Raw genomic sequence first — 72,089 nt, forward strand, 5'->3', positions numbered from 1 at the left:
GTAACACTTATTAATTGTGTGGCACCATGTAAATATCTAATAGTTTTATTATTTTAAAATTATAAAATAAATGTTACTTAGTCTCTTAAAATAATTATAGAAACTAAAATAATAATTTTAGAATTTGATGAAACAAAAATAAAGAAATATATGCTTCAGCGAAATAAAAAAACCAGAATTCCATTCGTAGTTAACTATTTCAACTTGTGAAAAATAATAAAATTAATATTCGCTCATTTGAATAAATTAATATTCCTAACATATTTACTTTTAAACATAATACATAAACATACATTAATTATGCATTAATTTTCCACTCTTATACTTAGATACGTTTAAATTATATAACCTATTGATTAAGTTCCTCAGCAACGTGATCATATTTGAAGAGTTCGCATTTTAATATGTTTGATGAAGAAACTAACTTGAATTATACCTCTTTTAATTCGATACGTGAATAGGATAATGATATTTAGACAATATTTTTTTGACAACATTGATCACGTGTTAATCAGTGATTGGCCAAAAATTACTCCACAATTAATAATAATAATCATAAACATTATTGTGGAATAATTTATGACCAATCACAGATTAACACATAATCAATGTTCAAATGTTGTTAAAAAAATATTGTCTACATATCATTATCCTTAATTTATATAGAGGAAAGTTTTATTCAAGACAAAATAATATGAAGCATCATAACTCTAACAGAATATTTAAATGCTTTCAAAATTCTTTTTTATTCTGAGTTTTATGATCATTTTAATTGATTATCTCTTCTAATAAATAATTATTATTTGTAATGATTGACTATGGTTTTGTCAACAAAAATAGTTTTAAAATCCTGGTTTCATTAAAAATTAATTATGCCTTAGGTGCTGATTTATTCATGTTTTATAGAAATTATGTTTCGCTTCGCTGTAATGAATGTAACACTCTCATAAAATAGAAACCATGTAATAATAGTAACATAACAGTCGTACAACATAAACCATATAATATAACCTAATAAACATGATTATATATATATATATATATATATATATATATATATATATATATATATATATATATGTGTGTGTGTTTTCAAAGTAATTCATCACACAAACAAAAGCATCTAAAGAAACATATTGTCCATACATACATATCAACAAATATAATTTATATATATGAATAAAGTAAAGAAATTTATATTATAACATAAATACTTTTTGTAAAGTCTATAAAAAAATATTCACGTAGTAATTTTCTATAGTATTATTATTAGTAATAATCAAATGAGTAAAAAATATGATTAATAGGAAAATTTTGGTAAATAAAATAAAAATTTATGATAGATAATTAAAGGATTGGGTTTTGAGAATGTATTTATAGAAAGTTTTTTATAAAAAAACAATAATAATAAAATAAAATAAATTAAAAATGGTGAAGGGATAAGCTTTTCTACAGAATAATGAGTAAGAAAGGATTATATAAGCTTACATAGATTAAAATATTAATATAATAAAATAATATTAAAAAAATTATAAAAAGTATTTAAATAGTAAAAACTTTTGGCATATAAATAACTAAAAGGGGAGAGGGTTACTGCGTAGAAAACAAGAGAGATAGAAGGAGAAAATTAGAAAAGAGAGAAAAAAGAGTTAAGGAAAAAATTTTAGTTGTAAAAAGAGTACAGATTCTATCAGATTTTCGAGAACAACCTCCAATCAAGACTTCCATCAATGTTCTATCTAGATTTAGAATTTAGTATAATTATTGGTATATTACATGACTTTTATTATAAATGAATTATGTGTAGTAGTAGTCTTATGTCACATTTTTAATATTATTTCGCATGATAGTTCATCTTTACTTGTTTGTATTTGTGCTGTAAAATTAAATTTATACAACGATCATATAACGTACGTGTTATACGAGAGTAGATGAGAGAACGAAATCTGAGTCATTTCCTCTCTTACTTGACTATCTCCTCTTTTCTATCTTGAAGAATTTCATTTAAACAATTAAGCATGACCTTCTCTTTTTCTTCACTTGATAATGAAGAAAAGTTATAAATTTGTGAATATGAGGAAGATGTGCACATTTCCCTTTTGTTAGGCTAAGAAGATGTTATATGACCATTCTCTAAACATTTTTGGCTAGGTCTAGAAGGAGATGTGGAATTAGAATATGAAATATGTAAAGAAAGATGAGGAGATTTATTAGAAGGCTTCCTAGAAATATCTTTGTCTTGCTCCTTTGATGATGATGAATTATAGAATGCATCTCTTGAGGAGTTGGAAAATTTAGTGTGAGAAGCTTCTTTTGCCAAGAGTTGCTTGTCTACTTTGATAGCTCTATGAATCACTGTTAACTCTTTGGCAAGCGTACCAAATTGTTCTTAGTAATAAACCGGTAAGACTGGATATCGTATTTCAGGAGACTCGTTTAACACTTTACAATCGTACAATTATCTAACTAATTTAGACTAAAGAATGATTCCCTTTATTGTGAATTGGTGCAATGAAAATAAACATAATGCATAAGTAATAGATTGAACTTCTTGGGGTCAAAACACTAGGAAATGAAATGATTAGAGATGATATGGAATTGATATGTTGGAGAATGATTTCACCTATTACACTCTCATGCAAATGCACATTACTTCTTCTTCATTTATATGCTCAAGTCAACCTACAAAGTTACTCAAACCCAATCCCTTGGTGGAGAGAGCCTAGATTTACTCACTAAATCCCAATCCCTTGGCAACCTAACAAGTTCATCTGCATTAAGACTAGAGGTTTAAGACAACTAAAGGTCCAAGCTCTATCCCTAGACACTATTTCCTTTAGGTGTTTGGGTCAGTTCAAGGTTCACACAACATTTCCCAATATCAAGCAAACCCTAAAATCATGTTATGGTTGATCAAGTCACAACAAGCTTTAAGTAAAGGACATAAACACTAGAAAATAAAAAAAAAGCTTGTATTCATTCAAAACAAGTGCATTTACAAGAGAGTTTCATAGTTTACATCATTCCCCAACAAAATGAACTTAGCTCTCCATAGTTATGGAGAGCTTGAGCTTACAATTGAAGAAAATGGAAGAGATGGAGACCCAAGGAGGAAGAATGGAGAGTTCCCACAGCTCAAAACCAGTTCCTAGAGGTCCAAAAATGTGTTTTCGTGCTTCAGCCGCTAAGAATATGGCACCCTCGTAGCATGGGAGCCTTAAATAGGTCTAGGGTGTCATGTCAGCAAAAGTCGTGCCCAACCCCCTTCTTCTGGGGCGCCCAGGCGCCAAGAGTAAACAAAAACAATGAGGCAAAGGGCGCCTAAGCGCCAGGTTTAGGGTGAAAATACGAAGCAAAGGGTGCCCAGGCACCAGGTCTTCAGTGAAACTACGAATGGAAGGGGGCTCAGCCCCCTTGGGGCGCCCAGGCTTCAAGTCTGTAGTGAAACTTCAAGAAATCTTGCTTTTGTGGCTCTTCCTTAGCTCCTACTCTTGATAGTTTGAATGCTCTTCCAAACCACACACTTTCCTACAAAACTTGAGGAATTAGTGATGAAAACTTGTATGTGTAACCTAGGCTAAACTTATTCACAAAGTTAGCTAAAAGAGAGGGTTAAACATGTTTCAAGCTTCAAGAGAGTTGATTTGGTAAGAAAATTGCACCATAGATAATGGTAAGAATTACTGTTATCAATCACAACATCCCATTTCTCATCATCATGGGGTGTAACTAAATCTTGTATGTTTCTATGAAGTCCACTAATAAACCTTGTAATTTTTGTTTGTTCAATTTCAATGGTGTTAGTACGATACATGAGCATTTCGAGCTTGCGTGCATATTCCTCCACACTTCGTCTACCTTGCTTAAGCCGTTGGAGCTTAACCAAAAGTTCCCTAAAGCAGTGAGGAGGTATGAAACACTGGATTATAATGTCCTTAAAATGTTTCCATGTACTCGCGCGTGAGTTCATGGAAGTCAAGTTTCTCCTATTTAGCCATTGTATGACGTATCCCTCTAAAGCTAAACAAGTTAACTTTACATGAAATACTTCGTCTATACTATACAAAGAAAAAAATATTATCTACATTAGTTATCCAATCTAAACAAATATGAGGGTCTTCTTCTCCATGATACGAAGGCAATTTGAGTTGTGGCAATGAAAGGCATTGGTCAAAAGCTTTATCTTCTTGATGCTTCTTGGAAGGGCTATGACCATCAGTAGAATGCTTGTACTCTTGATGTCCATATTCTTGCTTTCCTTTCATCTTAAACTCCTTCTCCATTCTATGGTTAAGAAGATAAATTTGCTTTTGGATTCGCTTGAAGGCTTTCTTCATGTCCAATTTGCTATATATGCTTCCATGAGTGTTATCTCCTTTGGAGGAAGAATTGCTTAAACCTGTAGACATGTTTCTAACACAAAACAGCAACAAAAACTCACAATAAAAGGGGTTAGAACAACAGTAAAAGCACTCCAAAACAACAGCTCACTTCAAGGTTGAAGGCTCACAATTTTGTGTAAAAGAAAGGAAAGATCACTCCAACTCACTTGCAAACTTCACTGAAGACAGTAAGGTGTCTCAAAGTCAAAATTTAGATCACTTAATAAGTGAAAAATACAACTGAAAGGATGTACAATCAACCTCATCAAATAAAAGGACACAAGCCAAGAGACATATTCAAGAGGCCAAAAAATAAAGTGAAAACTATTAGACAAATGATGTAAAAGGAACCTAGTAAAGCGAGAAAAATTGACACAGAAAAATGGCAGCACATTAAATAACTAAGAAAGACTAAACAAAAAGGGAAATGAAGGAATCAAGACAAAGGTACAACTAAAAGAACATACACAAACAAGAGAAAAATACACCAAAAACAACTCTATGTATACATGAAGAGAAAGATCTAAAAATGAGTGGAAATAATTTAGCATGCTTCAAACCAATATATTCTGTAAATTGATGTAATTAAAATATCAAACATTGATTCCAAACACACACAAGACTACAAGCAAGTCTTGGCCATATTCAATCCCCAAAAAGGTTGATATTTCATGTGAATTTTTTTTTTTCTTTTGCTTAATGGTGCAGATTTTTTTTTTTTTTAAATTTGGCCAAAACAAGGAAAGGTGTAAATGTGTGTTGGATCAAATTGAATTGTTTTTGAAGAGTACTTAAATCCTAATTTGATCCATCTCAATTCATCATACAAGAGCAATGATGCAAAAGACTCTAGCAAGTGCAATCCAAGATAAAATTTCTAGAGAACTCCTAAAGAGGAATCATATATGACTCAAATCAAAGGTTAAACAGTAAATAAGGACTCCAAACAGACCAGTCAAGACAAGAAATAATAGTTGGAAAGGCAAACAAAAAGAATTTAGAAGCCTACTTGTTGAAGACTTCTAAGAGGTGCTTGTTGCTTGTGTTGAAAGGTTCTATTTGTAGCCTTTGGACAACAGCTTGTGGACCACTTATAGGCACTTAATTGGAGTCTTTACATCCCTCTTGAGGTGTTTTTAATGAGGAATAACATCCAGAAGCAAAACTCCAATCACCAAACACATAAAACATCAAGTAAATACAACAAATAGATTAGGAATAACCCAAACAACAAGCAAACTATGTAGTATTGAATGAATTATCACCAAATGAACATAGTAAACGATGCAATTAAAGTGAAATAAGGACTGAATATTGTTCCTAACATGTAAACAAAACTATAGAAAAACATTTCACTCAAATCTGAAATGTGGAAAATAGAATCAAAACAGTGTGGCACAAAATTGACGTGCGCGCTCGGTGCTGGAGAAGGGCGTTGAGTGGCGATGGAACAATAAAATTTGTTTTTTCTATCTAACATGCATTTCTAAATTGATCAAACCTAAGGCTCTTGATACCATATGATATAGAACAACATGCCTAGATAGAAATAAGCCTAAGAACTAAATAAGAACAATTGAGAAATGGAATTAAAAGACTAAAAACGTAAGAAAGAAGGGAAAGGAAACTTATGAATTGGAAGGCATGCCACTTGAAATGATCCAAGATAAATGCCAAGGAGGATCGCCACTTGTTCTTCACAAGATAAGACCCAAAATTAGACTAAGAGACAAATTTTATCTCAAAGAAGTAATGCAACTGAATGCAAAACACTCTTTATATTCAAATTTGAAGGTGCTCAAGGTGTATGTACAAAGGAGACCTTAGGTTTCTTATATAGTACTAGAAGATGAAGTAGATGGGGGAAACTAAAGGATGTGGAACTTGGAGGCCTTCAAGTCTGAGCAGCATCTCTCAAGATTGTTTTAAGTCCCAGATCTCTTAATTGTACAACCTCCTAAGGGTATATAAGCTACCTAACTAGTGTAAAGATCAAAATTAAAACTATACATGAGATAACTTCCAATACAAGCAACTAAAAGGAGAAAAGACTTATTTATTATTCTTTCTTTTAAGTCCAAGCTATGTGAATCTCACATTGCTTGCACCTTAAAGAAAATAAGAATATATAAGCTTCTTTACATCCAATCTAAGAAAAAGAAACTAGAAACTAGAATAGGCAAATTACAAGCCTAATAAAACCTATGCTATTTCTTTTTATGCTTCTTGTCACTCTTAAAACTCTTCATTCTCGCCCACTCTATCATTATATCAGACGTCATATGATTTTTAAAAATCCAACTGAAAAGCAATGTTCTAGAAGAGTTTAACGTTAGATAGTTAGGGGGGCCGACGTCATATCTCTTTCGATGTTGGATAGTTAAGGGGTCGATGTTTAATGATTTTTAAAACATTAAAAAATCCAACTGGAAATGAACTTTCTTGTATCTTTTAGAAGTAAAATTCTATGCAAGCCAACGTCATATCTCATTAGATGTTAGATTGTAAGGGTGGCCAACGTCATACGATGTTTAAAACATTAACAAATTCAGAACGAAAGTCATTTTCTTGTACTCGTTAAACACTTGCCCCCAATAGAATTTGACTTCATATGTCGTTTAAAGAATTAAAAAAATGCGAGAGCATTTCCCTTTCATTGTTTTCTTGTGCTTTCTTTTCTCGGGCCTCCAAATAGTTGCGGTGACGAGTGCGACCACCTCAAAAGCAATTTTTCTTTCATTTAACACAAATGCATATTTCTTGGTTGCCTTGGGTATGATTTTCTTTCATTTTCATCTATTGTTTTCATGTAGGAACTATGTTTTGAACACCTTCAAGCAGAGGCACGAGTTCTCATTTCTCCCTCACCAACGAGGACTCCTCCACAATGGCAACGACGACTCCTCTACCATCTTCCAAATTTGTTAAGGTTTGTTATGTACACTAAATATTGAATGAATATTCTGTATACATGTTAACAATTTTCGATACGACTTGATTTGCACGTGTTGCCATTATGTTTCCTATTATTTTATTTATCTTGGCCAATTTTTTTAGGGATTTGAGGAACTTTGATAGGAGAAGTTTTTCTCACTGCTTTCTTTCTTAGTTTTGTTAACATGTTTTCTTCATTTAAATTTGTAGAATATGTTTACACTCAAATTTAGTTCTATTGATGATGTTTGATTAATTATTAAGTGGTTGATTAAATTATATTTTTAGTTTGTATTAGTAAGTTGATTAATTTTATATTTATTAGATGTTGTATATTTAAATAATTTTAGTTTGTTTTAGATTTATTATAATTTTAGTTAAACATTGGTTGAACCTTAGTTCTAACCTGTACATAGAAGTTTATGCATAAATTTCATAAAACTTCAATTAAGAACATTTTTTGTTTTTCTCTGGATACATAATTGACTGTGGTTATGAGTGGTAATTTTCATTTCACGTACTTTAGAGACTAATGTGAAGCTATCAAAATTTTATCAAATTTGTGATGTTAGACGTCTTCATATATGTGTTAGCAAATTATGAAAAATATATTTTTTTAAATGGGTAGGGTCTTACCTTGTGAGAGTTAAAAGAATGAGATTGGTGGAGTTTTCTATGAACATAATATGGATGAAAGTTAGATGAATGAATGTCACATTATGAAAATGAGATTATGACTTATTGGAATATAGTCAAGAACATTTAATCTATGTGAACGAAACATATTTTTGTTCTTATGTTTATTGTCTTAATCAAATATGCCAGAACTTAAACAACATACGTGATAATCTATTTTAGTTTTAGATTTTTTTAATAGTTTTAGTTTTAATAACTTTATTGTTAGTAGTTATATTTTATGTTTTAATAATTTTAATTTTCAAATATAATCTCTAGAAAATTTCCTGAACTGCTTTGGAGCATTTTTTGTTTTTCAGGTTTTGGTAAATTGTAAATATAAAAAATATTTTAAATAAAGGCTGCATTTCATAAAATAGAAAATAATGTTAATAGAAAACAATTAAAAATTAATTCTAACTATCAAATATTTAAACTTGTTTATCAATTGCATTCCATAATATCAAATAAATTTATCAACTTTTTCAATTCTTTTAAATAATTGTATATTTTTAAAATGTATAAAATTCAACACTTTCTATTCAAATGTTTCAGTTGGTTTAAAAATAATAATTTTATAAATTCAAATGTAAAATTTTAAAATAATTTTAAACAATTTTATAACAATTTTAAAATAATAAATTTAAAACTTGAAAACAATTTCAAATAAAATTCAATGTAAAATATAAATATAACTAAACTTAATTTTGTTAAAATATTTAATAAAAATATCAATTTTAATAAAATATTTGTATAACATATTTGTATAAAAATTAAAGACTTATTATCTATTTTGGTCTCTATTTTTGTAACTTTTGTTCAAAGTGATCATCGATTTTTTTCGACAAGAAAAATTGAGAAACTAGAAAACCCTAATTGTTTCACTAGTATGATTTAAACGCTGTCAACAAAAAAGACTAAAATTGAACAAAAATTATAAAAATAATAGATCATTTTGAAAGTCAAAAAAAGTTGAGAACCACTTTTGTTTTAATATGGAAAGAGACGACAAAATTGTTTAATTTAAAAAAAAGTTAGAATTACATTGAAACAAAATAAAAATACAAGAACTAAATTGAAACTAAAACAATGACATGTGACAGTAACACATGACATTGTTATTGCCACAGCACACCAACGTCAACTTGACATATATGCCAATTTCTAAAAAATAAATATAAATTAAAAAAATTTTAAAAATTTAAAAAATTCCTGACACATGACTCCTTTGTTGATACTAAAATATTAATTAAAAGAACTATATTTAAGATTTTTTAAAAAAAATAAAAATAAATGACATGATTTAATCATGAAAAAACAAGATTGGGTTCATAAACCTCGTACAATTGAAATCAAATTACTAATGGTATTGGACCAAAATCAAGCTCAAGATGAAATTACAATGACAAATATGGATTTGGAAAACATATAAAAAAAATGTTTTGAAATGAAAATGTGGTTGTTAGTGTGGAAGTTATGATTGAAGTGTTCATCCCGAGAGGAGAAAAAAGGTTTGATAAATATATGAAGATATTGAAAGAAGACGATCCAAAGAGAATTTGAAAAGAAGATGAGCCCACTATAGTTTCCTTCTTTTTAGGGCGAAATTAACATTCAAAATGTTCACACTACTCATCAAAAGGCAATGCAACTTTTCCTCTTTTTAGTGAAGCTTTGCATTGGAGACAAGGTTTCCACACATTCAGCTTTTGCAGTCTTTAGGAAAAGAGATGAAAAAATAAATAAATAAAATAATATAATATACTCCTTTTTTTTCTTCTTTCTATTGCATGAAAGTAAGGGATTTCTTGGATCTCCAACTCTCAATAATAAATACTATATAATTCTCCCATCACTGTCTTACACAGTCATACTATCTTTTCTGCAATATCACCTTGGATTCTTAACTATACTATGCCTACCATATCAATTACGTAAACAACAAAATCATTAATTTCATCTTAATTATTCCATAATCTTGCTTACTTTTATTCATCTGTCAAAAGAATGTGAGATTATAGTTCATATAAAATGATGAATGACATTAAAAACATGTTAGATATCGTTGTATTTTTACATCATTATCTATCACAATCAAGAGATTGTCTCCATGGCTATTATTGATAGAATCATTTTAGTTAAATGTAATGAAAACAATGGTTTTATATTAATCACAATAATTTTTAATTTTTTAAAATAATTTTTAAAGATAATAGGACGAAATAATAATTATCTAGATAAAAAATATAAAAACTTAATTAAAAGAATTATTTAATAAAAAAATAATTAGTAGAAACTCCATTGAAATTATTCAAATTTATTAATTAAGTCTAATATACAGTTGTTTTCATTTGGATAGGTTGATATTACATAAATTTTAAAACTTTGAATAATAGAAATAAAAAATAATAATTTTTTTCTAAATATCAATAATTAAATATAAAACTAATTAAAGTGTGAATTTTACATTATTTTTCCACTAGAGTAAAAAGAAACTAAAACAAGGAGCAAAACTTAAAAAATAAATTAATACATTATACAATAACTTTTCTTATAAAGATATCGTCTAAAGGTGTTAGGCTTACATGGAAAAGTTAATTATTACTAAAGCTGTTAGATATTCCATACTTAATTAAAAAGTTATTAATCTACTTTGAAACTATTTTTTTTCTTATATCGTTTCATTAAATTTCTAAAATCAATTATCGTTTCCTTGATATAATTAAGTGATAATAATGACAATGCATATTTAGAAATTAAAATCGAAAAGTTAATTTTAGAAAGTTAAATTTAGTATTAAATTTTATTTTGTTAGAAGTGAACTTTAAGCCTAACTCAACCCCACAAAACCGACTTGTAGGGTGAGGTTTGCACCCACTTATATACACTTAAATGGCCTTCCAACACACCCTCTCATGCCGAGGTATATAGCATGTTAGAAGTGGACTTTAAACCTAACTCAACCTCACAAAACCGCTTGTAAGGTGAGGTTTGCACCCACTTATATACACTTAAATGGCCTTATCTCTAGTCGATGTGGGACTTCCAACATATTTTTTCAGAAAATAATAATACAACGAAATGGTACAATTTTAAAAATTAAATTAAGTATTTTTTTTTTCGTTGTAACCTGATTCACAAATTACGTTTGAATATCCCGAAATTTATGTTATACAAGCGGGTAACAGTATTTCTTATGATTAGTACTTTAGTTTGTGTAATATACACTCAATTTTATTCTTTACATGTTATGAATAAATATTTTTAAAATGTAAATCATATTATAAACTACAATATTATAATAATGAATATTTGAATATATAAACTATATTATAAATTTAAATAATTTATTGTGATACAAAAATAATTTTAAACCATTGATAATTTTTAAAAATATTAAAGAATTTTTTTTCTTAAAATGCGAGAAAGAATAAAAGTAGATAAATAGCCTATTGAAAGAAGAGAGAAATAATTAATACATGATAGTGTAAAAGCTGGGACTTAATAAGTGAGTTTAACTTAAAAAAAAAAAAATCCTCATTTATAAGAATTATTCTTCAAAATAAGACATGTTTTTTTATTTGTAATAAGTTTGTTCTCGAAAAAAAAAAGTTCCTTAATATGATGAAAATATATCAATTTGCAAAATCTGGTAATTGTTGATTTATTGTTTTATAGGTTCGAGATTTATAATTAAAGTTCCTTTTGAAATTAACAATAGATTCAAAATTTTATTGTAATTGAAGATATACAAAAATGGAAACTACTCACTATTAAATGATTCATCATTGTAAGTTGAATTGTAGTTTACAAGTTATTAATATTTAGTTAGAAAATAAAGTATATATATTAGGATTAACTTGAGAGTTTGCTAATGGTAAAATTATTTGAACTAAACTCATGTGTATTTAATTTCTTAAGACAAAATATAAAAAATATATGTTCTTTAAATCTTGTCAATTTGGTATGATAATAAGGATGCATATGATATTCTATGACACTAGGTAATTAAGGATGATTGTATTGATCTTTGGAATCATTGTTAGTAACATTTGCATATCTAAATTGACTAGAATTTCATATTCTGACATAGTAAGGTTATATTTTGTTGTTAGTTTGGCTTGACCAGATACACACTGGAATTTTCTTTCTTTTGTTGTCAGTTTATGTGATTTTTCTTCTTTAATGACTAATGAATATAAGGATGTGCCTGATTAGTCCTTAGATTGGATGATATTAATGTGCTTTTTCAAAATGTTGCAAAAAAAATTACTCTTCTAGTATGTAACGTGTGGATTGAGAGAATTTGATTTGGTTGGATGATGTGTCACCAACAAAAACTTTAGTTCTTTGGAAATTGATGTATTGTTGTTTACCTATTGATTTGAAGGTTCAAAAAAAGAAGTGGTGTTATGCTCTATGTTCTTTGCGTGATAATAATGTTGAGTCTGTGTGTTCTTTGTGTGGTTATAATGTTGAGTTTTTCTCTCATTTGTTCTTCGTTGTTCTATTGTTATAAGGTTGTGGAAATGGTTGAAGGAAGTTTTTTAGGATTTGCATTCTTTGGATTTTGTTGTTCGGGTTATGAAGTCTCATTTAGATTTAGAGTGATTAAAGTGGTTGTCATTACTATGGGTATCTCAATTATTTGGAGGATGAGAAATCACAGTAAATTTGGTAATCCAATTACTTTGTGTTATTTTTCAAATTAAGGAGTTAGTGTGTTTAATTGAGAATAAATCTAAGAAACATTTGAGTAATTTTCCTCTGATTTTTTGGTGACAAATTTTTTAATATTCAAAATATGAAGGGTAGAATGATTTCATTTATTGATGTAATATGGAAAGTTTTATCTGCTAATTGGCTTAAAGTGAATATAGTTAGGGGTTGTCTTGATTTGAAGTGTTACTATTCTTAGAGGAAAGTTGGAGTGAATATGTAGATAATTTTTCCATATTTTCCAACTTGTTTATTCATCTATAGTATAGCCACTATTTATTTGAATATTTTATTTTCCTTTGTTATGTTGCTAATGAAATCACTGAAAGAGACCTATACTTCATAGGAAGGGCAATATTAATAAAATCCATAATAATTTTTATCTATCTTTAATATATTTAGAGAGTTTTTATGATAATGTGGTCACGAAGGTAGGAAGACATCTTGGCAAGAAAGGCCCTTTGATTTCTAAACTAAATCACATACTTGTAAAGTTTGAATAATCCAATTAATTAATTAATCAAATTCAAGCAACAACTTTGAATTTGAAAAGAAATATATAAACAAATTAAAGTTTAAATACTAGAAAGCATAGAAAATAATTCAAACATTTAAAGAAAACTAAAAGAACTAAGTCGATAATGCCAATCCTAACAAATAATAGTACATGAACACAAACAAGATTGCGAGGTAATTTTTATTAGTAGAAAGTAAACGATAAAACTAAAACTGGAAATGTAGAAACACAATTGAGACATAAGAATGTGTTTGTTGCAAGAATCACACAATTATAATAATTATAATGCATGAGAAAAGAATAAAACTGAACATGAAAGCAATGTGGGGAGGCCAACAAGTGAAGAGAAGAGAGATATTATCGTGAAAGAGAGGTGCAAAGTTGAACAGAGAAAGATAGAATTCGTGAAGAGATGATGCATGAAATTGAATGTGAAAATTATATGAAGAAATTAGGGATTTAGAGCTTCTATCATAGGTGGTTTACTATCTGTCATAAAATATTTTGAACTTTATTACGAAAATGTCACCGCGTCCAACTTATCATGAGAGATGGTGAATTAATAGTCATAGTAAAGGCCTACTATGACAAATCTTCCTAGACATGTCATAATAAGTTTTTAACATAATTTCAATTTTGTCACTGTTCACCTATTATGACAAGTCTCCTAAAGTATGTTATAATAACTCTTAGTTTTATTACGAAAATGTCATTGATGAGTTTATGAAAGGTGGATTTCACCTGTTATAATAAGTCGTGATAGAATCATTTTTCTTCACTGGTATATGTTTTTTGTGAAGAAAATAATTATGCTGATAAGTTAGATAATTTAACTTTCACTCGAAGAGATAATATAAATGGTTCAAAGTTTTACCTCAATGTATTTATCTACATTTTTTTTCATAATAAGAATAATTTGTCTATCACTACAAAAATTCCTGAAATTACCGACGGAAATATATCAATCAATAAATTAACATTATTGACAAATTTTACAAACAAAAATATATTGCACTTATTGACATATTTTTCCGCCATTTTTCAATTATCGACGGATTTTTCCGTCAATGATGCATATATCACTTACCGACGAAAATTTCGTCGATAAAACAAGCGGGAATTTTCCCGCCTATTTTTCCTTTATGTTCGCGACAATATCCTTATATATCTTTCTTTCTCCTATTACTTCCTCATTTGCACGAGGGAACTTCTTCTTTTCCTACTTCTCCATCTTTCACTCCATCTTTTTCTTCTCTTCCACGCTATTCTAGCAACAAATCAAGATCGCCTTCATATCCGTTCAACAAGGTCATCGCTCCGTTCAGTCAGACTGCTTGAACTTTTTTGTCGACAATTACTGACGGATTTATTGATAGAATTTTTTCTTCGATAATTATCGACAGATTTGCCAACGAAAAAATTTGTCAGTAATTACCTACAAAAGAAAATTTCCATCGGTAAAATTTAATGACAACAATTTTAACGACAAATTTTTTACCATCGATAAATTAAAATTACCAACGAATTTTACACATTACCGATGGATTTTGACTGGTAATATCAATTTTTATTTTAGTATGTTTCATGAAATATAAAGTTTATGATGAGTTTTGTATGGTTTTCCATATTTTCTATTTTTTAATTTTTTTAACAAATTTTTATGTGATGACAAATGATGGATATATTTAGGGAAGAAAAAAAAATTGCGCCCGCGAATTGTAACGCCCAGGCAACTTAGAGGGAATATTGACTGCCCCCACACATCAACACGAGACTTTCCAATGTGCTTTGTCCTCACTCGCACATTTTCCGGGAAAACTTCCCAGAAGCCCACTCATCCCTAAATTACTCCAGGCTAAGCACGCTTAACCATGGAGTTCTTATGGGTTAGGTTACCAAAAAGCAAATGCATTTTGTTAATATAAGTAGCCAAATCAATTCCTTTAAGCTATCCTTCAACTGTATAGCCTCATACCTATACAGTCTCTAAATCGCTCTCATTTCAGTGTATGTTTGATTCTTCCACTAGAAGCCTGCCAGGAGCCGCTCTTTGTTTGTGCCTCTTGCACCGACAATCACTCCCCGCCCTCGTTAGCGCCCGGGTGTCACATGCCCTGGTTCGCCCTCGAACCACACCGTACTGGGAGAGGCTAGGCTCTGATACCACTTGTAACGCCCCGACAACTTACAGGAAATATTGACTGCCCCCACACATCAACACGAGGTTTTCCAATGTGCTTTGTTCTCACTCGCACACTTTTCGAGAAAACTTCCCAAAAGGTCACCCATCCCTAAATTACTCTAGGCTAAGCACACTTAACCATGAAGTTCTTATGGGTTAGGGTATCGAAAAACAAATGCATTTTGTTGATATGAGTAGTCAAATCAATTCCTTTAGGTTATCCTTCAACTATATAGTCCCATACCTATACAGTCTCTAGATCCCTCTTATTTCGGTGTATGTTCGATTCTTCCATGTGCCCCTCCCACTGGAAGTCTGACAAGAGTCGCTCTTTGTTTGTGCCTCTTGCACTTCGTGCCTCTCGCACTTCGTGCCTCTTGCACTGACGACCACTCTCCGCCCTCGTTAGTGCCCGGGTGTCACACGAATATCCACAGATAAAACCAGTGACGAATAATCGGTACCTGTGGATATTTACTACCTGCAAGTTGCGCGTATTTTAATACCCGCTTATAAACGGGTCAGACGGGTAGTATACTATATGTACCCACGGATAGCTGCTACCCACCAAAAATAAAAATTTAATTTATATTTTATTAAGTTAAAATTAAAATTAATTTATATTTTATAAGGTTAAATTTAATTAAAATTAAGTTTTAATTTATATTTAATTTAATTTATATTATATTTTATATATTTTTTGTAATTTTATTTAAATTTTATTTTAATAATTTATAAAAATATATATTGTTTTTAAAATATTTACGGGTATCTACAGATATACGTGGGTTTTAAAATACCCACGAATATTCGTGCGGGTAGCGGATCGGGAAGCAGGTGATATTTTTTTTTTGTCAGATCGAATTACAGATAGACACTATTCGTATCTCACCCGAACCATTGTCATCCCTAAATATATTCTAGATTATCAACCTAACTGATATATCAAAATTAGAGCCGTCAAAATGGGTCACAACCCGCGAGCCAACTCGGCTCACCACGGGTTTAGGCCGGGTTGGGTTTGAAAATATTAAACTTTTTTTATGCGGGTCAGATTTAAACCCAGCTCATGCGGGTTGAACCGGTGATGGGCCGGGTTGGCCCGTTAACTCACCTACCTAATTTTATTTTTTTAATTTATTACTTTATTTATGAAACCCTAAAAAATAAAATACTCTCTTCACTCACTGTGTATACCAAGAAAGTAACATCTGCTCTCACAAATCACTCTCACGGAACTTGTTTTCATTTACGGTATTGTCACTCTCACTTCTTCACTGAAATTCTTAAAGGAGTAGGTTTTTTGTGTTTGTTTTTGGACGACATTTGGATTATATTGTACTTTTTATTATTATTTTGAATTGTCTTCAGTTTAACATCATTTTTTGGGAGTGAAATTTGTTTAAATTTGAATATAGAAAATTTGTAATTTTTTTTATTTGAAAAAAAACTCTAATTAAATGGGCTAGTGAGCCAATCCATTTACCCACCAACCCGTGGTGGGTCGAGCCGGGTTCAGATTTTTCTGGCTCGCTAATAAATGAGTCGGGTTGAGTTGACTCACTAAGTGATCAACCCGTGATGGGTCAGGCCGGGTCGAGCCGGGTTACCCGTTTTGACAGCTCTAGTCAAAATTCATAATTATAACTAACATAACTTTATTTAAAATTATTCTTATAATATTTATCTTTTTAAGATAAGATATTTATATTTAAAATATAGGATGAGACGAGACAAATATGTCAAAAGAGAGAAAACAATGGATAGTTTCTCTTTCATTTTTTTATTTAATATTATAATAAATAATTAAGAAAAATAATTAATTTTTTTACTTTTATTAAAATATTAATAAATTTATTAAGGGTTAAATATGTTTTTAGTCTCTATACTTTGGGGCGATTTCGGTTTTGGTACATTTTCAAACTAAGGTACAATTTAGTCCTTCAACTTTAGAAAACTCTAGTTTTAGTCTATTTTACCAATTTTTTTTAACTTTATTTATTGTTTCAAACGCGTTTCTCAGTTAATATTGAAGCAAAAATGTGTCAAACAGTGTAAACAATCCAAATGCTATAATGAAACGTACTTGAAACAACAAATAAAGTTAAAAAATTTTGGTAAAAAAAGACTAAAACCAGAGTTTTCTAAAGTTGAAGGACTAAATTGTACCTTAGTTTGAAAATGGACTAAAACCAAATTCGCTCCTAAAATATAAGGACTAAAAACATATTTAACTCATTGTATGTTATCCCATTTATTGTTTGACATTTCGACATTATTATTATTATTTCTTCTTTGACAAGTGTATAATTGGAAAAATGTGATATTAAAGTGTTTGAAAATAATAGATGATGAAAATTAAACAATTATTAAAAAGTGATAACGAAAAGTGGAGGTAATATGAAGTATCTATAAAGTTACTCAATGTGACCTTTAAAATTATTTGTAGGAGGGGTGTGCCCTCTGATCTAAGGGCAGAGACAAAAGATATATGACCAGTCAAAAAGAGAATTTTCCATGAAAAGATAATCATAATAAGCACATTGCATCGTGAACTCTACAACCAGCCATCATGTGAATTAAATCGAATAAGTCCCAATTATATAATTTTATTCTTTGTAGGATTTAAATTAAACAACCAAATAATATAATACGATAGACTTTGTTTAAAATTTTCAAATCTTGTCAAATAGTATTTTATATATATCACCAGAAGATGCTTCCAGTATATATTTGGAATAAATTGATTAACACTTGCTATTTCTGGACTTTGTTGTTTAAATAAAATTTCGGGTTTAAGGCTTACAAACGAAAATAATAATAATAATAATTGAAAATACTAATAAAGGATATTTCGCAATAGAATAAAAACAAAAGCAGAAGTCTCAAATAATGAAACATGTCACATATATCACTCTATCTTTTTTTTTCTTATAATTGTGAAGAAGTTGTTAATTGTTTAAGAGTAAACGAAATATAACTGAAATAAAACGAATTATTTTTTATTTAAGTATAAAACATAAGTACAAAAATTTAACTAGTAAAACTTAATTTCAAAAAAACAGTATTATCATCTTATTAGACTTTTTCTGCATTTTCTTTTAGATTTTTGAAAGATCTATTAACCTTTTTTTTTTCATAAATCAGAGCCTATTGAAGTAAACCGAACATAGTTAATTAGAATTTTTATAAGTTTCTCTTTAACCATTATCTTGAATCGATGTTGGAAAGTGTTTAGGCGGCAGCGGAATGGGCGGAATGGGTTTTACATGGTATTAGACAATAACTAAAATGAGGGGTAAATTGGTTTTTTTTCTTTAAAATTATTTTTTTTCTTTTTTACTTAATAGATAATATTAACAACAATAGAGAAATATAGGGAAAGAGAGATTTGAACAAATAATTTTATATTGGTTCGGATCAACAAACTTTATATTTAGTTGTTAAGAGAATAACTAATTCACTATCATAAAACATATATATCTTATAATCACACATATACAAATTTAAAGGTTTATAAAACACCTCTTTTGATGCTCCCAAAATATAAGACTCACTTCTCCTAAACACCACAAGGGATGAACCCTTCCTTCGACACTCCACAGAGGATGAACACCTCCTTTGAATCTTCACAAAGGATGAATGCTACCTCTGAACACCTCCTCTAACACACAAAGGATGACTGCTACCACTAAACACCTCCTCTAACACATAAAGGATGACAAACTTTTCCTCAGCAACAACAACAACACTTAATCACACTCCCAGTGATATTCTTGCTTTGTCCACACCAAGTTTCCCAAGCCTCTAGAGAGTTTCACAAGATCTCTAACTTTTTAAGTAGTTCGGTATATTTTGAGTATGTCCAGTGTCTTTAGTGTTTCCCAAAATGAAGCCTGACATTATATTTATAGGCTTTCATTCACTGAAAGACAAACTTAACAATTAGTTTCTCCAACATCTATAAACAACTAGTTTCTCCAACAGCTATAAACTTTTAACGGCTAAAATAAACTAGTTTCTCCAACGTTCTCAGTGCCATTATTCACGTGAATGGTAAGTGAACAGTTTTACTATTCAAGTGTACATTGTTACTTTTCAAATAAACAATGCTACTATATAGATAAATTGTGGGTGGGAAACCTGAGGGGGTGTTAGGGAAGATGGAGATAGGACCGTAGTGTTTGGAGATGGGATCGTAGTGTCTAGAGATGGGACCGTAGTAAGAGATTGGGGTGGATTTGAGTTGGAGATGGAGGATATGGTGGTAGATTGAGCCAGTATTATAAGGAGGAAATTTTGGGTTATTGGATGGACATGGTGGAGAAGGGAAAGGTGGTTTCAACTAACCTAACATGACGAGACACATAGATGCGTCCCGTACAGAGATCAAGGTAATGGTAATCATTTTGATTAGCTGCATAACCTACAAAAACAAACATGGTAGATCTTGCAGCAAGCTTATAATTAGCATAAGGTTTAAGCCAAGGAAAGCACAAATATCCAAAACTCTTAAGCTTATGATAATTTGGGGTGGTGTTTAGGAGTTTGGAAAATGATGATTTATATGCAAGTATAGATGTAGGAAGGCGATTTATGCGATATACAACAGTTGTCATTGCATAAGGCCAATATTTAAGAGGTACACCAGAGTGTGTTAAGAGAGAAAGACCAGTTTCAGTAATATGACGATTTTGTCTCTCTGCAATGCCATTATGTTCAGGGGTGTGGGGTGGTGTTGTTTTGGGGCTTATACCATGATCACACAAGAACGTAAGCCAATGTATTTTCCACCATTATTGGTGTAAAGAATTTTTATATATGTTTGAAGTAATTTTCAACAAGAGATTTAAATTTAGGAAAAATTGATTGAACATCAGATTTCTTGTGCATTGGATAAAGCCAAATATAGCGAGTAAAGTGATAAACAAACATGCAATAATATTTGAGGCCATCATTAGATAAAATAGGAGAAGTCCATACATCTGATAATATTATTTCTAATGGAAATGACGACAAAAGTGAAGATTCATGAAAGGGAAGTTTGTGAGTTTTGCTTATTTGACAAGATGAGTAATCTGATTGGTTAAACTGCTGAGAGCCTAAGGAAAATTCACGTTGAAGAAAATTGAAAATTGAAGAGGGGGGATGGCCCAACTTGTGGTGCCAACCTACTGATTTATTTAGTTGAAGATGGTTGACAAACGAATATGACGATGACCAAACAGAGACATCATTAACACATGGTCTTTTAAGTTTCGTGTGGCCGGTTTGGAGATCCTTCATATATAACAAAAGAATCAAGTAAGAAAATAAGGGTAGAATTGGTTTCTTTGGTTAGTTTGGAAAATGAAAGGACATTTTGTTTCATGGATGGGACACACAGTACATTATGCAAAGAGATATCGTGAAGCTTAAGAGTACCAGAATGAGAAATGTGCAAACCTGAACCGTCACCCATAAATAGCGAGTCGGGACCAGTATAGGGGTGGTAGAAAACAAGATTGTTTAGATCAGTAGTGACATGATCTGTGGCTCCACTATCAAGTAAGTAAGGACGATTGCAAGGGCCTATGGTCATGGTGTTCGCCCACAAGACAGTGTAGTGATTTTGCTGACGAGGTGGGTTCTGCGGGACCTGAATGGTGGGATGGAGTTCACGAAAAACTGGGCATTGCGGATAGAGCTGTCAAAACAGGTAACCCGGCTCGACCCGGTCCGGCCCACCACAGGTTGGTCACTTAGTGAGTCAATCCAACCCGGCTCATTTATTAGCGAGCCAGAAAAACTTCAACCCGGCTCAACCCACCACGGGTTGGTGGGTAAACGGGTTGGCTCACTAGCCCATTTAATTACATTTTTTTAAAATAAAAAAAAATACAAGCTTTCTGTAATTTAAATTTAAACAATTTTCAGAAACATACAAATAAGTTTATTATATATTCATCATTTTTTGTTATTGTTGTAACCCTTGACCTTTGTTCTTGTTGTCTCCAAATTCACTAATAAAGATTTTTCTAATATCAGAACAATTCTGACAATCAATAAAAAAATATTAGTAAAAAAAAAAAGAGAACCAGTACTCAACAACATCAACAAAAAATTAATAGTTTAATCGGTAACATAATTTCCCAAATTCAAAGATATCAAAAAGAGCTTGTTCAAATAATATATACTCAAATTGTTTAAATAAAATGAACAAAATCTGATACAAACATGTCACAATATGAAAAAATCATTCCATGTCTTCAAATCCCCTAGAACAAAAAACAAATTTGCTAAACCCCTATTTTTGTCATTATAGGGTTTTTGAAAAAAAAAAAGATAGAGAAGTGAGAAAACAAAAATGTGGAGAAAAGAGAAGAAAAAAGAAAGGGTGTTTTACCTGCTCCTTAAAGAATTTCAGTGAAGTGAGCACCGTCAAATGAGAGCAAGTACCGTGAGAGTGATTTGTGAGATCAGATGTTACTTTTTTGGCATACATAGTGAGTGAAGAAAGTATTTTATTTTTTAGGGTTTCATAAATAAAATAATAAATTAAAAAAATAAAATTAGGTTGGTGGGTTGGTGGGCCAACTCGGCTCACCACGGGTTCAACCCACATGAGCCGGGTCTAAATGAGCCGGGTTGAAATCTAACCCGCATGTAAGTGGGTTGTATTTTTCAAACCCAACCCGGCCCGAACCCGTGACGGACCGGGTTAGCTCGCGGGTTGTGACCCATTTTGACGGCTCTAATTGCGGCAACGAATGTCCAACATTTTTGCACCATTGACATTTTCTTAAGTAGGGTTGTGGTCCTTGTCCTGCTGAACGAGAGGTGTACTGTTGTTGCGACGGCATAGACCAAGAGGCATTTGGTGGAGGAGACGACCATAACTGTGACTGTGTAGGTGGCCTCAATTTGGCTTTGTTGGGTTTAGCTTGAGCAGTGAGTGTTGTTGTGGGACCTAAGGTCATTTGGTGAGTGGTTTTCAGGTGAATTTCATGTTGGAGGAGCTTCTCGTGGAGTTCATCAAAAGCAATGGGGTTGTCCCAGGCGTTGACCCCATCAGTGACAGGCTTAAAGCTTTCACCAAAACCACGAAGAACGTGATCGGTAATGTCCTCGACAGAGACGGAGTGACAGATGAAGGCAAGTAAATCAACAACTATTTTGATGTTGTTCATGATTATGTAACAGAAAGTGTGCCTTTCATTGTGGAATGTAAACAGTCCTTAAGTTGCTTGACGTGTCCACGAGAGCCACATGTGAAAGTTCCCTTGAGAGTTGACCAGAGAGTAGCGGAGGTTTTGGTCTGGGTAACTAGCGAGGCAACAAAATCTGAGAGAGTGGTAAGAAGAGCGCCATAGATAAGACGATCTTGGCGTTTCCAGGAATTGGCTTGACTGACAGGTGGAGTATCAATGTTGTCGATGAAGGTTGTCGGTGTTGGGTGAGACCCATCGAGAAATTTGTAGAGGTCAAGGTCATCCAGAATTGCTTCTATTTGTAACTGCCAATTGAGATAGTTGGATTGTGTTAGTTTGACGACACTTGACAAAGTAACAAAGGAGAAGGGCTTTGTGGGTTCATGGGGGTTAAGGAAGGTTAGATTGGATTTTGCAGCCATACGTGAAAGGAGGGAGTGACGCCCTGGAACATAAAAAAAAAAAATTGAAGGTGGGAGAGGTAGGATCAAGAAGATATATTTGATACCATATAGATAAATTGTGCATTTTATTATGTATGTGAATGCAGTATTTATACAAGATGAGCACTACATAATAGGAAGAGATATATTGCTAACAGTATTTCCTAAAATATCTCTTTAACAACCTAATATATTCAGATTATGATTCCTAAAGTCTTTCTTTAACTTTATGACTAAATCAAACACATTAATGACAAATTATTGTTGTTGATCATTTATCATTAACATACTATTCAAGTGAGATAATTGATTATCTTGGAGTACTAATCGATTATGGGTAATCGATTGTTCAAGAGGGTTTTTCGCACCTTTGAGCTTTTCTGGACGATCATTTTACAAGGTATCAAAAAACACTCATAAGTTAATTCCTATACATGTTTTCTAAGAATATTACAAAAGCTTTACACATAAATTACAAGTCTTGCACTATCTTTTTCATGTTGAAATCTTGGACTTGTTTTGTGCATTGATTTGGACATCATCAAAACTTTCTTGCTTCATCATTTTGCTAACAATTTATCCTTTTTATGATGATAAAAAAAACTCCTTAGTTTAAAGCCTTTTGTAATATTTTGCATGCATACACAACTTAAGAAGAAAAGAAGCATAAGATAGACTTAGGAAAAATAATCCAAATTTAACATTTTGCAAAGTTGAAATTTGAAACTTTAAACTTTTTCTTCCATTTTTTTTTTATCATAATCAAAAAATTGTGTAAAGAAATACTCCCCCCTAAGGATATAGAAATATAGCTCATTTTAATTGAGTTAATTTAAACAAAATTGAACTCCCCCTAAATTAGATACATTAAGGAAGATGGAAAGAGAAATAGTTAAAAAATAATTGTCAAAATTTTCTTTTAGACAATCTAGTGTCTAAATTTCTGAACGGATAAAACTCCCCCTTAATTTTGACAATCCATACATTACCAAATATTGGTGTAAATATTTACTCTTGATCACCTAAAAGATTCTTCGTTAATTTTGAAATAACCTACAAAACAAAATATATATATTTTGGTCTCCAAAAATACTTATTTGGGTCCTTTGAAGTTAGAGACATGTTACTTTATAATAGGAATCTATATGTATATTCCATTTGGAACACCATAATGTTTTATTCTATATTTATTATATGTATGTCCCTTTTTCATGCAATAAAAACATGTAACAACATTTGGGTTCCTATAATAAATAGTTCATTTTTCTATCCAAACTCCGCATGTTCTTTTAGTTTTATTTTTAAGCTTAGGAGCATACTTACTTTTAATAACCTTTTTCTTTTCTATAGTGCTTTTATTACATTCTCTTTTGGTTGTTTCTAGTAGCTTCTTCAAATTAATGCAAGAGGTATATTCATCACTACTAACAAATTTTCCTTTTTCTAAATATGAAACTTTATTTTTCAAATTTTGATTTTCTTCAATAATATTTTCAATTTTGATTTTAATTCTTTAAAATCAATTTTTAATTTCTTATGAGCAAGATCTAGTTTTTCTGATTCTAGCAATAATTCTCTATATGTATCATGCAATTCATTTTCATTAAAATCTATGTCATTATATTTATCAGAATCACTAGAGATACTTACTTGGCTTCCAGTCATATCGTCTTCTACCAATAAACAGATATTTGCTTCTTCATCAAAATCACTCAATTTAGAAATTGTTTTGTTGTCATCGTCCCAAGCGATGTAGGCTTTCTTTTTCTTGAAGTTTTTCTTTTCTTTCTTGTCTTCACCCTTCTTTTGATTTGGACAGTCAGCTTTCACGTGTTCTCTTTCTCGGCAACCGTAGCATCTGTAATTTGAGGAAGATCCTTGGTTTTCCCTCTTTTCGTATTTGAATCTTCCCTTGCCTTTTGATTTCATGAACTTGTTGAGCCTTCTGATTATGAGACTCGAGTTTTCTTCTTCTTCAGAGTCTTCCTCTTCTATTTTGCTCTTGCTCAAATATGAAGGCAGTCTTTTTCTTGCCTTTTCCTTTTTCTTCATCAAGTCTTCCAAGGTCAAGTTCATTATTTCTCAACTTTCCAAATAATGTCGCCGTGGTCGTTGTGTTGAGATTTTGTGACTTAGAAATTTCAATCACTTTCGGTTTCTAAGACCTATCTAAAGATTTCAAAAAATTTATACTAAACTCATCAATTTCAAAAGATTAACCCAGTCCAATGAGATGGTTGATGATGTTGGTGAAGCGTTTTTGAACATCTAAGATGGTTTCTCCTTGCTTCATTTTGAACATCTCATATTCATGAATTAAGGTATGTCTTCTGACTCTTTTAAGATCATTTATACCTTCGTGGATTAATCCCAACATTTCCCACATTTCCTGAGCACTTTTATAGACAGAAATTCTGTAAAACTCAACTACAGTTAAAGCAGATGAAATAATATTACGAGCTCTTACATCATTTTGAGCTTTTCTCTTATCTTCAGCAGTCCATTGATCACGTGGTTTGGGTTCCTGCACATTGTTAATTGTAACAGTAGGAACAAAAGGACCATGCGTAACAGCTTCCCAAATATCACTATCAACAGACTGTATAAAGATGTGCATCTTGACTTTCCAGAATGCATAGTTTTCACCAGTAAATAATGGGGGTCTGTTAATAGAAGCACCCTATGCAAATGTTTGATATTGTCCAGACATTTTCAAAAAATTTGAATAATTATCAAAGCAAGTTTTGATACCAATTGTCAGAGCGGCTTAGAGGAATTATTGCGTAAAACAAATAACCAAAAGGGGGTGACTAGGTTTTTATACTGGTTTAGATCAAAAAACCCTACATCTAGTTTTTAATCTCAAAAACAAGAGAATAACTAATTCACTATCACAAAACATATAAATCTTATAATCACACATATACAAGTTTAAAGGTTTAGAAAACACCTATCTTGATGCACCCAAGAGATGAGACTCACTTCCCGTGAACACCACAAGGGATGAACACTTCCTTTTACGTTTCACGAATAATGAACACCTCCACTGGCACACAAAGGATGATTGTTACCTCTAAACACCTCCTTTGCCACACAAAGGATGACAAGTTTTTCCTCAGCAACAACAGCAGCACCTTGATCACACTTCCAGTGATATTCTTGCTTTGGCCACACCAAGTTTCCCACGCCTCCAGAGAGTTTAAAAAGATCTCTAGCTTCTTAAGTAGTACAGTATATGTTCAATGTGTCTAGTGTCTTTAATGTTTTACAAAATGAAGTCTATCATTCTATTTATAGGCTTCCATTCACTAAAAGATAAAGTTAACGGCCAATTTCTTCAAGGCTATAAACGACTAGTTTCTCCAACGGTTATAAACGGTTAGTTTTTCCAATAACTATAAACAATTAGTTTCTTTAACAACTAAAAATAGCTAGTTTCTCTAACATCCACGTTGAACGTGATACCCTTGCCACTAAGTGTCACTATTCATATGAATAGTGTTACTATTAAAGTCAACAGTGTTACTATTCAAATGAGATTATCAATTATCTTAAAATGTTAATCGATCATCTATAATTGACTATTTAAGGAACATTTTAGTATTTAATTCTCACAAAACTATTTACAAGAAAATATAACTCTCATATACTTGTTTTACGCGGTTAAAATGATGTTACTCTTAAATAATTTAATATGATAAACAAATAAGTTTCTAATACTTATGTAATTTTTATTTAAATATAGATATGGACAAATTTTTAAAAGATTACAAAAATGGGATAAATTGTGTTTTAGAACCAAAATTTTTAAAAGGTGAAATCCTGTACATTTAAATAGAAGTCATGTTATCAATTAACTACTTTTTCCTTTTTATTTTTTGGGTTAAATATGTTTTTAGTCTCTATACTTTGGGACGATTTTGGTTTTAGTCCCTCTTTTAAACTATAGTACAATTTAGTCCTTCAACTTTAGAAAAATCTGGTTTTAGTCCTTTTTACTAAATTTTTTTAACTTTATTTGTTGTTTCAAGCACGTTTCATTATAGCATTTGAATTGTTTATACTGTTTGACACATTTTTGCTTCAATGTTAACTGAGAAACGCGTTTGAAACAGCAAATAAAGTTAAAAAAATTTGGTAAAAAGGACTAAAACCAGAGTTTTCTAAAGTTGAAGAACTAAATTGTACTATAGTTTGAAAGAGGGACTAAAACTAAAATCACCCCAAAATATAGGGACTAAAGACATATTTAACCCTTATTTTTTTTAGTAAAGGCGTATGAAGTACACTTTTAATTGTTTTACATTATAAATTTGTTTTTTCATTTTCAGACAAAATACTCTGTATTTTAATTTTTAATAATTAAATTAAAATTTAAATAATAAAATATTATTAGAATTTTTAAATTTAATTTATTAATAAAAATATTAAAAAATATTTCAAAATAAAAAAAAAATTGTCATATTTTTAAGATAATATTGACATATATTGAATAAATACATTTTACATATATAACTTTAGTAATTATCCAAAAATTCCAAAATATAAATTATCTTTGTATAAAATTAAAGATAAAAGAGTAAAAAATTTTAAAGAGTAAAAGAAATTAAAAATATTATTTTAAATTCATTAATTAAATTATTAAAAAAATATACGATCATATAAAAAATTAAGAGATAAAAAAAAATAATTAATCAAATTATCAAAAATAATCTAAAAATAAAAACATATTCACTTAAAAATTTGAAAAAAAACCTAAAAATTTTCAAATTTTAAAAAATAAATGTGAAGAGAGATCGTGTGGTAACATAAGGACTTCTAAAATCTGAAATAAATAAATTAAAAACATAAAAATGTAAAGAAAAAGCATAGGGAAGCTAAAAATATAGAAGAAGTCGTTGTTAAAATACACCATTTCTATATAAAAAAAAAAGTAGTAAAAGGAAATCATGTGTCTACAAGACGATTTTTAAAAATCAAAAGGCCTATGTTTATTTGTTTAAAATCGATTATGAAAAGCACGATTCAGAGGTATTTTTATCATTTCAGAAATCATGAAGATCAGAATTGTTATTTATTGGTATAATTTCTGACTATGTTACTTATAGATCCGATTACTTGTATGTATTGTACAAGGTTATTTTTGTTGTATCTAATACAATAAGACTTGGAACATAATGACGTTAAGTTAGTGTGATGAAAAAATGAAAAATGAAAAATGAAAAGGTATGCCTTATTACATATATGCATCTCAAAAGGGATAAAATTAAGACTATTACCGCTTGGAATCATTCATGTTTTTTCCTTCAAAAAATTCACCTAGGATTCGCTCGAGATCTTCAGCACTGTATTTGATGTACCTCTGACTACTCTTTACATTCTCCACCAGAGGCCTGTAAACAACAATCTCACTCATCATTTATACCTAAAAAATAACACATTTCACAAAAATTTTAAAAGGAGAATACGCACGCACCCGAAACGTTTCACAAATGATCTATAGGCAGGCAACAAGACTTCAGCAACTGCAAGAATGAGAGATTCTCGCAACTCTGTGTCTGGTACTGTCCACTGAGATTGTTTCTGATGGAGTTCCTCAAACATAGTATTGAATGCCTTAAACCTGAGAACACAAAAGAAATGACAGAGGCTTTACTTTTTAAATACCAACCAAAAAGGAAGCAACAAAAAAGCTACCTTTCTTTAACAACTGCTCTTGAAGCACCACTACTGCCCCCATCCCCACCAGCAGTACTACCCCCACCACTTGATGAGATGAGACCCTGAATTGAGAGGGATTGAAGAATCTGCCAATATAAAGAAACACGTCAGAAATGGTACAATAGCTTCTAAAGTAATTGCAAATCAATGGAGAATTGGCTGACATTGTGCTCTAAATCATGAGCATAGAATTCAACAAAACAGAAAGATATTACTTCTCAGGAAGAAATTTGATAAAAAGGCAAACATAATGGCTCTGATTGCGTACTCATGCTAAATACACAATTTATTTCTTGTAGAAAAGGTAGGATGCTAAATGAACAAATTTTATAGACCTGTCCAGGAACCTATCAAAATTTGTATGCTATAATTATAAAGATAAGGATCACATCCTATATTGTCAAGAATATCTAGATTATACATGTATTATTAGGAACATTTTTTATTTATTAGAGGATATCAAACTTCCTCTATTTATTGTATTGATTCCATTTTCTCAGTATAAATAAAACATTTGTGATGTCTCAGACGCATAGTTTCAGCTCAATATCTCCTGTTTCCTATAAATTAAGATTGTGGCAGAGCTCGTGGTGATATGGAAAAGGCCATGCTAGTCTCTTACCAAATGCTATTTTCTTTATTGAATTTGCACCCAGCCCTAAATTGAATTTGCTCGTGGTAATATGGAAAAGGTTTTGAACCACGGACAACCCATCCCCTCATCATGTTAACCTTACTCATCATATAATTCTTCTTCAGATTAGACTTGCCTCTCTTTTGTCTTCAGTGTAATCTCATGCAAAATGGAGGCAAGCAGTAATTAAGATATGTGCACTCTGAAAGTAGTGGTACAGGTACTTGAGATTTGGTTCCATTTTACTTGGAAGGGTGTCATTGGTTTTACACCCTTTAAGTTGGCCCTTTTGGGAGAATGATCATTGAGGCCTACAATGTAACAAATGGTTACACCCAAGTTCTTCTGTCACACCACTATTTTGAATGGTTATCATTTTCTATCAGCCTCTCTTCCAACTTGATATTAATTTTTCTTTTTCTGTACATGCCAACTAGGCCGATTCATCCAATGATATGAAATTCACTTTTGGGTATGTATTGTGTGCTGGAGGAAAAATGATATCTCCAAAAAGTCAAAACCAAATTGTTATGGCGGGATCAAGTGTTGAAGCAAAATACCGTGTCATGGCTTTGGTAACTTCTAAACTCATGGCTAAACAACTTCTTATAGTGTCCAAATTTGAAGGGTGTTTATGTGTGCTTCTTGTTTACAGTAAGTTATAACAAAATTTGCTGTTTTTCCTTCATAACAGTTGTAATTCTCTTATCTATCTATATGTTTTGGTAATAGAGAACTAAAACATTTTTTTGTATATATGCATTCAGTTTTAATCAGTTTTTCATTCAATATGGTAGTGACCAATGGCTTTATGAAATAGTGGAAAAGATAAGGAGAAATCTCTCTTGTGTTTTGCATACACATAGGGTAGTTTTATTTATAATGTAAGATAAGGGTTAAATCCTAAATACAGAATGGGCTGAGCCAATTAACATAAACACAACTTAATATCTAACACTCCCCCTCAAGTTGGAGCATATAAATCATATGTTCCAAACTTGTTACAAAGATAGTCAATTCTAGGTCCTCGTAAGGACTTGGTAAATATGTTTGTCAACTGGTTGCTTGAGTTAACAAACTCAGTCTTGATATCTCCGGATATGATTTTTTCTCTAATAAAATGACAATCAACTTCAATGTGTTTGGTTCTCTCATGGAAGACATGGTTAGAGCTAATATGAAGAGCAGCTTAATTATCACATATAAGTGTCATGTGAGTGACATCTCCAAATTTCAATTCATTAAGTAATTGTTTAAGCCACACAAGCTCGCAAGTAGCTAATGCCATAGATCTATATTCTGCTTCTGCGCTGGACCTTGTCACAAGACTTTGCTTCTTACTTTTCCAAGATATATGGTTGCCACCAATATAGACACAATATCCAGAAGTAGACCTCCTATCAGAAGGGGAACCAGCCCAATCAGCATTTGAATAGCAAACGATTTTTGTATCGTTGTTAGGACCATATAGCAAACCTTTTCCAGGTGATCCTTTAATATACTTCAGTATGCGAGCAACTGCATCCCAATGGTCTTCACATGAGGAGTTTAGGAATTGACTCACCACACTAACTGCGAAGGAAATGTCAAGACGAGTAACAGTAAGATAGTTTAATTTACCAACTAATCTTCTGTACCGTTCAGGATTTGAGAAAGGCTCCCCCTGATTTGGTAGGAGTTTGATGTTAGGATCCATAGGTGTCTCAACAGATTTACAGTTCATTAACCCTGTTTCCTCCAAGATGTCTAACGCATACTTCCTCTGAGATATGACAATACCAGTATTGGATTGTACTACTTCAATACCCAAAAAGTACCGGAGTTTACCAAGATATTTGGTTTTAAAATGGTGACAAGTGTGTTATTTCATCTGAGAGATGCTAAGATAGTCGCTTCCTGTGAGAACAATGTCATCAACATACACTATTAAGTAGATACGTCCAGCACTTGAGTGGCGATAGAACACTGAATGATCCGCTTCACTGCGAGACATACCAAATTGTTGAACAACACAGCTAAATTTACCAAACCAGGCCCAAGGAGACTGTTTTAGGCCATATAGGGATTTGCGAAGACGACATACCAATCCAGATGACTACCCCTAAGCAACAAAGTCAAGCAGTTGCTCCATATAAATTTCTTCATGCAAATCACCATTAAGAAAAGCATTTTTGACATCAAGTTGGTAAAGAGGCCATTGACGAAAAGCGACCATGGCAATGAATAGGCGAACAGAGGTCATTTTTGCCAGTAGAGAAAAAGTATCACCATAATCTAGACCAAAAATTAGTGTGTAGCCTTTGGCAACCAGTCGAGCCTTCAAACGATCAATTGTACCATCAGGGTCAACTTTGATAGCATACACCCACCTGTAACCAACAACAGACTTTCCAGATGGAAATTGGACAAGCTCCCAAGTTCCACTTTTTTGTAAAGCACTTAATTCATCCAACATGGCTTGACGCCAGCTAGGATGAGTTAAGGCATCACCCACAGACTTAGGAATAGACACAGAAGAAATGGATGAGAGACATGTGTAAAAAGATGGAGATAATTTGTGGTAACTAAGAACAGTATAATGGGGGGAAGGGTTACAAGTGGAGCGTATACCTTTACGGAGGGTAATGGGCAGGTCAGACTCATTTGTTGGAGCCAGAGGAGACACAGGAGGCGGCACTGGAAGTGAGTCATGAGGGAGACGATTGCGGCGACTATAAACCTGAAGGGGTGGAGTTGAAGGACGTTCCTGTGGGGAATGAGAGTCTAAAGAAGGAGAAGGATCACAGAAAAAAGGAATATCAACAGTAGCAGGTAGAGGAACAGAACTAGAAGATAAATGTGAAAAGTAAAACGAAGATTCATCAGAAGTGACATCAACAGAGATGAAATAACGATTGAGGGAAGGGGAAAAACACTTATAACCCTTTTGTGACCGTGGAAATCCTAAGAAGACACATTTGTGAGATCTAGGAGATAACTTATCAAGACCAGGACTAAAATCATGAACAAAACAAGTAGACCCAAAAACTCTAAGAGGTAATGGATGTAAAGGGTCTTGAGGAAATAAGATAGAATGAGGGATTTTGTTATCTAGGACAGAAGACGGCATGCAGTTTATGAGATAACATGCAATGAGAACTGCATCACCCCAAAAACGCGAGGGTACTTGACCATGGATTAGAAGTGTACGAGTTGTTTCAATGAGGTGTTTATTCTTGCGCTCAGCCACCCCATTTTGTTGAGGGGTATAGGCACATGAGGTCTGGTGAAGAATGCCATGAGAAGCCATAAAATGTTTAAATGGTTGAGAAAGGTATTCACGGCCATTATCACTGCGTAAAGTGCGAACAGAAACCCCAAACTGAGTTTTTATTTCATTGAAAAATGTTTGAAAAATAGAAAACAACTCAGAACGATTCTTCATTAGAAACAGCCAAGTACATCTGGAATAGTCATCAATAAAGGTAACAAAATACCGAAATCCTAAAGTTGACTTAACACGACTAGGTCCCCAAATATCACAATGAACCAATGAAAAGGGGGATGACGCTCGTTGTGAGAAACTACGAGGAAAGGAACTACGAGTTTATTTACCTAACTGACAAGACTCACACGATAAACTCGATAATTTCGACAAACTCGGAACAACTTGCTGCAGTTTGGCAAGACTGGGATGACCTAACTGAGCATGAAGAAAGGATGGTGACTCCGTGATTACGCCAACATGTGGAGAAGGGCGAAGATGATATAGGCCATGAGACTCACATCTTGTGCCAATCATGTGTTTCGAACTTCGGTCCTGCAACCAATCAGAATCTTTGGTAAATGAAATAACACAATTAGGTTGGAGCCCGATCTCCGACTTTGGTGGCGGCGCATGGAGGCGTGTGGGTGCTCCGGTCGCCGCAATCTTTGGACCACGGTGGTCTCCTGGCCGAGACGATTCGGATGGAATGGTCACCGGTCGATTCTGGAGCTCCGGCGGCGACGACGACGGCAGCGGCGACAGCAGCGGCGGCGGCTATGGCGGCGGATGCGACAGTGATGAGTACCGGAGACCGTGGAAGAGGCTAGAACAGAACCTAAGCTCTAGATACCATATGAAATAGTGGAAAAGATGAGGAGAAATCTCCCTTGTGTTTTGCATACACATAGGGTAGTTTTATTTATAATGTAAGATAAGGGTTAAACCCTAAATATAGAATGGGTTGAGCCCAATTAACATTAACACACAACTTAACATCTAACAGGCTTCATAACATGTTCCACCTCTTTCCCCTCCACTACTTGCAACTACTCAGGTGACACCCTTACAAACCTATATTGCTGCAACTACTTAGAAGTAGATCCTATATAATCAAGATTGTCTAAATTATATATGTATTATTATTATTATTATTATTATTATTATTATTATTATTATTTGTTAGAAGTAAACTTTAAGCCTAACTCAATCCCACAAAATCGGCTTGTAAGGTGAGGTTTGCACCCACTTATATATACTGAATTGACCTTATCTCTAGTCGATGTGGGACTTCCAACACACCCCCCTCACGCCGAGGTATATACATCTCAAGGATGGGACTAGACATTAATAGGGTGGTCCAATAGCAGCCCGATAGCAGGTGGAACAATATGCCCAACAAACAACAAAAATCGTTAGGATAGGCTTTAACAATGACTCTGATACCATGTTAAAAGTGAACTTTAAGCCTAACTCAACCCCAACAAAACCGGCTTGTAAGATGAGGTTTCCATCAACTTATATACACTGAATTGACCTTATCTCTAATCGATGTGAGACTTCCAACATTGTTATTATTATTATTATTATTATTAATAGGAATGTTTTGATTTATTTTCCTGTCATATGTTTATTATTAGAGGATACTGAATCTACTCTCTATTATATTGAATCCATTTTGACAATATAAATAAAGAATCCATGTTGTCTAAAAACATATAGTTTCAGCTCATTCTCTCCCTCTTTCCTATAGTTTAACATATCTAAATCTACTAAAGAATGAATCCCTCACTACCGTCTTCCTTTCATAATAATAATCCTTAGATATAACAAAAAACTGAGGTAGCATCCATGATAGTTGCAACTGCAAGTGGTCATCTCAATCAATAATAAATCACCTTTGCCCAAGCATTTCTTTTGTATTGATTGGCATGCTGTTGCACAATTTTCCTATGTCGTTGTATCCAATCATCCCCCATCAAATCCTTCGCTTCAGACCTAAATTAGAAAAGAATTAAGAGAACAACTGAACTGACAGAAGATGCAGCAAAATTCTCATGTTTCAGTGAAATTATAAAGGACATTTGGATGACATACCTTCGAACTGATCTGACAATATAATGAATATTGTTCATGAGAAATAGGTGTGTCAAAGCAGGGTCTCTATATTGCTTAGATTTCCCATCTAAATTGGTTTGAAGAGCTTGCAATATTCTCATGGTCACAGAAGCTAGCTGTGAAGAATCACTTTCACCTTCAATCCCTTGGAAAAGTTGGTTTAAGGTAGACCGATAGCTGCAAATATTTAGTGAATTTGCGTATGGTTAAATATTCCAAGATCTCAAGAATAGATAGAGGCATTATTTGCAATCACAATAAAAAGGAGGAAAGTATTTTAAGCATTATCCTCACATAAAGTGTGAGAAATTGAATGGCTGATATGTAATTTCACTTAGAATTAAAAGCATGGGCTTCCCATCCCAATTCCTTCACTTGAGCATCAATAGGTTTGGAAAACAAAACTCAAACTAGTACAAAAGAAAAATCAACAGCATAGTACACTTCACAGTCACAAATGATCTTGTCAGCATTGTGAAATTTGATGCAAACTCAGCATCTCCCTGCTTATTCTTGCAGGAGACCATACATAAAAATTATTAATGATATCATTCAAGGAACCATCTTTCTAGCACATGCATGCTAAATCTTTCCCCAAACCTGTACCAATTACCAAAACACAATTTTTTTTATACTTCCAACCAGCAGAGTGTTATTAATTCCAGAAAAAGGTGTTTTCGGACTCATGATCCAACACCCTTAAGTGAATAACTAATTTTAAGTGTACCTTACAAACAAATAAATAAAACAAGTGAAGAAAACTTGCAAAAGAAATTGAAGAAAGCTGTGCTGTGCCCATAAAAAGATTAAGAAAACCTAAAATATATTCTACAAGTCCCTAGTAAATGTAGATATAGCTTTCTCCCCATGAAAAAAATATAAAATGACACAATTTCAAGAATATGCTAGAGAATTTGAAGCAGAATGCAGCGTATGTGAACTTACTCAAATAAAAACTTCACATAGTTAATCACATAGCTTGTCAAAGGATGGACAGTTCCATCAGTTACTGCAGTCTTTGTAGCATCTTTTTCAACTGCTTCTTCAAAATCTCCAAAGGTTTCCTGGGCTGTTTGTGCAAGCTGTTTTGTCAAACCCATTACAGCTTCTCTTATTTTGGAGCAAGCTCTTCCTTTAAAGAGTATTTCAATCTGTAAATTTGTCCATAGAAAAGGTTGATAATATGTTATAACCATTGAACTATGCCTCCTAACAACATACAAAACAGCCGTAAAAACCTACATTGCATGAGCTGAACACACAATATACATCAGACATCTTGGAAAAGACACCATAACTACCATGGTTGAGGCAAAATAGTATAACAGGTTGAAGAAAATTGTTGGGAGTAAACCTACAAAGGGACTAACTTTGACAGATAATAAACTAAATTCCATCCCTTAAAGCACATGTGAGCCGCTTTTCAAATATACTCAAAAGGACATTATTATTTAGTTGTGACAAACTCAAGCTTCTGCAAACTCAAGTAAGAACAGTAAATACTTTTACAAACTCAAGCTTCTGCAAACTCATAACTAGTAAGGGTTTGCCTTATACCATGATATATTTCGAATACATAGTCATACTAAAGTTCCAGCTTTACAATAAAGCATACCATAGTGATAACATAAGATAGCCCATGCATTCTGAACGATATAAGTTATAGACATCTCAATTTTCAGTTCATATATGTTAAAAAAGTACACAGATTTGTTAACCTTTCAATAATAACAAATAACAAAACCTAATTAACTGACAATGACAAAAATAAAGTAACAGAGAAGAGGGTTGCTGGCCTTCCGGTTTGGACACGCAGGTTTCAGTTTTAATAATACAGTATGACGGCAGTCAATGGCTCAAGGCACACCTCCTTAATCCCTTGGTTGCACACAGGCTAGAAGATTGTGGTTGGTCCATTTGCAAGCTGCTGGCTTCCAGTTTTGATACTTCAGTTAAGGGCTACTTATTTAAAATAACCTAATTAAGTTTAGCTCTTCTTACTATTCTCCAGCAAGAGAAATTTGTGAAGTTAAATTAGGTTCAAGGTGCACTTTATAAGAAAAACTACAAAACAGATGACAAGCCAAGTGCCAATTTATTGTCCTGAGAAACATGGAATTATTATGTTTATATTGAAGTGTTGAGATATTTAGGAAGTTTTAAATTTGATTCTATTGTTTTTAATTTTGTATATTGGTTGTATCTTGATTTTATTGCTAGCATATCTATCCCACAATCTAAGGAATTTGTTTCCCAGAATAGGCAATGCTTATTTCCAAATATATCCAACTAATGTATGTGTGTGTGTGTATAAGATGTATGTAACAAGACTAAATAAGAGAGAAATTATTTTCTTCTAAATTGAGATGGTATAAGAGCTAATTCTTGATTTCAAACTCTTTGGCAAGGCACTGGTTTAACCTTTATTGCTCTTTTTCATCATTTACAATAACAATGATATCATCCACATACAACTCCCCCTTATCTAGTACTGCAGCAGAATTTCAAGCAATGGTTCAAGGAATATGTGAATTGTTATGACTGGAAGACTTAAAGATAAAGTGCAATGAACTTATGAGTTTATATTGCGACAATAAATCCGCAATCAGAATTTTGAGCAATGGCTTAAGGAATATGTGAATTGTTATAACTGATGATTATACTGGAAGACTTAAAGATAAAGTGCAGTGAACTTATGAGGTTATATCGTGACAATTAATCTGCAATCAGCATAGTTCACAATCCTGTACAGCTGATGGAACTGAACACATTGAAGTAGACAGAAAATTTATCAAAGAAAAGCTTGATTTGCACCCCGTGTGTCTACTCAAGGACAGTTTGCACACATACTCACCAAGGGGCTGAATAGCACTAACTTTGAGAGAATTGTATCCAAACTACAAATAGAAAACACTTATTCACCAACTTGAGAGTGTGTTGAGATATTTTAGAAAGTTTTAGATTTGATTCCTATTGTTTTTTAATTTTGTATATTGGTTGCATCTTGATTTTATTACTAGCGTATCAATCACACAATCTTAGGGATGTGTTTCCTAGAATAGACCGTGCTTATTTCTATATTTATCCAATTAATGTATGTATATATGTATATATGTACATGTGTGTGTATATGTAAGAGACTGAATAAGAGAGAAATTATTTTCTTCTAAACTTGAGTTGAAGCAAAACATTAACCACAATTATTGATTGAAGAACAATAAACCAATTTGTTATGAATGAACTACAGCACAATTTAGGCAATTTTGTTGGGGAAAAAGCTATTTGTTGTGTTAGAAGGAAAATAGATGAATTGGGTGTGGCATACTAATCTTACGGGATTTCTTGAAAATTCCTTCTTGAAATATATATTGCTCTACGGGGAATAAAGTTAAAGAAAATCATAAATTACGAAGCACCCATTTTGATACAGATAACATAACACGTCTAATGTCAAAAATATGGGACTCAAAGTTACAGCAAGATTCAAGAATTTGGATTTTAAAAGAAAATACCTCTGAATGGATTTCTTGCAATATTTCATACATATCCAAAAGCACAAATAACTTCTCAGGTGATCTCTTGCTTTTGGCAATAGCTTCTCCAAAACTAAGCAGCATGGAAATGCTGTTTGTAGTTACTTCAGCAAAACACTGATCACTAAGCGAATCAAATCCTTCAAATATCTGATCACAGACTTTTCGTTCGGCAGCAAACAACAATTTGACCTGTTCATGCACAATTGCATATTTAACCAAAAATATATAAAAGCATATTAACAAATTTGCCAGTGATCTTACAGCAATACGCATGAAATGAATCCAGTTTCCAATTTTGGCTTCCAAAACCTCCCATTGTAGCTTTTGAACATCATCTTTGTTGAGCTTCTCAACTCCAAGCTTTTGTAGGCTTTCTTCTAATACTTTAGAACGAGTATCTCTGAACAATGATGATGATGAAGATGGTGATAATCATAATTACAACTACAGTACTATTTATTCAAATGATAACATTGAATACACAGTTGAAACAGGTGATGGGAGGCATACAAGGACATAAACTTAAATTGTCTGCATTAGCACAAGGACATAAACAACTAATTACACATAATTGTTATGAAGGAGAACAATTTTGATTGTGTATATGTTATATACATATCTGATGAGGACCTCAAAAGAACGTAAAAGGATACAAAAAAACATAAAGCTTAAAGAAAAGAGAAATCTATTTTAAGAATATTCCAAAAGGATATTCCTAGTGTCTAAACAGAATATGCCTTTAAGGAGTAGCTCTAAAAACATACGATGAGATGTAGAAGGTCTATGTTTCTACCAATTAGAATTACTACTTAAGTAATTATCACTACATTAATTATCTCAACTAAAGCGTGGAAATTGATAAGCCATACATAAACTCTATTTTGATTGGAACACAAACCCATAAGTGCAGTGCGAAAGTTACTATCAGCTGCATTCTGAATGAAACACTTTTCTGAAAATTATACTCAACAAGTATCAAATGATTCTTTTTCAAAGTCAGAGTTGGTCTTTGATAGGTTTCCAATGGGAAACCTAATCAAGAACTCTTCTCACACACGCAAAAGAGAAACACAACAGAGAAAAGAATGGTATCGTGTATTATTCACAAAGAATGGGTTTTGTAGCAATGATACAAGAGGCTTAACCCCCTCCACAGGACTTAACCTGTCAACTATCTAACTGTCAAAAGTGCCTCTCCCAACTAATCAACTCCTATTTATACTATCACCTCCTCAGTTCCACTTAACTGTGCAGATGTTAAGTGCTAACATCTAACCCGTCCTCTTATTTCTCCTCTCATACACAATCCAGCCCTGTTTATCCTTCTTAGGCCTATCAGTCTTGGACAGTCTTACACTTGCTTTTCAATAAGAAGAGGAATGGCCCAGTTCCATAAAATTAATCAACCAAATAATGGAACTTTCAAGACCATGATACAAATCTGCCTCATTTTCTTTTCTTTTTTATCCCTTTGAGGAATCCAATATTTCCTCTTCAACCACATCTAACATGTTGCTCGCATGAAAAAAATAAGTTAGGATAGTTAGGTGTATACAGACATTATAAATAGTCTGTTTTTGGGTGTGGGAAGGTTATGATGTTTTTCCTATGGAAGTGGAATACACAGTGGAAGGTGAGGTTTCTCAAAACACCTCAATTGTAATTGATTGCTTGGTCTAATCTCCTACTACATTGGTCCGAGATAGGCAGCAGAGGAATAAACCTAACAGTTTATACAGCTGGGTAACTTTTATCTTATCAACTAGTATCCAAAGCCCAAATCTTGTTCTGTGGGGCGGATTCGCAGATGGTGCATACAAGAATGGAGGCAAGAATGGATACTATGGAAAAGATTATGCAAGAAATCATGCAAGATCGAGATAAACAAGAAAATGGGTATCACAAGCTGTTTCAACAATTGGAAGATCTCATTCAAGGGCTCACCATTGTGGTGGAAAAGATTCCTTGCAAAGAGAAAAGCACCAAAAATGTGTTAGCACTGAATGGAGGTAGAGGGCAGAGGGGGGGAAGAGCAAAACAAGACATCCAATTTTTCATTAAAATGGAGGAAATTGGATATTCCAGTGTTCGCTGGAGAAGAGGCTTATGGGTGCACTAATAGGATGGAAAGGTATTTGAGATTGAAAGAAGTCAATGATGAGGAAAGAATGCAGGCTGACATGATTGCTTTACAGGGGAAAGCATTAAATTAGTTTCAATGGTGGGAAACATGCAATCCCAATCCGACATGGGATGCATTCAAGGTGGTTGTTATGTGCAGATTTCAACCATGTTAAAAAACCCTTTTGAAATTCTGATTTATGTGTGAAAGATTATATTGAGCAATTCGAACAGTATGTTGGATTCTTAAAGGGAATTGATCAAGATTATTTGGTAGATATCTTCTTGAACAGGTTGAAACGCGATATCAAGGCAGAGGTAAAGCCGTATGAACCTACCAATCTTGTTGAGTTAACGATGAAGACTCAAATGGTAGAAGAAAATGTTAGAGTAACAACAAAAGCAACAACTCAAGGTGTTAACTAAACCAATAACACCTTCAAACCTTTTTCGTTAACTAGAAGTTATATGAAAGAAGGTGGAAATTCTATGGGTGTGGGTGGCCCCAATAAAGGAAAAGGAGAGAACAGGTGAAGTTTCAACCACCGAAAGCACTGAATGCGACCACTGAATGCAACAAACAAGGAGAGCTCCTTTTCAAAAATTAACCCAAGAATAATTGCAAGACAAAATCAGAAAATGTTACATGACCAAGTAGGAGACGTAATGAAATCACCCTCTCACACACTCAAAACAAGCAAAAGAATAATAAAAGAATGGAATTGAACAAATAAATATCTTTTATTGATGGTAATATCTGGATAAACACAAGTAAAAGATAACTGGGAGCATAACCTCCTTCAGTCATCCAATAATTGGGAGCATAACCTCCGTCAATTATCCTGGAGTATAACCTCCTTTACAAAACTCTCAAATCAAAAGCCTACCCTTAACCCTAGACTCTAACTTTATTTATACTAATTATTTCCCGTCCATCTCTCACTAAATATTTTCCTAGAATATATTTAATATAAATATCCCTATATATAAATATCTCCTCATATATTATCCTAGCATATATCCTTAATTATAAATATCTTATATTGAATATTTCCCTAGAATATATATTTATTTACTCTAATTAACTTATAATATATTTATTTACTCTAATTAACTTATACTGAATATCTTATATTGAATATTTCCCTGGAATATATATTTATTTACTCTAATTAACCTATACTATATTTATTTACTCTAATTAACTTATATCGAATATCCCCCCACCTTATACCCTAACAGAATAGGCTCATGTTTAGGCTCATGTTTTTGTTGTGATGAGAAATTTGGACCCAATCCTATGTGCAGAAATAAACAATTACATGTGTTGCTAATGTCTAAAATGAACTTCTCGGGATTTGAAGATTTACATAACAACGATCTTAATCAGGAATAAGAAATAGAGGAAGGAAAGGTCTTGCAATTATCTATGTGTACCATGGATGGCCTTACTACCAAGAAGTCTTGGAAACTTTAGGGCACAATTGGGAAGGAGGAAGTGGTGGTTTTGATATATTGTGGTGCTTCACATAATTTCATTTAGCAGGATTTGATGACTAAATGTGGGCTGAAACAAGAAGCAATTTGTCCTTACGTGGTTCAGATGGGGGATGACCACAAGGTATAATGCCAAGGGAAGTGTCAAGGGTTCATTCTGCATTTAAGGGAAGTGCCCCAAGGATACTAAGGCTTTGAGAGGGTTCTTGGGATTAACCAAAAACTATAGAAGATTTCTGAAAGGGTATGGTAAGATTGCCAAACCTCTTAAACAGTTGTTGACTGAGGAGGGTTTTTAGTGTTATGTAGAGGCTCAACAAGCATTTGAGGCCCTTAAAGGGGTTGTTTCTCAACTGTCTGTATTAACCATTGTTAAATATAACATATTATTAGATATCTTAGATAGATATCTTATCTTTATCTTTTATCTTTATTTACTTTGTTATTATCCTTTATTTGTATTTTAGACTTAATCCATATTTCCTTTATTACAAATATGGTATACTATGTGTATTTTCTACACAAGGAAGATTAATATCATATATAATTTTTCACTACATTTAATATAGTATCAAGAGTCTAAGGTTCTTTTGAAAAAAAAAAAAATAATTCACCCCTCTCCGTGTTGTCGTCATCCACCGATGTCACCGTCACTGAGGCTTTAGTTTCAACCGACAACCACATGGTTCTCCTCATCTCAGTCAAGAAACCCCAATGTCATCGAGATCATTGCCATCGGAGTCCAGACACACTCCCATGCACTGGTCAAAGTTTGTAGACGCCGTGACGCTCTCCTATTCCGATCACCGTCACTTGACTCGCCACGGCCTCCTCTCTCTAGGTCTGGCCTTGTTGCTTTGATTGGAGATCTTTGAAAATTTAAAGGGTTATGTCAATTTGTGAGGACTATGTGGACAACAAACTCCTCATATCATGCCACAACCCAATCAAAGAAAAACCCCAACAATTTCTTGTTCTCATTTGGATTAGCTTGTATGTACTCTTCTACACCAACAATTTGTCTCAACAAGGCTAATCTTTCATAAACCAAACCCAAACCATTGTCTCCAAATATCCTCATCAAAGCCTCCAGAAAACCCTTTAAAGTGAGATTCTTGGTATTTTTCAATATTAAAATCAGTGTACAGCAGCAGCAGTACCCTCCATAACTTATCAAGGCCAAATATAACCGTTCTGTAGGTCTAATTGGTTGAACTTCAAAAACAAATTTTCTTATACCAACCATCCTAAAGGATCTTGACCCTCAAAAGTGTAATTCTACTTTCTTAGTCCAACATCTTCTTGTAAACTCCTTTTCATACCTTTCATCCTCTTCTACTGCCTCACCTTCTGATTCTTGACCACCAAGAGTCAGTGAATTGACTCTTTTCACTAACTAATTTCTGGCTATTTTGTCTCAAAAAAATTTCTTCAAATATTCAATACTTCCTCAAGATCTGCCAGTATCACTTTCTCTGTTAGAAAACAACATAACTCAAAGGAATTATAGAAACCAAAACTTATAGCAACCAAAAGAACAGGATAAACAAAATCAGAGTTAAAAAGAGCACTCTCATTTTTACTCTGAAAAACCATATACACCGATGTTATAAAACAAAAGCTAAAAACCACCAAATATAATTGAGGACTTATCTATGAGGTCCTTACTCCCAAACGGCATAACTAACTACCAAATTACAACTAATTATAATTTAACCCCTTTTTTCCTTCTATGATAAACCTCTAAAGGTCGTTCCCACCTCTTTACAGTCCTGTCACTATTCCTAACATAACGAATTACAACTTTGTCCCTTCATGTCCCTAATGCAACCCAACCAGCTGTGGATCACACAAAAGAACTATACAGCAACTTCACCAAAACACACAAAGAAAGAAACAAAGCTCGCATAGATGCGCCTTAAAAAGAATACAAAGCTCCCCAACCAGAAATTGCCTAGAAGAATGTAGATTGAAACATGTATAGCATCTCGCCCACATCTAATATCAATATACAATTGAATTGTCAATCAATCACAAGTTAATCACCTAAGGTCAAAGCTTCATTCAAAAAAAGCTCCTTAATAAAAAGCATTAAAAAAACTCACTTTGCAGTTCCGGGTTGTTTTGCAATATGCATAACTAGAACAAAACAAGGCAATTTCTTTTTCCTTTCACTGTGAAAAAGTCAATAGAAGAAGCTCTACCTGTATATTTTGAGCAACTGTTGTTGGTGACCAGCTTGAACCATTTGCTCGGTTAAATTATTTAGCAACGGCAATATTCTTGGTGGTATAAGAACAGGGGGTGTGTATACAACAGTATCAGCATTATTTTTATGTGGCTCAGAATGGATATAAGAAGAATGATTCTTGCTGCTGGAATCATCATCATGACCTGGTGATGCTGATGAAGGTCGCATTGTGTTTGGAAGAGAACTAAAGAGGCGTTCAGGCTCCACAGGTTTGCTGTAAACAGAGAACAAGGCATGGTGCTAAATAACATAATATATTTTTCATTGAAAAACAAACTGAACCATTTTGTCAAGCAAAATGTCAACCGTTCCTCAAGAATAAAATTGTGATTCTACACCAGGTAATCATTTTCCTACATAATTTAAACATATCTCTACGATTAATATTATCAAGGACATCATCAAGTCGTTTCCAACCCTATAATCTTGGTCACACAATAGACTGTTGAAAGTTATAAGCACAAGACCTACTACAACAAAAATACCAAACCTTTATATAAATATAACAATCAGATGGATGATACAAGAGAGCAACATCAGCATACACTTCAAAATGGATTAAATTCATTTCATGAAAGTTGTATTTCAAATATTATCAAGTACTATTCATAAGACCTATCCCATTCATATTATACAGCAACAATATCCCAGAAGGAGTTTAGCTACATGGATCATCAGTTGACATTGGGCTCACTAAAAAACCATATTCATATTATACATAAATAACTAAATAATGACAGAAAAGTGGCTCATATGTTAGCAGCTAGAAGTTAAAGGACCTCACCTTTACCAGATTACTTTTTTTATTTAAGATTGATTTATCTAATGAAAGATCATTTATCTGAGAGAAGGAACCACAATGGTGATTTAGTTTATGCAAGAAAATGAACTTTTGTTTGAAATGTAAAAAATCAACAACATTAAGAAAATAAACACAAACCTGTAAGATGATAATAGCCGCTTGAACTCTTCTTCTAGCTTAGAAATAGCTTCGGCTATCAAATCATTGGCACGGATGGCAATACCATCATCATTCTTAAAACCCTTTTTATTGTTAAAAAATCTAATGTTTCGTCTCAGCTGATCAATTGCTTCAAGATAGCTCTTCACATCTTCATGTGGTCCTTTAATTATTTTTGCTTCTGCCTGCATATTAAACCAATGGGAACACAATATATTTGACAGTGGAAGGAAATTCCTTAAGCTTGTAAAGCAGAAGCAGAAGAAGGATAAATGAAAACTGATTTCAAAATACCCATGACTAGGGTAGTTGTTAGGAATCTTTATTATAAGATCCTAACAGTCACCCTCACCACTGATATGTACTCACACAAGACAGAAAGAATGAAACAATGGGTATCTTATTCACAGTGACAATCACGAAGTAAGAAGTGTAACTCGAGGGCCTAACCTCTCTCACCAGGTTCGAAACCGATCTCTACAAAGTATACAATTGACTAACTTCCTCTGACAATATAAGAGTCCTATTTACACTATTCCTTTGCCTTATAACCTAAACTCAATACCCATTATGCCCTCTCCCCGTATCCTATCATTACACCCCTCTGCAGAACAACCTTGTCCTCAAGGTTGGAATCCAAAAAAAAACGGGTCGCTTGGCTCCTCTTCATCATCTTGTTTTCATCTGAAGAGAATGCACTAGATACTACCCATCAATTCATGTCGGGAGGCTTAGGTGGTGGCAATTCCTTCTCCAATGTCTTCCATTCTTCTTGGATTTTATTAGCTTTCACCACTNTAAGTAATATAAGATGGCTAATTAATAAAGATTCTGCAAGCAACCTGGAAATTCCTTTGTGGCCAATGCTAGAAGCTAGATCTGCATGTTTTATAACCTCAGTAATTTCAGAAAATGGACTTGTAACAGCCCTAGTTGATGCACCCGTGGACACCCAAATCACAGCTGGGTCACTTCTTGACAACACTGCTTTAATCCCAGGCCTCAACATTTCTCCTTTCTTCACTGTTGTGACATACCCGCCACAACCTACCACTCTATCTTCACTGAAAATAGCAGCTTTACTGGCAAATGGGCTGTTACCGGGTCCAATAATGCCCAAGCCCAACATCTCCTCTCTATTTTAGCCTTCATCAAGTCGGTATACTTATAGCATCTCACGTTCACTTGTTCAGTTCCTTCTTCAATGGTTATCCGGTGGTCCACTCTTCTAACCGAAGGAAGTCCTTGTGGCACCTCAAACACCTTCTCGAAATTCTGCTCCTGCATGAGGGTTAATCCTTTTGCCCCTGGGTTTGCCGCTGCTTTTTCAGATTGATGCAAACCCCACACCACCGCAAAAGTCTCGATCCCTATCTCCTTCTTGAACGCCTCGGGAGTGATGACTTTCATCACAGATTTGCTATCACCCCTTATCACTACCTCTGTTTCTGCTGACCCATATTTCATGGTCATTTGCTTCCAATCCACCCTAATTTCCCCAACTTGGCCAGCCACTCTACTCCCAGCACGACATCGACTTCCCCTCGTTCAAAGAGATAAAAATCCTCTTTAATCTCCGCTCCCTCCAGTGTTAAAGAAACTCCCATGCAACGGCCTCAACTTTCCTTTCTCTGGTCGTCCCCTAGACAGACGCGATAAGGTGTTGTCTCCTCCCTCTCTAAACCCATCTCCTCCGCCAAACTTGTCGAGATAAAGGTATGGCTCGCTCCACTATCGACGAGCACGACTACCCTCCGATCTTAATCCACCCCGACAACTTCATGGTATTGGATTGAGTTATTCCTCCAGCTGAATACACCGACAATGCCATGCAAAGTTGTTCCTTCAGTCCTCTTGGGTCCGCTGCTTGCAGTGCTTCGCCGTTCGGTTCAGACCATCCTGTCATGTTCAGCTTCGTCAGTCCCCTCCCGTTGGGTCCAGCAGTCCTCTCCTGTTCTGATTTGTCCAACCGCTCGGTCACTCTTGATCGGCCTGGGTCATAGCGATCGGTCTCGGACCTTGTCACCTCACCGCATGTTCGTCCCCAATACGACTTCCGCTCAACAATGGTGCCAAACCTTATCACGAGGGCTTCCTTCAAACCATCCCATGAACGATTCTTTACTTTCTCCTTCCAAGCTTTGAACCAGTAGCGAGCGCTACCTTCCATACTGAATTCCGCTAACCGGACCTTCTCCTCATCTTCCGATACTCCTTGCAAATCGAAAAATTGATCTGTTCTATTGATCCAGATAAGCGGATCTGATCCGTCGAAGGTGGGTAGTTCCCCCTTTTTCCTCCAATTAATCGCGCCTTCAGTTCGGCCACTCCCTTCTCCGCTTCCGTTCTCCCCCGTCTTCTTCACATTTCCATTGACCGACGGTTCATCTTGACGCCGACCCCTTCCCGCCAAGACCTTCCCAATTTCTTTCAATTCTTGACGAATCGCTGCAATCTCAACCTTGATCCCCTCGACCGCAATTTCCACCGTCTCCATCCGCCCCTCCATCACGTTTCCGTTAGTCTTTCCCGCCATGTATAACCCGCGTCCCTCCGTTCAAGATCCGGCAGGTCGGACCAATTTGTTAGGAATCTTTATTATAAGATCCTAACAGTAGTACTTTAACACATTATATAAGACTAAAAGAATGATGAAATAATGATATGAAGAAGCACACAAGAATATGATTAGCAAGATGCAAAATAAAAAATATAAATAAAACAAACAGCAATATTTCTGAACATCCCTTCGGTGTGATTAAGTTTTCACTCGATAACACTTACACCTAATTAAAGATTTTTATCAGGCACTAAAAGAGGTTCTATCCGGGGCAGGACATTTCCTCATAAAACTTACATGATAAACTGAAAAACAGTGAAATTTTTTCTTCCCACTAAATCTGAAAATGTGTATTAACCTACAATTGGAATTATTATTTAGGTTATTGCATCATGATGTAGCAACGAAATTAAGAGTCAAGAATTGTATCATTGCATTACATATAATATAATCATTATATATTTGCAGTAATTGCCTTTGTCATGCTTTTTAGCAAATCTTTACACAGCCAATTCCAACTTCAAATGAAAGAGGAGGGCTGTCAGGCCATTTGTTTATCATTTTTAATCTTCATCTTCATCCAACTTCTCTCAGAATTTTCTGCTTTGATTTTTCAGAAACTTGTATGACACAGAAGCTAGTATCAGATTCATTCACAAACACTTGCATTTCATTTGACAACATATTAGCACTGTGATGGGAGCCATGACAAAGCATAAGCAAATAAAATTAAATTCTAAACCCTTTTATACCCAGATCAGCATCTTAACTAGATCAAAGGATGGAACAATTTTCAAAAGAAATAGAATACTTTATAGAATGAAGCAGATCATAAGGTGATTCAAAATTTCAAACAGTTAATGATTAGCAAATGTAACCACCAGAAGAATGAACCTGATAATATTGATCAAAGTGGACCAATATGGCCTCTGCAGTCTTCAAAGTCCTATCAATGTTCTCGTGAGCTTTCCGAATAGAATGTGTTCTGATCTGCAAAACCAAACACAAAAGAAGAAACGGAAAGCAACCACACATTCATCAGCACATGGGAGTATCTTGAAAAAGAAGAAAAGGCAAAACCCAGAAGTTCCTTAAAAGCTAAGCAAGAAATAATATTTAGTCCTTGATACAGCGGGAAATTGCTGACAGATGCAGGCACAATTGCAATCACAAAGAACATAAGGTCTTTGTTTATAGTCACAGTTTCATTGCGTTGCAAGAAATTACAGACAAATGCAGTGACAATTACAGTCACAAACACCCCAAGTAAGGTATTCATTTGTGAACACGGTCAGACTTTGTTGTGATCTTTGACATTGTAAAATGCCGCCAAAATTGGGATTGCATAACCACAAGTAGGTTCTTTGCTTGTAGTCACAGATACAGTTTCATCGCCATCCTTTGTATTGGGGGACAGTGCAGACAAATATGACAGCACTTACAGTCCCAGAGGACCCAGATAAGGTCCTCTGTTTGACTTAAGATATCATTTTGTTGCTATCTTTGATAATGTAGTAAGTTGCAGACAAATTTAACCACAGTTGCAGTCGCATAGACCCCAAATTAGGTCTCTGTTTGCTACAGCAGTACAATTTCGTCACGATCTTTGATATTATAGGAAATTATACACAACTGCAACCACGGTTGCAGTTGTATGACCCTAAATAAGGTCTCTGTTCGCTACTGTAATCTGATTTCCTCGCGATCTTTGGTAACGTGGAAAATTTCAGACAAATGCGACCACAATTTCAGTTACAGAGACCCTGATATGAATCTGAACAAAAAAAAAATTAACCATTTTGGGTCTAGCTTTAGTCAAATGAGTCTTCTATCCATTGTAAAAGATTTTTGAAATTATCAGACCGTAACAGATTAATATCAGACCCCAAATAAGGTCTCTGTTCGCTACTATGGTTAGCGATCTCTGATATTGTAAGAAAATATAGACAAATGTAAATACAGTTTCCATTACAAAATTCCAAACAAAGTCTCTGTTTCCAGATGTGGTCTCAATTTCGTAGCGATCTCTGATATTGTAAGAAATTACAGACAAACGCGACCATGCAGCCTTAATTAAAGGCATGAAGACCTCCAAATCCTTGTAGTTGCAGCAGAAATAAAAACAGCGAACTTTTTCAAAAAAACTTGCAAAAACTGAAAGACCCAATTAAGAAAAAAATAAATAAAGGATTTTGAGTGGAATGAGTGACCTGGGTAGGTCGCATGGCGGTTTCCAGGGCGGAAAGGCGGTGGTCGAAGGAGCCCAGAATCGAAACGACGTCGTCTGTGATGGTCTGGCTTCTCTCCAGAGACGCTCTCATCGCCGAAGCTTTCTCACCTAGCAAGTCACCACTAGCCACAGCCATTACCATCCTTTCTTCTTCTTCTTCTTCTTCTGCTTCTGAATTTTGATTTGGATTTTTTCTTTTGCTAACGCGAAAACAATTGAAAGTTGAAATGGAAAACAGCGTCACCTGTGAAGACTGCTGTCACCAGTTTTACGCACTTTGTCTGTTTTGGACTTTCGGTGAAATTTCAATTTTCATGCTTTCTGACGGTTGCCATCATACATTTTTACATTTATTTCATATATATTATAAAGATAAAATATTAAAATGTAAACTTTTATATTTTTATTAAAAAAATATAAAAACAAATAACATCAAATAAATATAAAAATTTATATATTTGTTTGGTAATAATACGGCACCTTTTTTTTTAACTTGCAATAGATATTTGAAACGTAACATTAATAGACAATTGAAACATAACATTAATATTAATAGATAATTAAAATATATTAGCTTTTAATAGATAATTGAAATTCAAAGTTTTACACGTAACTTTTTTGTTCTTTTCTTTCATAGTTAACATAGTTCATTATAATTTTTTTTTTCTTTAGTGCATTTAAATGTATAAACATATATTATTGCGTTCCTGTTATGATTTTATTCATGTCTCTATCTTTTATGATCAATTTAATAAATTGTTTTATTTTTGTTCATGGTTTTCTTTTATAGAAGTAATTAATGGATACAAGTATGAGTGTCAAACTCGGTCTTGAATTTGATAACTTAGAAGATGTATGGAAATTTTTGATAATTTAGAAGATGTATAAAAAAAATGGATAAATATATTTTTAGTTCTTGTATTTTCGGACGATTTTGTTTTTAGTCTCTCTTTCAAACTAAGGTACAATTTAGTCTTTCAACTCTAGAAAACTCTGGTTTTAGTCATTTTTATCAAAAAAAATTTAACTTTATTTGTTGTTTCAAGCATGTTTCAATATAGCATTTCGATTGTTTACACTGTTTCACACATTTTTACTTCAATGTTAATTGAGAATCGCGTTTGAAATAGCAAATAAAGTTAAAAAAAATTTGGTAAAAATGACTAAAACCAGATTTTTCTAAAGTTGAAGAACTAAATTGTACCTTAGTTTGAAAGAGAGACTAAAACCAAAATCACCTCAAAATATAAAATATAGAGACTAAAAACATATTTAAACAAAAAAAAGAAATGGTTAGCATGTTATATGAAAAATGTTTTTAAGGTTGGCACGAGGAGCACATAACTAAGTGAAAGTATTAATTCAAATATAAAGAGTTGCAATATACTTAATTTGAATATCAACTAATTTTTTTAAGTAATTTGAATAGATTGCTCAAAAAAAATACAATGAGTTACAACATGATTATGAGATGAACCAAAAAATACCAAAAGATACAATGAATTACAACATTTTGTAAAGATTTACGTAGTTACCACCCTTTCTATCATTTAAAATAGCCATATATGGGTATTGTATTTGTTTTTCTAATATCGTGTTATATCTAAAGTTAACAAAATTATGACTAATTCAAAATAAAAAATACAGATAATTAAAAATTAAGGAATTAAATTGTTAGAATTTTAGAAACTAAAAAAAATACATAAGTTAGATGTTCGGTTTGTTTAAAAGTATAATAAAATAAATGAATAAATAAATAAGTGATTACAAATTAAAAAGGGTTAAAATAAATTAAAGATATTTGATTTAAAAAATGAAAAAGAAAAAGAAGAGATAAATAAATAAAGGTTTAATCATTTGGAAGATTTTCATATTTGTGTCAAGTAGGTACTAGAATATTTTCAAAGTGTTCAATTGAGTTCTTATTTTTTAAAGTGCTCAATTGAGTTCCTATTTATGTATAATTAAGTCAATAATGTCATTGTGTTGTGATTGTGTTATTTTATTTTAAGTTTAAAATAAATTATATTCAATAAATACATTCCCTGAAGAGATTTATCTTTGCACTAGATTATTGAATTCCTTTGGTGGTTTTGACTTCTGGACATTGTTGCGGTGGTCACCAATTCTTCACCGACGCCACATGTTTGTAAATTTGTCTTAATGACACTATCTTCCTTCCATTGTCACCCTCTTTCTTAGACTGTAATAACCCAATGCCACACAACACCTTTCTCATTCTCTTTCTTTATCTCTTCCACCTTCAAATTCTCCTCCACTCTCTCATCTTCCACTTCCGCCACTCACCCCCCTCTCCCCTCGACTTCTCCTCCTCCCAACTCCTCAACCTCCTCCGCTGCCAACATTGTGCATTGTTTTTATGCTAGTTTTAAGTTAACTCAGAAGACTCTGCTCCAGGTGCTGCCCACAATGCTTCACCGCTAAAAATCGATAAATGACGCCAAAATCGTAAAACCAAACATCATCCACAAATAATTTCTCACTATAACCCTATTTTCTTCCAATTTCGAACAAGAATGAATCTACGGAAAATCCTATTTTCCCCAAATTTCTTGCACACTCAAAATCTGACCTCAAAATATCAAAATTAATCCTAATATGTTTTAATTAAATTCATTTCCAAAAATAAATAGTGTTATGTTTTTATTAAATTTAAGATATTATAAAGTTTTTTAAAATTTAAAATCAAATAAATTCACATAATAAGTTATTACCGTGTCAACGTCGTTATTAAATGTTACCTTAGTTTAAAATATTATTGATTCAATTTTATATAAATCTACGCAATAAAAACCGTAAATAAATAAAGTGTTGACGACCACTCCATTTTTTATTTCAATCAAATAAACGTCATTTTAATCATTGACAGAATCAGTAAAAAAGATAGATTTCTATTATATTTTTTTATCATTTAAAAATGAAAATAATCTGTAACAATTTTCATATTTATGGATTTTGATTTCCTCACAAAAAAATAAACCTTGAATAAGGATTAAAAAAAAGGTGAAATGGTCCTATTTATGATTAGTAAAAGTACCAGTAATATATCTTGCTTTGTATTGGTGATTGGTCTCCATAATTTGAACTTTGTATGATTTTGCATATTCCAAAAAAAATATAATAGACAATATAATTAAATTTTTAAAAGTATTGAACTTATAAATTAAATGAGTGATTTTGTTATTGATCCAAATTTTCACTCCTGTTATAAGTAGGAAAAATTAACTTATTTATTTAGTATGAATATCATAAGTATACATCACATAAAAGTTAAAAGCAAGTTTAATGAATAAAATAAATAACTATAAGTTTAATGAATCCGAATGGCCTTACAAATCATTTAATTATAACTCTACTTTTTGTTCCTTTATTTTAGTTTTTTATTTTACGTTTGGACTTTTCTTCTAACTTTTAGGAAGTTTAATTTAGCATTTCAAGTTTTAGAAAGCTGATTTTGATTATTTATATCATACAACTACGGAAAAAGTTATTTGGACGTGTTCTATATAAAAAAGTATTTGAAAAAAAAAATCCATAAACTATATTTAGAATGATTTGTCATGTTCATCACTAATCCTCCTAGTAATTATGTGGTACAATGGTTATGTAAATTCTAACCATATATAGTGACTAAACATGTTAACGTAAAAGGTTAATTTAATAAGTTGGGTTATTGTGGAGGATAATGTGATTTCAAGCTAGCCAAATGTTAAGCCAATTAATGCAATTCGGTTATAGATACTTCTCACGTTGTTTCAAAGGACAATTAATAATATTAATTTGTTAAGACAAAAATAATTTAATTATAAACCATCTAATTAAGTTATTTTAATAGTTTATGTTTCTCTATGTAGGGTTGAGATATATACTTTCAGAATTTAACCTTATTTTTAGGTTTTACTTAATCTTTTTACTTTCTTCTAGTCTATCGTCTTTTTTCCTAGTTTTTTTATTTTTTTTTGAGTATGTCATATTTCTTCTTGTGTAGTCTAAATCAAGTACGCGTTAAAGTTATTTCAACGCTCAAGTTAGTCTTAGGTTATCGATAGATTATAACACTCAAGTCTTAAATGTTCAATAAATACAACCACCTATCTTTGTACCTTACCTTTGTATTTATAGGTTTCTAAGTGAGCCTTTGATTAGGGTAGACCTAATCGTGGCCCAATATTATACCTTGTTAATCAAGAAGGTTAGTTTTATGGACTAATTGGTAGTGATTTTAATCGATTATTCACTTGATCCAATGGTGATTTATTCCTGAAGTTGATCTATTATGTGGTTGGCTAACCAGTAGGCGTAGACTGATTGGTCCATACAGTATAGTTTCACAAATGATATTTTAATATTCATTGAATAGAATAATCTTGACAACATTATTAAGTTTTGATGAAATAATATTTTGATATAGTTGTGTTTATCAAATAAAGCAATTACAATATCAAAAGAAAGTAATTTGGTCTTTATTAAGTAAAAAAACAAGTGATATATATAAAAAGACGTGGTTGAATTGTGTAGTGAAAATTTCAGCAAATTGTTGCAATACTTTGTCTAATAGACAACTTGTCAAAATATTTTTAAAAAAAACTTAGTTTGAAACTCTCCTTTTTACTTAATTTAGGTTTGATAACAAGCAACATAAAACAGATTAAAAATAAAAAGTATTTACTCAAAGAGCTTTTATACTAATTTATTTTTACATGTATATTATATTTTGTTCTTGACTAACTTATGAAGTTTCACTATGAAAATTAATGTTGCAAAAATAGATTTGAATACACTAGTGTGAAATATGTCTTTCACCTTTAATATTGAAAAAATTAAATTAAAAATGATAGGTAACTTTACTATAAACAAATGTTCAAATTAGATGGCTAAAATGCTCAAATTCCAATGTCATATTATTATTATTTGACGTTAGAACATGGCAACTCTAAGGTCAACTAACTTGGAATCTCACTTTCCAGATGTTATAAGTTTCATGAATTATTTAAATATGCACATAAGTGACCTTCGGCTTTCAACAAAGCAATTAGACGTTTCAAAAATGAAATTGCAACGTCTATTAATGTTGGAGTTTCACCTTATATGTTCATGAATTCATTAAAACGTTTAAGACCTCTGATAATGGACTTGGAGGACCTATGACAAGGGTCAAAGGAAAGCAAAGGAAGCTCTTCAACAAGTATTCTCCATATTAATTGAATACAAGCCCAAATTTTAAGAAGAAAATTGGATTATCGTCCAACTCTAAGAGAACTAAAGTAACATTTTGTTGTTGTTTTATTTTATAAGTTAGTTCTTCTTCTTCTTCTCATAAGAACAACCTTTTAAAGAAGCACAAATCTTGAAATTAATTCCAAATCAAATGAATCATAAAATATCTCATAATTGTTCCTAGTAATCATGACCCAAATGAAAAAGAACTAAAACATGTTTTTGTTGTTTTATTTTATTAGTTCTTCTTCTTCTCATAAGAACAACCTTTTAAAAAATCATAAATCTTGAAATCAATTCCAAATTAAATCAATATAAAATATCTCGTAATTGCTTCTAGTAATCATATTCATCATCATGCGAAAATAAATATATAAACAAAAATTGAACGAATTGAAGTGATTTTTTTTTATTGAAGTGAAATTTTTCTATAAGCTAGATACCTTATTATATAATATTTTTGAAGATAAAAGGTTTAAATAATAACATCATATCTTTAAAATCATGTGATCATAGTAAATCAAAATAAAATATATATTTTAAGCTTAATATTGTATAATAATTTTGACAAAATATTAAAATTTATCAATATCAAAATATTTAAATATTCATGTTTAAATAAATAAGATAATTTTAAACCAAATCATAGAGAACATTTATTCACCTTATTCTTTCACTAAATGAATCCTAATTTTATTAATTGTGAATTCAATTTCTTATTTTGGTGAATCAACCCACGACTTTAATTCCTATTTTGCCCACAAACTTTCTTTTATCAAATATTCCTCTTTCCTATTTAAAAAACAAAATTTCATATCACGAATTTTATTAAGCTGCTTAATGTAAAAGCTGCACATAAGCATTCTTAGTCAGTGTTTATTTAACACTAATTGACACCATCAACTATTAGATCTAATTGTAACTATTTTTCCAAATTAAGGAATAATTTGAGATAAAAAAAAAAACTATTTGAGGTTTTTGTCAAATTGCAATTATTTAACTTAAAAGAATTTATAATATATGAAAATAGAATAAAAGAATACATATTCAATAAAAGACTACACACAAATATTCCTAACAATAAATATATAATCTAAATATTTTAGATTGTATAAAATTTACTCCTAATGTATACAATCATCACACATGATTTTCTAACTTGTACAAAAATCACTATCTACCGAAAATCCAACCAAAATTGTTCTGAAGCTGCAAAAAAGGTCTTTTAAGACTGTTCAGACAAGCTATTGAAGAGTCATGTTTGTGTTTCATAGGAAAGTAATCGTAGACAGTTGCAAATGTTGTCACTGCTGAACATTCTTCATATACTGTTGAATTTTTCATGTGATGATGTTGTGGATGATTGGAGCTGCACCTCAGTTTTAGAGGTAGTGTTTGAGGATGATGAACTGCAAGAAACTGATACATAAACTCCTGTAGGCCTCACCTTTGGTAACTGCATCAAAGGTTCATTTGGGTTCTGAAAAATGTTCACCACTTTTCTCATCCTTGGCCTCAACATGGAATCAGGATGCAAACATGCCAAACCAACTATCAGTGCCCTTTTAGCTTCTTCCTCATCAAATTTGTTCTCTAGTTTTTTGTCAACACACTCAACCAAACCATTTTCTGCGTGCAAATTCCACACAGAATCCACAAAACTGTTCCCTTGCTTTATCCAGTTTAACCTTTTCCCACATATCACTTCAAGAACTACCATGCCAAAGCTATACACGTCTGATTCTGGTGTAGCTCTCCCTGTGAAGCTTAGTTCAGGAGCCAAATATCCTAGAGTTCCATTTAGATTTGTGGTCACTGAGCCTTCACCTTTGAGTAGTCTTGCTAGCCCAAAATCTCCTAAATGAGCATCGTGATTTGAGTCCAACATGACATTGTTTGGCTTAACATCTCTGTGAACAAAAGGGTTTCCACTCTCTTCATGAAGGTAGAGTAATGCTGATGCCAATCCTGTCAATACTCTGTGCCTGAGTTTCCAGTTCAGACTGCCTTTGGCTATAAAGTGATCAAGGCTTCCATTTTGCATGTACTCATAAACCAAGAGAAGATTCTTGCCTTCAATGCACCAGCCTTGGAGCTTCACTAAGTTTTTGTGGCTAAGACGCCCTATGGTACATATTTCAGCTAAGAACTCTCTTTCACCTGTGTGCACAGCCAAAGAAACAAAAGGCAAAATATGGTTAATAATAGAAGAACAATCAACTTCTTTAAGTATATAGTTTTTTGTTCCTATTGAATGGAAGACAAGTCATAGATCATCCAAATCCTTCTTATTTTGTATGCAGATCAAGTTATCCATTATCAGTTGAACTTTTACACACACTTCACTTGCATTCTAACTTTAAATAATGAAAATTACCAGACCAGTTTCTCAGTCTTTTAAATGGTAACATTATCCCTTGCAGTTGTTAGTGTACTTTGTTAAGGTGTGTTATTTGCCAAAACATACCTTGTTTAGAAGTTGCTGAAATCTTCTTTACTGCAACAGTTTTTCCAGAGTATGATATGATTCCTTTATAAACACTGCCAAATGCACCTTTTCCCAGAAGATTTTCCTGGCTGAAGTTGCATGTGGCTCTTGATAGTTGCTTGTAGGTGAACACCTTGGGGATATCTGCAGCCTTCTTTGATAGGCTTTCTATATCACCCTTCTTTTTACCCCTCACATATCTTCTCCAAACAGCTATCGAAATAAAAGGAAATAAGCACACCGGGGCAATTGCCAATAAGGTCTTGATGGTGCCAACTCTACTGTGTTGAACAGAAAGAAAAGGAAGTGGCACTGATGTGAATACCCAGTTGAGGACCTGGTGGCTTTCAGGAAAAGTGTTGCCTGTGGAGGCTGTGAAACCAACATAAATGGAGCTTGGAAGTATATCAGGTAGGTCAATTGAATGGTTGAGGACATTCTTCAATTGGCTTTCTGGGTATCCCACAGAGACAAAAATCATTTTACTCCATCCATCATAGTCTACTTTGACCTCAATGTCTCTTCCACTTCTGAGGTCAATGCCAGTGCTATTCAGACTCTCAGATGCAAGTGGATTTGTGATGCTTGTTGTCACTATCCCAATGTGGCTTCCATCTTGATCAAATTCGTTCATCAAAGTGTTCATCTCTACAGCTAGCTGTTGAAAACCCCCACCTGCACAACATTCATCAAAATGAATGAATCAAAGTCTTATATTTTGTCATGTGTAAGAAAACACTAAACTATTTGTCATGTGTGCACGTATGCATTTGCAACATTTGTGCAACATACAGAGATTATAACTTATCTATTTTCTTGTATATCATGTACCAACATAAAAGTGTGTTTACCTGGTGAAGACTGATCAAAGATGCCAAGATATGAGCCATTTGGTGAGGGCCTATTATCGTTAGCAAACACCAGTGCCACTCCATGCCCATAGCTGGTTGAATTTTCTGAAAAAGGAGTGATCCTAAGAGTGAATGTGGTGGAGATAATTGCAGGCCAAACATTCACAGGGTGAGGGTACAAAACCCTTCCAACATTTCTGGTTGTGTTAGACAGTGTTGAACTTGAGTTGCTGCTTTGTTGTGGCTCTGGGGTGAGACTCAAATACCCATTGCCAGCAGTGGCTGAACCCATGCAAAGCAGATCACCATTGGTGCAACTCTCAGAAGTGAAAGTTACAAAGGAGAAAGTGTTGTGGTCAACCACAGTGCTTGCTCCAAGTTGAGTTTGTATCAGCAAGTTGATGAACACCAAAAGCATGATCAACATGGTTGTTGTGTTGTGCATGCTCAACCTTGAAATAACTTAGAAGAGTTTTTTCCTTTTTCCTTTTTCCTTTTTCACTTAGTCCATGTCTGGTGTACATGTGAATATATATAAATCTATATATATAGATACATATATGTATATGTAGAATGTGGTGGTGAAGATTTTCTTGTGTTTTGAATGTTGTGTTGTTATTGGTGAGAGAAAGTGAGCAAAGCCAGAGTAGCACTCGTGAGTTTTACTTTACAGACAAGTTGACTTTGGACCAAATATATGCTTCTTGTTGATTTATTTGGAGGTTGGTGATAAGGTACAATGGTACATGCAAACATGAGAAAGGACAAAAGGAACTTTGATACTACCTAGGAATTTACACATGTTTTGGTTCTTTCATTTTCTAAATTTTGACTCTTAATTTTTTTCAACCCAGATGAAGGATGAAAACCTGTGGGGGAAAAGAAATAATAGTAGTCATACATGAATATTTTACATTCCTCTATATATCATTCTGACCAGTCAACCCTTATTTACATTTTATTTTTAAAAATTTATAATATTGGTCTAGAAAATGGCGTGGAGCAATTGTCTCAACAATTTTTAATACAATAAAAAAATATGAAAAATGATTTGATACTAATTTTATTATAATTTTAATTGTTTTTCAAATACTATTAATATGACATCAAAATACATCATCAATGTGCAATTATTTGGAGATGAATGGTTTAATCGTTGTTTGGTTCATGTAGGAAAAAAATAGTATTGAGAATAAAGAAGTCATATAATATTTTTAAAATATGAAAATAGTTAGAATTTTTTGAGACTATTCCTTAGACAATATATATATATATATATATATATATATATATATATATATATATATATATATATATATATATATATTATCTTTGTTAAGCAAATTTCTAGATTTGTCTCATATCACGAGTACACAATTTTAAAGTATATTTCTCATTAGCACTAATTTTCATTCTCATTTATTTATTTCTATAGTACATATATATCAAAATATTTTTTTAATTAGGTGTGAGATATTTTATGGTTTTGTTTAAAATGAATCTGCTATTTCAAATATAAAATGATAGATTGAGATTTGAACACAAATGAATTGATATCTATTACTTTTAGCTTTTTTATAATTACAAAATTATATGTTTTTCAACAACCATGTTATCCGAAGGTAAGTTTTCAAAAGATTTTTTTAATGTGAAAAAGAATAAATAAAACTTTCTATTTAAAGTATATTTAGATGTTATGTTAGAGTTGACACAACACTTCTAATAATATTTCATTATACGTCAAATCTCCACACATTTCAATTAATAAGTGTTCATTTAACTTTTGATTTATTCTTCTTTCACCGTTTCAATTAATAAGTGTTCATTTTAATCCCTCTCATTAACTCTTTCATGAAATTCAGCTTCTTTATATTTTAGTTTACAAAGAATAATTCAAACAAAAATTTCAAACTTGAATCCTTTTTTGCTTCTCTAATTATTACGTGTTGATTTGCCAATGAAAATCAAAGGGAAAAGTATGATGCATAAGAAAATAGAGAATAAGAAAAGTATATTATGTATTTTGAGTAAACGATAATGCCATCTATTAAAAAAAAAACTAATAACTTTTATATTGCCCTCTCTATTGTTATAATTGCATTTTTCTCATAATATAAAAATTTAATTAATTACTGTATCTTTAGAATGGTTAGGAAAGAAATAACCATAGTTAATTTAAAAAAAAAATCTCAAAACATAATATAAATGTATAATAGAAATAATAATGAAGGCTTTTTTTACACCAAGTTACTTTTATGATGAGGGTTTAATTGCTCTTATCAGGGTATTATCCTCTTCGTGTCCTTATGAGATAAAAGAACAAGTATTTTATGATACTAAATTGCTTTTATAACGAGAGTTTGATGACTCTTAAATAGTCATTTATTATATTATAATATTTTAGATAGAAACATTAATTCATAAAAATCGATTATTTGTCATGATGAAAAAATATGAAATAAGCATGTCTTATCTAAACTCTACCAGACGCTTAAAACTAGAGAGAATTAAACTAGAATATACTATTAGATGTTAAAAGAAACTTTTTCCTAAAAAAAAAAAAAAATTTAAAAAAGAATTGATAAAAAGACTTTTTCTTATATATAAATCATGCATATCTCTGAAGTAATACTTTTAAACTACTAAAAAAAGTTAAAACAATAATTACCTTAAATTTTGATTTAAAAAATAAAATACATATAAAACATAGTGATAATAAACTTATTTCAATAAAAAATAATATTTAACTAAACCAAAAGTAATTTGAGTCAAACCCACTTAAAAGGTCTATTTAAAGAAAAAATAATATTTAAATAAACTTATTTCATAAGTTTGCTTCAAAAAATTTTACTACAAACAATGCATGAGAACAAAGAAGCATTGCATGAACCTCATAATAATAACAACATTTTATTGATAAAGGTGACTAGGAAATTTATTGGAACCTACAGAATATCCCTTGTGGAAGTTATTCATGCATATTAGTTTCTCCATTAAACAAAATACAAAGATAAGAAAAACCAGAAGTACATGACACACGCATCAATGGAAAGAAAGCAGCATCTCTGAGGCCAGGTTTGCTTGTTTAGGCTGCACTGCCAAATCCACAAAAAGGGATGAGCACCACAAATAGCTTCTGCAGTTTCTACAGCTTTGACCAAAGACGGCTCAAGCTTGCTTGAATTGAGCCATGAGGCTCATCCGTTGGTAAATACACATCATCCTCAAACTGCATAAGCATGAGTGTCATTCATCACAGCTAAGACATTAATCATAATACAGATCCTAAAATTTAGAAAACACGTCGATTTTAAATCTAACTTAATCCTAACTGATATAGTAAAACAAGAGTAGACATCTATTTATGTAATATAATTTAACTTTATCTCTAGCCGATGTAAACTCGTCGACACATCTCTTAAATAGAGGACTAGACATCTCGAGCATTGGACTAAAAGAAAACTTGACAATGGGTGACATGAGTTAAGGATAACATGGGATATTATTTTAACGAGTTTATACCTAACACAACCTCAAAATTTGCTTCTTATAAGAAACTTTCCTTCTACTTATATATTATAATTTGGTCTTATTTCTAATTAATTTGAGATAATTATTTGAATAACTTATACTTTTAACCTAATAGCTATGATGCATATCTACATGTATTGGATCTGATGTGTATTGAAAGCTTATTTTGAAAATGGTAGGATCCTACACGTGAAATGAGTACTTAAAAAGGTATAAAAACTCTTAAAAACTTTGTTATCAAAATAAAAAGTAATAAACTATGTTATCATAAAAATATTAGTGCTTCATAGATGGATATTTCATTCATAAATATAAGTAAAAAATCTTGAAATATCATATACGGATATGAGACAAATTGAATACATGAGAGCATAATAGCAACTTTGAACCAAACCGTTTCAAAATCTAATTAAAGAAAAATGGAATCATTTTCGAAAGTCTGACTTGGATCATTTGCACAAAACATTTCTGGTTCAAAACAAACCACAATATGAAAGTGGTTCAATCGGGTTCTTTGCAAAATCTAACCATACACATGCATGAATATGTGTAAGATGGTTAACCAAACAGCTTCATACCAAACCAAATCCTAGGTAGGTTTTCAAAGGATAAGAGCAAGTTCAATGGAAAAGGATGATGTGGATGCTACTTGTAAGATATGATCTTAGATAAGAACAGATTTTAAATCATTACAGACTACAGTACAGTAAGGACAATCCTTATCTTACTAAGCTGGTTCTGTAATAATGAATTAGGCTTAAATTTACTTCCTAAATCATCTTCAAATATATTTTAGGATTTGTTTCCTTATTTGATTAAAACTTGCATAATTATAAATTAGAATTAGATTTATTAAAATCTGATTATGTATATTTATTGCAATGTAAAAACCATTATGCCACTTTAATAGCCCATTTTATATCTCCTGCATCTATTTTTCTATGTTTCAACACTTAACCAATTGCATCATTGGAGTGAAAAACTGGTACAATTCTTTGAAATGATGTAACATGGTAAGTAAGAGTAATAAAAAGAGTTAAAATTTCCAACTGTGTCCATTATTGGGGATGCTCTAAGCATAGTCAATTGGTGAACATCTCTAACTTGTGCAAGCTTTTCAGGGAAAAGAATCAATACCTTCACAATTGGACCATCCTTGTTTGATATGTTGACTGGTAAGAAATGAAGATTTGGCATCTTTAGATGGACATAAGCAATGTCAGGAAATCTGAAGCATAAAAGCATGAAAGTCTTGTTATTCCCTCAATGATTGAAACAAATGCATTGAACTTGTGGCATTTAGGGGACAACCTTAAATGTCTGTCAAATGCAAAGACAATAGAGAGACAAATAACCTGTTCAATGTGGCCTTTGCCATCAGGTAGAGTGTGTTTTGAACAGAAGGGCTATAGACTCCCCTATTTGGTGGCCCAAAAAATGTGTCAGCCAGAACTGTTTTCACTTCCAGATACTTGTCTGTGAAGTAAAGTGGCTTCTGAGGGAGGGTGTATAGCGAATCGTACGAATACCTACAATCAAATACAAGTGGTTGAAATAAAAGAGAAAGAGGCATACTATGAATCTTTAATGTGTATGAAACACATGATGTTATACTTCTCAGGCTAAAAATCCTTACCTGGATGAAGCAGTGCGAACTCTTTCATTTTACAATTAATCAATGACAAGACATTTTTCAAGAAATACTAATGAAATTGTTCATATTGTGCCTACAGAACTGGTATATAGGATTAAGCAGTTCAATTTAAATTATATAGGGACAAAACTTACCTCCACAGAGCAGTTACTTCTGTTGCCAAAATCCTCTCACGGGTATCAGGAAGTGCTGTGTACTTGTCTCTTATGAAATTCACAAAACCAGACTGCTCAAAAGTTGCAAGAAAAACAGAGAAGGAAACCAACATCAACATGTATTTTCAGAAAAATACATCTTTGTAACAAAAACTATGCAACACAGTCCAAAAACCAGTTCTCTAATATATCATGTTATCTCCACTTGTAGTAACAACAACATTTTTTTACCAGAACTTGTGTATTACAGTTACAGAAATTGGAAAAACGACACCAAATTTATATGTGGAAAGCTTGCCTGGGTTGTCTTCAACACCGACAACCCTTCAATACCAGAAGTCAATTGTAGTGAACCAGACTTCTGTACTATGGCCTCTGCTGTATGCTTCTCAGATCCAAGTTTGAAACCTCACAGAAATAAGACCAAAGACTCAGAAAAGATACAAACTGCAGTTTATAAGTCAGATTTGTTTCACTAAATCATGAATTTATAAGTATTTTCTGTTTCAACAATAAGTACTTAAACAAAAGGGAAGCAACCAAAAAAAAATGATTAATTGATATCAATAGTGCCAATGATAAAAACTGCATAGTTCAAGATGAAAAATGAAAGTTTGAACAAAAGAAAGGGTAGCTAAAACTCCCTTAAAATTTCAGATTTTATAACCAAGAGCATACAAAGAATCTTCAACTGTAACAGAAATTGAATGGAACATAGTACGATATATACAAGCACATTCTAAAACAGACAATTTTGAAATGTATAGTAGTTTGGCTAACCATGTTCATGAGGTTGACCATCCACAATGACACGCTCCCATGGTTTTTCCACAATATTCACAATAGCACCAGTAACCTACAGAAAAACAAGTAAGAATTTATTTTCCATAATAAGAAAAACATGTAAGAATTTTCTTTCTACCACGTTTCAAAGTGATTTTTCATGGTAAATGATCTAATCTTTTAAAATCTCGTTTCAGAAGCAAGCAAAAATAGACAACTATTTCTCTCATTTTAGCTGATAAAATGGTAAACAGTCTTTGCAAATCTCTCGTCAATATGGAACTTGGGTTCTTTCCCAATATACTTGGAATTTAGATTCATGAAGGCAAAGCAGAAGAACAACACCAAATATCTGACAGAAAATTTGAACTTATATACTTGCTCACGCTCAAAACCATTGCACTTGGTGCGTGAATAACATGGCAGATGACTCGTTAAAAGACGGTTCAGAACAAAATGTTCAGCTCAAAACAGACTAGCAGAAAAACTACAACAGGATAAAGGAACAACAAAAACAAACAGAGAGAATGAAGTAGAGATACTAATAAAAGACTTTCAGTCACCAACCTTCTGGTAAAATGATACAAAGTGCTTGGCAAGTAGAATAGCAAAGTCCTCGACAGAAAGTATGTCCGAGCATTCCTTTGCTTTCGCATACACCTAATTCAACATTAGATAAAAGCTAAAAACTTAGTGAACTGATGATCACACAAACATATTCTTGTTCTATACAAATTCAACTATAACATGTACAATAACAAGAAAATGAGATTGCCATTCATGTACACGATTTAAACTTGAAAAGTTCAAACTATTATTCATGTTATGTTTAAGCTCAACTAAATGAGTAAACCATTGAAATAGATCTTAAGCAAGGAGTACACATTCAGATCAAAGGGGTTGATGGATTAAAAAATTCACAACCAGAAATCAATTACTGGTTTGATATCAGCCCCATTGAAGAGCTCAACGAATCAAAAACCTTAAACTCCAAACACCTGATGTCACTTGCAGAACAAGATGAAAACAGATTCAGATTCTCTATTTTTTGCTTTCCACGTAAATTACATGAAAATGTAAACACTTTTTTCAAAGAGATTTCAAAACTTTCATCAATAAGAAAAAGTACAAGCTTTACAGTTAAAACGACAAAAAAAAAAAAAAAAGTAGAAGAAGAAGAAGCAATCAGAGATAGGAGTTGATATTTACAAGGTGGTACTTGTTATTACCGTGTTTTTCATGGTATCAGTGGCAACTATGTCAGAGTTATCATCGCGGAGATAGGAATTGACGCAATCAGAGAAGAGACTAATACCCACGCGCCACTCCACAACGAAGTGGCGACCCTGTGGCGTCTTCCAGACGCGCGCAACTCTCACGCGCTCTTTTCCGTGCCTCTGCTCGAACTTGAATCCCTCCACAACTTCCTGCGCCATGTTTTGAGAAGGATCTTACGTTGTTGTGTTCTTTTAAGTAAAGTAAAAGAGTGAGTGAGAAGTGATTTTACGGTTTCGAGTTTCGCTCCATTTATACCCGCGCGTGTTTCAAGTGCGGACAATGGCATCTTTGCCTGTTTCACAGTTTTACCAGTAACTCTGTGTGCGCGTTACATCATACATCATCTTCCAAACATCCTCCAAAATTTTCAATTTTCTGACAACAAATTGCTCTTCACTTAACCAGGATTTAATTTCTTCCATTAATTAAAATCGGTTAAAAATTATAAAATTAAGGCTACGATTTATTATTCAAAGAGATACCCAGAGATGAATTTGCAAGATCTTTTGTGTTAACTTCCACAGATTTCAGAGAAAGGAAAGTAGAAATTTGGGGGATGAACTTAATAGTATCTCTCTAATTGAGAGAAGATTTGCAAGAAAATATCATTTACTATATTATTCTTAATAATAATATCAACTGATAAATAGGAAAACAATGATAATAATACAATTTATTTGCATGTTAAAAATTAATTTTTATTTTTTATGATAATTTTTAAAATCATATATAACAATTATAATTTTATATTATTTTTATTACTAAAAATATTTTGATAATGTTTAATTTTTATATAATGATGAAATTTTGCATTAATTTTTATAAATTTTATTTCTAAATTTACTTTCATTATTTTTAAATTCATTAAAAAAAACAATAAATAGAAGAAACTAACATTTTCTTAATTTCTAAAATTTAATTAATAGTAAAAGTATATTTGAAAAATGTGTTAGAATTTTCTCTTTCTTTGAAACTTGGCTCTCCAAAATTTGTATGAAATTGGTACGTGGAAAGAAAACCAATTGGAAAATGATGGATGTGTCGTGGAGTTAGTAGGATAGGATAAGGACGTGCAGGTTTTAAAGGCAACATGTATTAAAATAAGTTAAGAGTCAGTACGGCAGTGTAATTTATATGCTTAATGAATAAGTGTAAATCTTTATATTATGATGATTCAATCATAACTAATGTATAATAATAAGTTTATTATTTTTTATAATATTTTAAAAAAATAATATTATATGTTCATATTTAAGAGTGAATATTTTATTTGAAAAAAATTGTATTGTAAAACTTGTTGAGATTTTGTATATTTAGTTTAAATAGATATTACATACTGAGTATTTTATTTCAGGAGAAATTATAACGTAATTTGAAGATTTCGCATGTAACAGTAGAGAAATTTACGTATTTTTTGTAAGTTCAAATTATTGATAATAGTTGTATTTTTTTATTGATTAGTAAATTTTGTTGTAGTTTGTAAAGGGAAACATGATATAATCATTTTTGTATATTACGTGACCCTTTAACATTTGTCGAATAGGTTTTTTTTTAAAAAAAATAAAATAAAAATTCAAGTGTTTTGTATTCAAATTTCCTCTTATAGAGCTAAGTGTTTTCAATATAAGAGTACTAAATAAAGTCTTAATGGAAATTAAATTGAAGTATACATAAATACATTTATAGATAAGAGACAATTTATCAGAAGTGACTTTTGTGTCTTTAACTAAAAGTGGTGTTGTGTATTGATGTTTAATCTAAAAGGAAAATTAGTAGATAATTAGAAGTAACTTTACATACCCATTTCAACCATAAGCGGTAGTGATAATACTTAAAATTAAATTTTGTTAATATTGTAGGAAGTGATATAAATTAGAGCTATCAAAACGGGTAATCCGGCTCGATCCGGCCTGGCCCATCACGGGTTGGTCACTTAGTAAGCCAACCCAACCCGGCTCATTTATTAGCGAGCCAGAAAAACTTGAACCCGGCCCAACCCACCACAGGTTGGTGGATAAACGGGTTGGCTCACTAGCCCATTTAATTAGATTTTTTTTAAATAAAAAAAATACAAACTTTCTGTAATTTAAATTTAAACAATTTTCACTCCCAAAAAATTATGTTAAAGACAATTCAAAATAATAATTAAAAGTACAATATAATCCAAATGTCATTAAAAAACAAACACAAAAAACATACAAATAAGTTTCTTATATTCATCATTTTTTGTTCTTATTGTAACCCTTGACCCTTGTTCTTGTTGTCTCCAAATTCACTAATAAAGATTTTCCTAATATNAGAACAATTCCGACAATCAATAAAAAAATATTAGTAAAAAGAAAGAGAATCCGTACTCAACAACAACAACAAAAAATTAATAGTTTAATCTGTAACATAATTTCCCAAATTCAAAAATATAAAAAAAAAGCTTGTTCAAATAATGTATACTCAAATTGTTTAAATAAAATGAACAAAATCTGATACAAGCATGTTAGAACATGAAAAAATCATTCCATGTCTTCAAAACCCCCAGAACAAAAAACAAATTCGCAAACCCCTATTTTTGTCATTATAGGGTTTTTGAAAAAAAAAAGAAAGAGAAGTGAGAAAACAAAAATGTGGAGAAAAGAGAAGAAAAAAGGAAGGGTGTTTTACATGCTCCTTGAAGAATTTCAGTGAAGTGAGGGTGAGAGTACCGTCAAATGAGAGCAAATACTGTGAGAGCAGAGATTACTTTTTTGGTATAATGAGTGAAGAAAGTATTTTATTTTTTAGGGTTTCATAAATAAAAAGATAAATTAAAAAAATAAAATTAGGTAGGTGGGTTGGTGGGCCAACCCGGCTCACCACGGGTTCAACCCGCATGAGCCGGGTCTAAATGAGCCGGGTTGAAATCTGACCCGCATATAAGTGGGTTGTATTTTTCAAACCCAACCCGACTCGAACCCGTGACGGGCCGGGTTGGCTCGCGGATTGTGACCCATTTTGACGGCTCTAATATAAATAAATCTAATTATTGTTTTCTTTTTATACAAGTTAATTATCTTAGTAGACGTAATAATCTAGAAAATAAAATATTAGAATGGGCAAGTGTTTTAAAATAATGAGATTAAGTATTTTAAAGTTAAAATAATTTAATTAAATAAATATAATTTTTAAATTTGTCTCATTATTTAAAACACTCGTCTTTATCTAACAACTTTTTTTCTTGAGTTCTCTACCTTCTTTTTTTTTTTTTTTTAATTTTTCTAACCTTTGAGTCATCTCTTTGACAATTAAGAGGTGCTTAAATTACCACGACAACGAAGTCTACAAATCAGTATCTGTTTTAGAACAAGTAAGTTTTAGCCTTTTTTTGTTTTTCACTCATTAGTCGAGTTCATACATAGGGTTTTCTGTCACATGTGAGTTTTGGAAAATTCCCCTAATTTCTTGTTGATCAGAGGTTCTAAGGATTATCTCTGATCTCATTTTTGTTATTTGTAGGCATTTGTAGAGTTCCTTGAGCTCTAAGCAAGATTTGGAAGCGATGTTAACCTATGATGGCTCTCTTAGAGGAAAGGAAGCTAGAAATGTTTTTTTTTTATTGAGAATTCAGTGTTTGAGTATGAAAGGATGTTTAGTTGTTTATGAAATGATGTATGTTGTTGAATTGTTTTTTTTAAATGGTTGTTATGAGTTTTGAAGTGTTTTGGAATGTTGATTCTTAATTGAATGATGTTTGTATGATTTGTTTGTTTAATTTGGAACTGAATCTAGTTCGGAATGTTGTTGTTGAGATGTTGAATGATTTCAAATCTGTTATAGCGTTGAGGAGAAGTGGTTAGGCTAATTTATAGATCATTTATAGACCTAAAGTGGAGTATTGATAGGTGAAAATTTGAAGTACAGGTTGTATGAATAAAATTGAGTTTCTAGTGTTGTTTTAAGGTCATTTTAGATTGATTGAGACCTTGAGATTGGAAAATTTTGATGTAGAACTGATTGATAGTTGATATGATGAGTTTTATATGGTTTTCGATTCATTTTTTGGGGTTTTGATTAGTGAAATTCTAAAGTATAAGGTTTAAAATGAAAATAAGGGTTTGAGGTTTGTTATTGGGTTTGTTATGACTTGTTCAGACCCTTAGTTTACCAAACTCTACATCAAAAGGTATGAAATTGAGTTTACGTACTTTTGAGTGGTTGAGTAGGTTTGGTGCATCTAATTTCTAACCAAATGAGCTATGTAGTACTCTATTTTCATATATAAACATGTTTTCTTATCAATCTTAGTGTTACATATCCTAAATCGATAATTTGGATAGGTCTAAGATGCACCAAAACCAGACAAATATGGTTATTGTCAAAAACGGATGAGAATAATCAATTATCTCACTTGATAATCAACTATTCCAGTCAAAAAGTCATTATTTCTTCAAAACTCTCGAGAATAACCGATTATCACATATGATAATCAATTATTGCAGTCCGAAAATCATATTTGCATGATTTCTCTCGGGAATAATCGATTATCAGGTGTGGTAATTGATTATCTCCTTAAAAATAAAAATAAAAAACATAAAAAAACTTAAAATTTTAATTTTGTTGGGGTGTCCTATATGTAGGTTGGTTTCTTTGGTTCTATTTTTGCTTTTGCTTTTATGGATGAAAATGAAATGGCAATGCAAGACTTGTTTAGTTATATCAATGAAATTTATAAGGTTTTATGCACGAAGTTGTGTATATTTTTCAGTATGGGTTAAAAGAGTTTTTAATGTGAAATTCTTAATGGTTGTTTCAAGTATTGTAAATATGAATATAGGAAACTCAGCCTTGGGGTTCATTCTGACACTCTAATGGTCATTCATTCTCAAGTAGAGAGAGGTGAGGCATGTGGTGAAAGTAGTAAAAGGTCATAATTTAGGAGTTTTACCTTGGCCGAAGGTGAATGATAATGAACTAACCTTGTGTGGTAACTTGGGGTGGGCCAGTTGTTTCAACATAAGTGCACGAACCACCATAGCTCGATATTTATACTAATATGGATAGTCCAGTCTAAGTTTTAGCATGTTTAAAGTGTTTGGTTGGTTTTGTGTTATATATGAATCATGTGTGGAATGTTTAAGTATATTATGAAATGTTTTGGAGTTTTACCTTAGCCTAAGGTGAATGATAACGAACTAACCTTGTGTGGTAATTTGGGGTGCACCAACTATTTCAACACAAGTGCACGATCTGTCATAGCTCGACATTCATACTAATCTGGATAGTCCATTCTAAGTTTTGGCCTGTTTAATGTGTTTGATTGGTTTTGTGTCATATAGGAATCATGTGTGGAATGTTTAAGTATATTATGAAACGTTTTGTATCACTAACTTACCCTTTTGTTTGTATATTGTTTGTACATCTTGTGCTTTGGTTTTGATTACAATCATCCGATGGGGGTGAGCAGAGGACAATGACATAGGTAAAGCAAGCTTTGGGAGGAGATAAGCAAATATTTAACCTTTTTTAGAATATAATAAACCAATTAAAAAAAACTGACTATATATATATATATATATATATATATATATATATATATATATATATATATATATTTGGTTTGTTTATAAAATTTGTTTTTATAACTATCCTAAATAATTATAAATATTTTTTTGTGTTATCGATTGTTCTAGTTTTATTAATAATGTGATAACTCTTTTATAATATAATATAGTATTTTGAAATGTTAGAGTAGATATTCTCGAAAATATTGTGAGAATGTTTTAAAAACTATCATACAACCACCTATAGCAACTAATAGAATTATTTTGAAAGTTTTCCAAATTCTTTTATAAGTTCAGCCTCTTTTGAGTTAACATTTTCTTTTAATTTGATCTTTGTTCACTTATAATTTTGTCTTTAACTTCTAATTATTTGTCACGTTGGTTTTTGAATTTATCTTTATAATATTTGGATCCATTAATTTTTAATATTATTTATCCTTATTCAATTTTTACTTTAACAGTCAAATTATATTTAATAACAAACTCATGCTACTTTTACTCATAATATCATACCTTTTCTCTAAGTTCAAAGCAATAAAAAATTATGAACTATTAAATTGAAAATTATTGAATTCTACATATTTAAAAAATATATTAAAAAAATTGATAAGTTTATTTTCTTTTATGAAATGTAACTGATAAACAAATTTAACATATTTTGTGAC

General features: G+C 32.2%; 3 protein-coding genes across 3 annotated transcripts; all 3 read right to left on the reverse strand.

The window, feature by feature from the left end:
• Window positions 1-28,115: 28,115 nt before the first annotated feature.
• On the reverse strand, window positions 28,116-50,242 carry LOC106772374 (exocyst complex component EXO70A1). Its single transcript, XM_014658750.2, has 12 exons — window positions 49,896-50,242; window positions 48,580-48,675; window positions 45,105-45,310; window positions 44,118-44,378; window positions 38,557-38,695; window positions 38,272-38,484; window positions 35,705-35,910; window positions 34,739-34,936; window positions 34,540-34,639; window positions 28,740-28,849; window positions 28,519-28,665; window positions 28,116-28,435 (listed from the first exon to the last, which is right to left on the reverse strand). The coding sequence occupies exons 1-12, from the start codon at window positions 50,055-50,057 to the stop codon at window positions 28,318-28,320; spliced, it is 1,956 nt and encodes a 651-aa protein (XP_014514236.1). The 5' UTR covers window positions 50,058-50,242; the 3' UTR covers window positions 28,116-28,317.
• Window positions 50,243-56,474: 6,232 nt separating this feature from the next.
• On the reverse strand, window positions 56,475-58,919 carry LOC106770187 (probable L-type lectin-domain containing receptor kinase S.5). The gene is made up of 3 exons (XM_014656009.1): window positions 58,493-58,919; window positions 57,621-58,316; window positions 56,475-57,313 (listed from the first exon to the last, which is right to left on the reverse strand). The coding sequence occupies exons 1-3, from the start codon at window positions 58,917-58,919 to the stop codon at window positions 56,475-56,477; spliced, it is 1,962 nt and encodes a 653-aa protein (XP_014511495.1).
• Window positions 58,920-61,377: 2,458 nt separating this feature from the next.
• Window positions 61,378-66,127, reverse strand: LOC106770791 (uricase-2). Its single transcript, XM_014656596.2, has 8 exons — window positions 65,845-66,127; window positions 65,183-65,275; window positions 64,613-64,688; window positions 64,131-64,240; window positions 63,812-63,903; window positions 63,379-63,552; window positions 63,161-63,251; window positions 61,378-61,721 (listed from the first exon to the last, which is right to left on the reverse strand). Exons 1-8 carry the CDS (start codon window positions 66,049-66,051, stop codon window positions 61,638-61,640), a joined length of 927 nt encoding a protein of 308 aa, XP_014512082.1. The 5' UTR covers window positions 66,052-66,127; the 3' UTR covers window positions 61,378-61,637.
• Window positions 66,128-72,089: the final 5,962 nt, after the last annotated feature.

This window comes from Vigna radiata, chromosome 8 (genome assembly GCF_000741045.1).
Source record: "Vigna radiata var. radiata cultivar VC1973A chromosome 8, Vradiata_ver6, whole genome shotgun sequence".
Lineage (NCBI taxonomy): Eukaryota > Viridiplantae > Streptophyta > Magnoliopsida > Fabales > Fabaceae > Vigna > Vigna radiata.

What these genes read in the sequence shown, in the direction of transcription:
- LOC106770187 (XM_014656009.1), bottom strand. Translation starts at nt 58,919, where the DNA reads ATGTTGATCATGCTTTTGGTGTTCATCAACTTGCTGATACAAACTCAA. An exon ending in CTTTGATCAGTCTTCACCAG is followed by an intron (nt 58,317 to 58,492) that starts GTAAACACACTT and finishes AATGTTGTGCAG; the next exon opens with GTGGGGGTTTTCAACAGCTA. An exon ending in TTCAGCAACTTCTAAACAAG is followed by an intron (nt 57,314 to 57,620) that starts GTATGTTTTGGC and finishes CTGTGCACACAG; the next exon opens with GTGAAAGAGAGTTCTTAGCT.
- LOC106772374 (XM_014658750.2), bottom strand. Translation starts at nt 50,057, where the DNA reads ATGGTAATGGCTGTGGCTAGTGGTGACTTGCTAGGTGAGAAAGCTTCG. An exon ending in CCGCCATGCGACCTACCCAG is followed by an intron (nt 48,676 to 49,895) that starts GTCACTCATTCC and finishes TTGGTTTTGCAG; the next exon opens with ATCAGAACACATTCTATTCG. An exon ending in CGGCTATTATCATCTTACAG is followed by an intron (nt 44,379 to 45,104) that starts GTTTGTGTTTAT and finishes CTCTGTTTACAG; the next exon opens with CAAACCTGTGGAGCCTGAAC.
- LOC106770791 (XM_014656596.2), bottom strand. Translation starts at nt 66,051, where the DNA reads ATGGCGCAGGAAGTTGTGGAGGGATTCAAGTTCGAGCAGAGGCACGGA. An exon ending in CGGTGTTGAAGACAACCCAG is followed by an intron (nt 63,904 to 64,130) that starts GCAAGCTTTCCA and finishes ACTTTTGAGCAG; the next exon opens with TCTGGTTTTGTGAATTTCAT. An exon ending in GAAGTAACTGCTCTGTGGAG is followed by an intron (nt 63,553 to 63,811) that starts GTAAGTTTTGTC and finishes ATTTGATTGTAG; the next exon opens with GTATTCGTACGATTCGCTAT.